The sequence below is a fragment of the Ambystoma mexicanum genome, chromosome 8 (assembly GCF_040938575.1).
Source record: "Ambystoma mexicanum isolate Mex_15411 chromosome 8, UKY_AmexF1_1, whole genome shotgun sequence".
Lineage (NCBI taxonomy): Eukaryota > Metazoa > Chordata > Amphibia > Caudata > Ambystomatidae > Ambystoma > Ambystoma mexicanum.
Window position 1 is genome coordinate 224,865,398 of NC_090929.1, and position 72,089 is coordinate 224,937,486.

Below are 72,089 nucleotides of genomic sequence, written 5' to 3' on the forward strand. Positions count from 1 at the left end.
TGCTTTTGCGCAGACCACCAGAAGGGTGCCCACAGACAGCAGAGAATTTGTCAATACATTTTTCCATGCCTTGCCCAAATATATAATGACCCAGCTCGTGAGAGATTTTTATGAGAAAAGATCTTTAGAATGGGTCATTAATCAAGCCACCCGCTTCTACGAGGTGCAGAAACCGGTGGAAAACAAAAGCCAGCCCAAAAACCCCAAAACTAACAGCACCCCTGCTGCTGCCAAGGTGGCAGAGGTAAAGGTTGCCCCCGTTTTGGATTTGGAGATGGGGGGGCCTAAAAACCTACCTGCACCTAATAATGCTAGGCCCAGAAGGTCCTCAGGCCAGTCACAGACAGGGGGCCAGGGAGGCAGCCCCATAAATGGGGTCCCTCGCTCTCCTGATTATGTAAGCCCCGGGTACAAGGGAAACAGACCCATCCTGGGTTATGTGTGGACTCCTCCAGCCCAAGGGGGGGGATCCAGCCAAGCACCTAACCCAGAGAACTTCCCTCCCAACTTCTCACAGGAGGGCAGAAACCCACGAAACCCTGAGCAGAACTTCTTCCCCAGGTATCCATCCAACTTCCAGCCCCAAAATCATCCATCCTTCTTTCCCCAATTCCCTGAGCCCAGACAACCGAATCCGGGAGAGGGGAGGCCAAGGGTGGAGGGGTATCCAAATCTTCCCAACATGGGGTACTACCAAAGAAGGGATAGCTACCCTTCCCGGCATCAGCCCAGGGGAGAAAACAGGGCCCCGTATCAGCCTGAGCGGGTTTCCCAGTTAGAGTGCCAGGTTCAAAACATGGCGCGGGATCTGGGTCACATACTGAGGGCTCAGCAGAACCCTCAGATCGGCATGCCGGCGCAGAACGCACCCAACTCTGGACCTGGTGCTCCAGAACAATGACAGGGGCAGCACCCCTATAACTCACCGGTTCCCAGGGAGGAGGCACAAGGGAAAGGGGGGTGTAAAGCCTTGGAGGAAGCTTCCTTCCTCACTTGTAAACAGCCCCTGGAAACCCAGGAACCGGAAACAAAATCTCTTGCCCCTGAAAGCCTGCCTCCTAAGGAGCAGAGGGGGGGTAGGAGAAACAAAAGACCCAAACAGACTCAGTTTGAGGAGGAGGTACAGATCTTCCAATTTGAGGGAGAGGGATCCTCAGAGGATCCTGGGAAAAGGATCTTCTCCTTCAGAGAGGGGGGAACTCCTCCCAAAGAAAAATGGGTCCCTAGGGATGCAAATCCAGACTGGGGAGATGTGGAGACTGAGCTACCGCCGCCCACCATCTCATCCCAGAACCAACAGCAAGAAAATCCCCTGGTTCAAACCTATCCTGGTGACTGCCTCCAAAAAGGGGGGGGCGGCCTGGAACCAGAGCCAGGGGAACCCACAATGGCTCTGATCTCCAGTTGCCAATTTTTTCTTTCAGATTCCCAAGGCTCTCCATAGAATTCTGCCCAAATCTCTTTGTTAGCAATGTCCAAAACCAGAAAGTTAGCCCACCAGTTGTCCAAAAATGTGCATTATCTGTGCCCCCTTGAGGAGAAGGAGGGAAGATACTATGCCCCGGTACAAGTACAGGGGCAGGGTACGATTTCAGCGCTGGTGGACACGGGATCTCAAGCTACCCTTCTGTCCAGAAGGGCCTTTGATGAACTGAATGCAGGAAGGGGAGAGAATTACCAAATTCCTCTCACCTCTCTTCCTGGACAACTGCAGAACTTTGACGGGAAGGAAATTCCCGTTGAGGGGACTGCAGACTTGGACATTAAGATCGGGCGACACAAGGTGAAACACCCGGTCATAGTAGTGACTCCAGAGGGCACCCCTTGTTTACTGGGGAATGACCTCCTGAGAAGGTTGTCACCCCTAATAGATTGTGTAAACAAGGTCCTCTGGACCCAGACTAGCCGACCAATAAAATTAAAACAGAGTGTCAACCATGTTAGTTTAAACGGCACCTGCCACATGGTTGAACAAAAATCTGACCAAGTAGAATTTCACTTCCAGAATAGCCAAATTCCAGACGTGACGGTAATAGCAGTAGGACAACAGACTGGTGATGGAGGGTCCTCTCTATTTCTGAAAATCAACCTTCCTTCCAATCTAAAGTGGTACTCCACGCTGGAAGGAAACACCCTGAAATTCTTTACTAATCTACAATCAGAAACTCCCACTCCTATAGTCCAGAAAGATGTGAAATCAGCTCAGAGCCTGGCTGATATTCAGCAAATTGGAGAGCAGTTGTTCATCCCTGTCCAATTAAATGATGGGAAGGACTCTGTTCTCGCTCGAGTGTGTGTGAACAACGGTAAGAGCTTCATCAGCGAAGCCATGTTCCGCCAACTCCCAAAAGATCCAGCCATTCCCACCTTCAAACTGATAGACAAATGGGAAATGGACCTGGAAGCGCCTAATTCCAAACATCTCCTGCCAAGCAGGTGTATGCTCAAAATCTCCATTGGCAACAAGAGCATAGTCCATAATTGTTGGGTCGGGCGAGACGTCACTGCCGCTTTTTACTTAGGCAGTGACATTCTCAATCGCTTTGCCATTAGTTTGAACCTAATAAACTTCACAGCTTGGTCCCGATTAGCGGATAATCCCATGGGCTTTGATGATCCAGAAAAAGCATTTAGGTCAGCTCAATTGCTACCTTATGCAGTTGAAATTCAGATCAAAGAGGAAGTCACCATCCCAGAAAGGACCCGACAATTCTCCCTGGAAGTGAAAGCTAAAAGAGGACAATATTTGCAAAACCCTGATGCTTACCTACATCTAAACGCTTCTCTCCAACAGCAAGGGTTAGGGGTAAACCCAACACCATTAGTCAACATAGAACATGACACCATTCCAATAGAGGTGGATAACAGCGACTTAAAGAGTATTACTCTAGCCGCAGGCACCATTATTGGAATGGCGGTGGATGACCAACATTTTTCCATAGATTTAGGTAATGAACTGTTAGGGCCAATCCCCAAGGACTGCTTTGACAGTGACAGTGATGACAATACAACACCAGACAGGATTTTTACCCGGCATGGGGGGAACTTCCTGGTGTACACTTCTTGCCCTTATGGTAAGGAAGATGTGACTTGTGACTTCAGGAGGGATGAGGTGATTTTCCAGGTCCATGAGGGCTGCCTTTCCCACGTGAAGCCTCCAGTCCAAATCAGCACTCTGACCAGGGACTTCTCCACCCAGCCGGAGGAGGCTGCTGAAATAGCCAAACCAGAAGTCTTTCCAGGCTTCAGGCAGATGGTGGAAGAGAGAGTCAACCTAGCTGATGCCTGTGTGACTCTGGAACAAAAGCAAAAGTTGAAACAAGTTTTCTTGGATTTCCAAGATCTCTTTGCGGTAGACTCATATGACTGTGGCCGCACTGACATCCACACAACAACAATCCCCACGGACCCTGGCATGACTCCAGTGTTTGTGAAGCAATATCGCTTGTCTCTCGCATCAATGGAGTCCCTTACTGAAATAATTAAGAACCTTGAGTCCCAGGGAATAATCCATCCAGTCCACAGCACCTTCAATAATCCGGTGCTGGGAATATTAAAGCCAAACGGCCAGTGGAGACTCTGCGCCGACCTCAGGGAGCTCAACAAACAGGTCCATACTTCCCGATGGCCTCTGCCCTACATTGACCAAGGGCTGGCCCAGATCCAGGGGTCACAGGTATTCACTGCAATAGACCTAACCAATGGATACTGGACTGTGCCTGTCAGTAGGGAGGACCAATACAAGCTGGCTTTTACCTTTGGGGGCCAGCAATACACATGGACCCAGACTCCCTTCGGATACCTCAACTCCGGCAATGAATTCAACATTTTCCTACATAAGGCCATGCCCGACCTGGGTGTGAGGGGTAACCTGGCTTATGTAGATGATGTCCTCATCAAAAGCTCAACTGTTGAGGAACACATTGCAGAGATCCGTTATGTTCTGACACAGTTGAGGGCCGCCGGAGCAAAACTTTCCTTTCAGAAAGCACAGTGGTGTAGAACCCGTGTTAATTTCTTGGGGCATGAGATTACTCCTCAGGGTCTCTGTCCCCAGGAAAAGAAAGTGGAAGCACTTCAGAAACTGAAAGACCCCACAACTCTGCGGGAACTAAGGAGCCTCCTTGGACTGACTAATTACAGCAGAAAGTTCATTGAGGGCTACGCAGAGATCACCAGACCCCTGATTCATCTCCTGAAGGGGGGGGGTCAAGTGGGAATGGGGTCCAGAACAAGCCGAGGCAGTAAAACAACTCAAAAGAAGCCTCTCACAAGCGCCTTGCCTAGCTTACCCTGTCAGAAACAAGGAGTTCTTCCTGGAGACGGGGTTCTCTAATACATGCTTGATGGCAGTATTATACCAAAAGCATGACAAGGTCAATAAAGTAATCTCCTATGCGAGCAAAACTTTATCCTCTGTGGAGGAAAAATTCAACGATTGTGAGAAGGCACTCCTGGCAACGGTGTGGGCATTGAAGAATTACCGCCCGTTTATCCAGGGGGAACACATCATAGTGGAGACTCCACACCAGCCTCTGCAATATCTCCAAAGTGACAGAATCCGAGCCGGGAATGTGAGTAATTCCCAAATTACTTCCTGGATTCTGTCAATGCAAGGCTTTCCTGTGGAGGTCAGATATGGCCAAAACAAGAAGAGTCCCCTCGCGCAAGGTCTGGCTGACTTGCATGATTGTGCCAGAGAAAACTGTCTCGAGGACGAAAGTCTAAAGATCAAGGACAACACGGAGGCATACCTTAATTCCCCACACAAAGTCTTTGAAGAAGACAAGTGTGAGGGAATGCCCATGGCTATGTGGATGGATGCTCTTACCAGGTTGACAACGACGGGGAGATAGAACTGGTGGCCGGCGTAGGGAATGCATGGGTGAATGAGTCCCCAGAACCCTCCGCTGGATACAAAATTGGTCCCCGAAGTAGTCAGGTGGCAGAATTGATGGCTGTGCATCAGGCCATCCTCACTGCTGTCCAGCATCAACTCCACGAACTGGTCATAATCACAGATTCGGATTATGTACGGAACGGGTTCGTGGAGCACCTGGTTAATTGGAAAACCAGAGGCATGTTATGTGCTAACAACAAACCCTTGAAACATGGGAAGTTGATCCAAAACATTGATGATCTGGTCACCACGAATGAGATGACCATCTATTGGAAAAAGATCAAGGGTCATTCCAAAGTAGAGGGACCAGACAAAACTGGAAATGACTTAGCTGATCAGCTGGCCAAAACCGGGGCCATCCAAGGGGATCTAATTGAGATTGAGTCCCTGTTGGGGGAAATCCAGGTCACTGCTATCACTAGGTCCCAGACAAATGCTCACAACGACCTTTCAATTGCACAATGGAGTAAGGAGACCCCTGATGCTGATTTGATTACCGCTCAGAAGGGGGATCCAATAATTGGTAAATTTTACCAGCACCTTGAGGACCCTGAGAACTTTCCCCTGACGGATACCGAATACACTGGGAAAGAGGACCTAAGAGTGTTGATGAAATGTCCAAAAATGTTCCGGATCCAAGACGGTTTGCTGGTAAGGAAATCCAAAGCTGGCCACGATCAGTGGGTGGTTCCTACCTCATTCCGAAGCCTGATGTTAAGTCACGCCCATGATGCGGCCACCGCCGGTCATAGGGGGTTTCACACAACATTGGAAATCTTAAGAGAAGTTGCATACTGGCCACACATGGGGCAGGACCTCGACCAATACTTGAAGGGGTGTCTTGTGTGTGCACAATTTCAGCCATCATCCCTCACGCACCGTGCGCCTCTCCAAAAGAGGGGGATGACACTGCCATGGTCAGATTTACAAATTGACTTTGTAGGCCCCGTGATTCGCTCTGCTAGGGGGAATAAGTACATGTTGACTGTGACATGCTTGTTTACCAAGTGGGTGGAATGTCTCCCAGCCCCAAATTGCAAGGCAGAAACTGCAGCTGCTCTGATGATTAACCACATCTTTTCCCGTTTCGGTCTACCTCAAAGGATTGAGTCAGACAGAGGTAGCCACTTCACCAGTGAAGTGATGACAACGATGTGGGAGATACTGGGGGTCAAAAGGAAGTTGCATATTGCTTACGGGCCAGCTTCTTCTGGGGCAGTAGAGAGATATAACCGAACCATTGTGAGCATATTAAAGAAGTTTGTGGCAGATTCTGGGCCAAGTTGGGATATGCGATTACCTCTGGTCCTAATGGCCATCAGATCTACCCCTTCATCTGCAACCAAAATGTCACCATTTGAGTTGATGACTGGGCGCAAGATGGTGCTTCCTCAGCATTTGCTCTACAGGACCCAAGAGCAGACACTGATAAATGCCTCCACAACTCATGAGTATGTGGAGAATTTAAGGAAACACCTTCAACATGCTTTTGCTTATGCTCAGCGGAATCTAGAAAGATCAGCTGATAGCATGAAGACCCACTATGACCTGAAGACTTCCAGGAAGGAATATCAGGTGGGGGACCGGGTCTATCTATACAATTTCCAAAGGAACCAGGCCAAACAGCGAAAATTTTTGCCTACATGGAAGGGACCCTTTGAGATTATAGACAAAATCTCCCCTGTGGCCTACAAGATCCGCATCCCCAAAGGCGGTTTGGCAGAGGGGGAAGACAAGTGGGTCCACATTAACCAGTTGAAGTGTTGCCATCCCAGGCACACTCTGCAACAACTGGAGGATTCCTCTGGAATCCTAGAGGGTACTGTCTCAGATTAATTCAGTTCTAACTTAAAAGATCCTACATATAGCCTATCAAATTCTGTGTTTCTCAAGTTTATGTGTTCCTGTCTCTTAATTTAAAAAAATGTGCATGTTCATATCTGCTGAGTTCTAAAATGTATATGCCACCCCACTATATCAATGGTGGGGGAAAAATGTCCATGAATAGGTATTGCCTTTGTCGTCCTAGGAGAAAGAAAACCTCGAGACTGGCCAAGGAGGACGATCCGGAGACCGGGAGCAGAGACGCAAGAGGGCCCAGGGTACCGCCCAATATTCCCATCAGGACCGGCGAGGAGAACCGATCGATCAGTACCGGATGGAGGAAAAGATCCTGAACTGTGCCATCTATTGGAAGAAGATGAGGAAACATCCCAGGTCTTGCGAGTCCCATCAGTGAAACAGAATGGCCATCGCAAGAGGGGGGCTTGTGGGATGTTTTTATCCATGCATCCAAGCCCTACCTCAAAACTGTGCAGTACTGACATGGAAAACATCATGATGGCCAGAGCTTCCCAGAAAATGCCCAGGGAAGTGCATGAAGAATAGGCTGCCACCCATTTTGCCGATGTTATGGGCACAGAAGGGCACTGCCTAAAACCACCATTGGACTACCCACACAGTAGTCTGAAACCATTGGGAATGGCAATGCTGATTGCCAAAAGCAACCTAGAATTGTGGGGAATTCATTTTCTTAAATCCCAAAAAGGGGTGCAGTACCAGTACTCACCACTATCAGAAAGCCGGCGTTTTAAAACCACCAGATTTTGTTTAAAACTGAATAAATGAACCCAAAGCATGCCAAAGAAAGATTTACTGAGAGGTGGATACAATCTAAAGTTATATTCTGAAGTGACTTGAATGTTCATAACAAGACTGGCTGAGCTCTGCAGGTCTGCAGCAGCCTAACTGAAACTGGATTTAAAACTACCAAAAATCTAAATGTTTAAAAGAAATGAGTGACCTACTTTTGAGTGTCACATAGGTTGCAATTGTTTAAATGTCATAGTTTTAAACTTAGAATCAGCATCCTAGCTGCATATGTAAACATTGTCTTGACTTAAACTGGGTAACAAAAAGTGACATTTTATCTGAAGCCTGGCTTAAGGAACTGAATTCTGCCCACCAGCTACCCCCGACAGGAGATGAGACTTGCACAACAGCTGTGTTCCCAGGCCTATCTGCCTTTTGCTGCTCCCACCAAAAGGGATATGACACTTCCCTGATTGAATTACCTGGGCTCTGCAGGAAATTGACAAAGCCCTGTCCTGACTCAGGCAAATGTTTTATTATGGGGGCCGTAAAAAGTGGCTTCCTCCTGGAAGTAAAGGGGAGGAGCACTGTCTGTGAGAGCAAGCTGGCTTGGCAGAACTGGAAAAACCAGAAATTCAACCTTGTGCTGGGGGGAAACCACACCCCTGTAGCCAGAATATGGTTTTAGAAAAAGATGAATAACTCATAGAGCGGACTTGTGAAAATTATTTAAATGATACCATCATTCTTGTGATTTTTCTGCCCACATTTTAAGAGGTTTTCAGAACCGGTGGCATGATCTGGGGGCAAGCTAGCAGTTAAGAGGGTATTACTTAAAATGTATGCATGTTAAAAATCTGACACTTCATCAATTAATGTCCATACTCCTTGCGCACATGTGTGTAAATTTGGGGTAATGTCCGATATTGCGAAACCAGTTAAAAAGTGCAAATGTCGCCATTTCTGAATGCAAGCTCCCAGGAAGAGCAGATTTGGACAGGGTATACCTCCTGTGATATGTGATGGGTGCATGTAATTTTAAACAAATGTGTACCTGTGCAAATATGTCTTTTGGGTCAAAATATAGATTGTGTGTAATTTGACAGGGGTGGGTTCTCTGTACCATAAACAGACCTCATCATGATGACACTTCATTTCATTCCCCCAATCAAGGGGAAGAGGATGAAGTGGCCAATGACAAGTGGAGAGGGGTAGAGCCTAGTGATGCTGCACACACACCCATTTTCAAAACACATAAAAGCAGACAGTCAGGACAGATAGGGACCTTCAAATCCATTTGCTGCGGGACGCTCTGCCGGGAAAATCCATACTTTACCTCCATCAATCTCTAGAGAAAGCTGTGCAGAAAGATCCAGACTTCAAATCTATCAATATCCAGAACCAGAGACCCAGACCAGACCACTGTTAGCAGAACCAGAGAGCTGACCCAGATCACTGTGAAGTGCAGAGACCAAACCAGAGTCCAGTCTAAAACCTGACCAGATCTGTGGCGAGGCCCATTTAATTCAAGAATATAGTGTGAGTACCTAGCAGAACTGTGCAGAACCAATCTCTTAGTTAAAATAATCTAATCCAAGCTATTTTAATCTAAGTAGAACTGCCTCCTAACTGTCACCTGTCATTTGTAAAGCTGTCACCTGTCATTTTCTAGTTGCAAGCTGCACTTGTCACTTTGAATTTTAACATTCCAAATCCGAAAAACTACCTTTATTTAATCGCTCATATCTCCGTAACCGTTTGTGCTAGGAACTTGCAATAACTCCTCTGAAAGCTTAGAATCGTAGCTTTCCTACGAACCTAGAACCGTATTCCTACCCCCGATACTTTTGCCGCAATCGCAAATTTCTCAACGTGTGAAAACAGCAGTTTTCTTGCTTTCAGTTGCCAAAAATTAGTTTAACCTGCTAGTTACTCCTAGATCCTTGCTAGAGTGAGCCTGGACTAATATTAACAAGATACCACTCACCCTGAACTTCTAGAGGGAATTAAAAGCATTCTAACATATTTTTCACTTCATTGCCAGCACATATAAAAGCATTTTGGGCCTGTGTTTCCAACTTCTGTAGTGTAAGCTTGCTGGGGTGAACTGAATTACAGTTGATTGCATTTCTGAGAACTGTGTGCTTTCCTTCCATTTCCTTGCATTGCATAAAGGGGGGAGGGGATTGCCAGAGAAAAGTGATTACATTGTTTTGTTGAACGCATATTGAGTATTTTCTGTACTGCATTTTCATTCCACCTTGCATCCATTTGAAACCATAAAGTATTGTTGCTATCTTATCCATCCTATAACCACTCATCATTGATTATAAAGAAGTTTGCTAGTGCCAGACTATCCATTATTGATTACTGATCAGATTAAGTGTGATATCCAATTATTAATTTATTATAAAGTGTGATATATATCTATATTGTTCAAATTATCAAATAAACCTTTAAACGTGCAAAACAGAACTACTTCTTGGCTCAGTGGGGTCAGGAGGATTCCAAGAGAGGGGTGTTATATAGGGGTAGTCATCCAGAACGCATGAACTGGACATAAAGATATATCAATAAGGGTTTCCATTCAGTATCCCAGACTAGGCATTGACTTAGCTGTAGTGTTGAATTGAATCCTCTTACAGCACCGCTAATTAATGAATAGGTATATCCAAATGAAAATAAGGTATGTGGTCCTGTAGCGGAAATAGCCCCCCCCCACCTGCACTATGGGGCTGGAAAACTCGGATTCATAACTGGCCCTGGGTTATACAACCAAGGAAATTGGAAGGACCTCTTGTGTCTGGAGAGCACAGTAATGTACCAAGGGTTTCTTACACTTTCTTGAGAAAAGTTCAGTTTTTAAGCAAGAAGAATAGCATTAAATCCAATAGGATGACGTCCAAACAAACAATGTATTTCAGAGACAGAGGCAAACATGTATTTATTTATTTAGTTGCTTATGTAGCGCCAAGCCCAAAGGCATCTGTGTGCTGTCTTACAGAGAAAAGTTAAACCTCGGAGTCTGAAGAATTTCCATCTGTAGACCCTCTTCAGGGACCAAAATCTAAGGAAAAAAGCAAATACTATGGGTAACTCTGTGTACCTCTAATAACCCCACCTACATATGTTAAGAAATGATAAGCAAAAATTAATGTATTCCTACCTGGCTGCCTTTCCCCAGATAACACAGCGTGTTCATATCTGTGAAATATACATCAATCATAGATAATCATTCTTGAAAACAAAATGTAAGCAAATCTCCTCTTAGAGAAATATTCTCTTCTCCAGATGATCTTCTGTCACTAAGCTTTGGGACTTGCTGGCCTAACAATTGTTCCTCTCTCTCTGTCTCCCGTACAGTCGCCAGTCATCTGCTCCCCTTGGATGACATATTCCTTCCAGAGGCCTAAGTGAAGGCTTACCCCTGAAGGTCTCTTCTGCAATTGGCTCTCCAAGAAAGGTGTCCTATGCTCTCCATAGTCACGTGCGAACGCATAGTGTGGGGTTCCTGCTCCGTCTGGCAGGCACAGGGTCCAGGCAACTCCTGAAAGCAGAAATTCCTACACCCAGTGGTTGTGCATGGTCCCTTACCTGGACAAACTAAGAAATGCAGAGGCATCTCCCTCCAACAGGAACTCTTTGTCCCTCGAAACTCGTAGCCCACCCTTTGCTCTCACATAAGTAATGGCCCTCATCAGCATGAGGCTCCCCAGGGTATACACTGCCAACATGCTAGCCGAAGGGGCCACCACTCTCTGCAGACTGATACCATTGGGATGATGTCATACCTCTTGCACAGGGCGGGAAACATAAGTGCCTGCAAGCAGTCTTGACCCTCCGATGCGAAACACACTCCCACATCAGAATACACTGAAACACACTCCCACATCAGAATACACTGAAACACACTCCCACATCAGAATACATCGACACACCCTCCCACATCAGAATGCATGCAGTAAACGTATGCATATCATGTTATGTTATTTGTTCTTGCACCACGCACTGCTGCTGCTTACAGGGTCTCTAGTCGCTCTGGCGGATCTGAAAAGGAAGGAGTCCTGGGTGAGATGGAGATAGTTAGTGGGACTGAGAGGGTAACGCGCAAGAGCTTTGCTGTGCTGTTGGTAGCTTCTGTTTGTAAAAAAAAAAACGGTCACTGTGTGCTGGTTTGTGTTGTTTGTTGGTTGTAATGTTGTGCTGGCAGTGGAGCTGGAACTAGGGGCTGCAGAGGGTGCTACAACACCCCCGGCTTTTATGGAGGTCAGAAGGTGAGCAGCCAAGAATGCTGCCTTTGAAGCCATTTCTTTCTTAGAACGTGTGTTTGTTCAAGGACAGTGAACAGCAAAGTGGTGCAAAGAAGATCTTCTAACAAATGAATGCTCATTCTTGGATCATTCAGATTGATGGTTGCAAAGAGGAGACTTTAACTTGATTCTATAGGCACTCTTGCTCTGCCTAGGGGAGTTGCAAGGAAGAGGCACACCATAGGCGTATATACGTACAAACAAAGACAGCTACGTGCTGTTGTATTGAAAAGCTTTCATGTTTTAAATATGAAATGTGTTGTGTCTATATTTTTAAAATATTGTATGTCTGAAAGGGTAAATACACGTGATCATATTCATAGCCGAGAGTCCGAGGATTCGCTCGCAAACAATCTGAAGTCTCACTTTTAATAGTTCAAACTGGTGGACCGTTTTAGAGACCACCGTCATTTCTTAGCTGGGTAATTATAAATGTTTTCGTGACAGTACCTGAAATTCATTAAATAGCCCCCCTAATTTTAGTGGCACAGTGTTCAGAATGTTTGCTATTCTTTCTAATAGGACTGAACAGACTCTTATCAGCAAGCAGATACTTTAAATAGGTCAACAATAACTGCGCTTTTCAGAAAAGTTGTGATTCTTTCAATAGCAGACATCAGCATTTCTCAGCTAGAATGCCATGCCCTTTAAAGGGGCCATGCAAGCACTTCTCAGAGGCCCAGTTATGGCAGAGTGCCAAGTCATCACAGTCTCAGCTGCGACCCCACGCAATGAATGGGCGTAGTGTCTTAACTCCCTTCGTACATCCCTAGTCAAGTATGATGCATATTGTGGAGAACGGCAATCTATCATTGCTATTGGAGGCTTCAGGTGATAGTGATGTCATCCAGGCACCTTCACTAACCTTGCCCACTCTCGTATACCTTACAAGCATCAAGCGCTGTTCCATCTTTATATGCTTTACTTTTGCGTTGACCCCTTTCTAAATAAAGCCTTTACTGGGGCCAGCGGAGCTCGTACCAATTCAGCCATAAGTCAAGTATGCAATACAAGCGTCTGGCACAGCCCAAAGCCTACACTTCTAGCTGTACAAGCATCTTAGGAAATGTAGCTCATTTGGTTAAGGCACATAATTCAGGCGTCTATATTTAACGTAGAGCAACTGGGTTTCAGCTTGGTGTAGTAATGGTCCTTCTGAAAATAGTATGGGATTTACTTGCAATTCAAAGATGAGATGCCCCACTCAGCTAGCAAAAATGTCCACTACTCAGCAGGATGGCAATACATTCGGTGGGGCAGCACCAGAATTTCTCAGCATGGCTACTTTAATTTGAAATGCAGGATTACCTAATATTTTTCCCAAATAGTGCTCAGTACCACCAGACAGTCGTTTCACATGGGCCTGCAGCCTTAGGCTCACTCAGTGTTTTGGACTACAAAATCAGGGCTGATGGGAATTGTAGTGCAATACATTTGGACAGCCAAAGGTTGCGGTGCCCTGCTTCATAGTATTGTAATGCATTTCTGAAAAGAGTAATTGATCACATTAGGCAAGCTCATCACAGCATGAAATGTCTAAAGGGGTCAAGCATCATTCAACTCACAGGACAAGCGCCTGTAAAACAAAGGAGGGAAACTATAAGAGAGTGAAAGTAGAAATACGAAATTAAGTTCTGAAAATGTGATTTGTGAAGCTTCTCCTAAAAAACAAATAGCTGCTATCAAGTCAACGGGCCAGTTTGTTCTATTATGTGAAGCTCTGTACCGATAGGAATGTTTATCATTCTTTGACAAAGGCTGAAATAGTACACATTCCTTAGGGTGTACAAGCCTCATGATGGCAGGATGGGCATTGGCCCACCCATTCTGGACGAGCTGCCAACACAGCCGAGTGAAAACACATAGCACTCCTGGACTGGCTTTCATTGTCAAAGGGGAACATGGTTTCTCTTTGGCAGTTTGTGTACCCCAGTGCACATGTCCAATGGGCCACGCAAAGCTAGGGGAGTGTTGCTTTCCCAGCCTTGCATGGCCCATAGGGGATGCAGGCTGGGCTACCACAGCTCTGAATATGCATAGGGTGCACTCCTCTGCCGCCCTGCACAGTCAGATTATCTAGGACATTGAGCAGGGCCCTCTCAGACTCCCCCGCCCATGTGCAGGCACCAGGAGCTCAACCTACTTCCTAGTTCCTGTTTGTGCTACATGAGAGCAAAAGAGCTGTTGTGTATGCCTGTCCGGAGGGGAAGCAGATTTGGGTTTGAAGGTAAGGAAAAAAAAGCTATATATGAGTGTGTGGATGTATGTGTATGAGAGAGTATGTGATGGGTGCGTGGGTGAAAGAGAGTGAATGTCTGGTGTACGGGTGCACACGTGAATGTGTTTGAATGCTGAATGAATGTGTCTGGTTGCTTGCGTGTGCCCTGGGGTTGGGCCTCTGATTTGGGGGGTGGGGGGGGGGGGTGAATTATGAATGTTTCAAATTTTAATTACATTTGTTTACAGGACATTAAATGTAAAGCAAATGTATCACATTACTAGACTGGCCTACATTGCAGCAGCTAGTCGAAGTAGTTTTACTATGACCTGTCAAAGGCATCATGAAAATGAGATGGAAAATGCTCATGTCCGCTGTGGGTGACTTACACCTATTGGATTTCTTTATGTGTTACTCCTCCAAAACAGAATGCAAACGTGTGACTTTGACCCAATATTTCACAGAAAGTGCTATTAAATTCATCATTTGAACCCATTACTTTTAAAATTTGTCTGGTTGGTGCCTCAGTGTTTCAACTGCAGATGGGTCTTTACAAAATCTACATTTGATAGAGAGTGCCAAGCCGCGTATCATCAGAATTTCATTTGAATAGAGCAAGTTGAGGTGAGCTCTTAGGAAGGTACTCCTCATCTTCCAGTTTGGGTATTTTTCGACACTCAGCGATCTTCTCAATCCTTTCACCTCCTAGGTTCCAAAAAAAGGTGTCACTTTTTTCTTTCCCCTTTCCAAAGAATAGGATTTTAGTTTTGGATTTATTGATTTGAAGGCAGTTTTCAGAGATATAGTTGACAAAGTTGTTAAGTTGGCGCTGTAGCTCTATAGCTGTTTGGACAACCAGGATTACATCGTCTGCATACAGGATTCTTGAAATCTTTGTATTTCCAAGGTGTGGTGGAAAAGCCCAGACCAAATGCTCTGTGTCCTTGTAATCAACTATGAAGCTCAAGAAGAGCGCCGTGGCCAGTGGGCACCCTTGCTTAACCCCACAGTTTGTCGTGATCCCTTCAGATAGCGTCCCTTGATGATCAAGCCTGACTTGTATACTAGTGGCTGTGTGGAGGTTGATGAGTGGATGTAATAAGGCTGCTGGGCAATTCCACTTTCTTAGCTTGTTCCAAAGCCTTGTTCTATCTATTTGGTCAAACGCTTGACTTAAGTGGATAAAGCCATGTATGTCTGGGCCCCATCGCGCAAGACTTGCTTTTTAGGACACTCAATGCTAAGATGTTGATGTTAGTCCCCACGTTTTTCTTTAAGCCAGATTGGAACGGGTCATTGCAAGGTGCCCCGCTTGCCCAGATTTGAAAGTGATGGAGGAGCAGTGATCAGTAGACTTTGCCAATCACATTTAGGAGAGCAATTGGACGAAAGTTCATCGGGTCGTCTCTCTTTCCTCTCTTGTAGATCGGCACTACTACCGCAGTGGTCCAAGATTTCGGTGGTACCTTCGCTGCTGTTGATCATCAGAAAACTTCACTAATAAACCCTGCCCATGGTTCAGGATGTTATTTTAGGTGCATGTTTGTCAGGCCATCCGGGCCCGGGGCCCTTGAGTTTTTCAGTTTTCTTAGGATATCCACAATGTGTTCCTGGTCATGAAGCTCCACCCAGGGCTGCATACTGTGGTTCTGTATGATGGTTGGTGGAGCAGTTGGATCGTAGAAAAGCTTTTTAAAATGAGTTGTCCAGGTGTCTTCTCTGATACTGTTGATTAGAGAATCTGTAGTGGTTCTTTCCGTTGAGTTAATCAGGGCCCAACATTTTCAGGAATTTTTATCACACACAAGCCTCAGCATTTACTCTGAGTCTCTTTGATACAAGGAGAGGCGGTGATCTTTTAACCATGACTTATATTTCGTCTTCTCCAGGATCAGGGCTTGTTTGTTGACCTCAGAGCTGTCCCTTGTAAAAGCTCTCTGGAGTTTCCTGAGTATGCGTCTTCTAGCAACCAGAACCAGATCATAATTGTGGACTGGTTTTTCGATAGGTGTTGCATAGTTGCGACTTTGTTTTTTAAAGATGTTAAGAAGGGCACCATAGTCAGGTAGATTGCAAGCGACTCCCTGAGTCCCTAACTGGGCATATTTGGTTGTTAGAGTGTTGATGTTTTTTAGACTCAGTGATAGGCGATTGCCTTTCAGATTTACTTCCACGTTCGGTTTGAACATTGCCTTTTCAAATGAGGTGACTGGCCAAGTTATGCACAATAGATTATGGTCACTTGCCCTAGTTTTGACGATTGTAAATGATGAGATGCTCGTCAGAAGGATCGTTGAAACAAAGATGTAATAAATTGTTGCCGATGAGGTATGTCCTTCCCAAGTTGGAATGCGGTTTGTGCGAGGGAAGATGGTATCAAGATTGGAAAGATCTTTCGAATTCATCAGCAGAGACCATTTTTTGCTGCGCAATTCTGCCTTGGTTTTAGACGGCTTGCTGGATTTCACAGCACAAACTGCATTTAGGTCACCACAAATGAACAAGCACATTTCAGAGTAGGCGATGTAAACTCTGTCGATTTCTTTCTCCAGCATATCCAAGAAGTCTTGATCTGAGATGGAATCCGGATTCCAGTAGACATTGATGATGATGGCTGAGGTTGTCACTGTTTTCTTCAAGATTTCGTTCCAGTGGTTCCATTTCAACTGGACTGTCAGCATAAAAAGAGATGTTGTCAGGATTTTCATCAGTTTAAGCCCCTTTCCAATTCGGATCGCTATTAGCAGGCCTGATGATGGTCTGCCTTTAGGGCCTTTTTTTGCTATGGCAAAAGCGATTTCATATCCATCCAGAATAGGCTTGGTAGTGAGCCAGGTCTCCTGGAGGCACAAGATGTCAAAATGAGCCAGGTTGACGTTGCTCGGTACGGTCAAGTGGGCGGACCCTCGTGTATTCCACGAGCCTAGCTTCACGATGGAGTTGTTTGAGGATCGTGTCAAGTCTTCGGTGCAGTGCTTGGATTGCTACTTTCTTTCTTATGTTTTTCATATGACTAGAACAACCCTATCTTTTCGGGTCTTCGCGAGGGCACTCTGCCATTTGAGAGGGCTCCTCAACATGCATGTCTCAGGAGGGTTATTTTGGAGGTGTGGATGTCCACGACCCACTACCCTCCTTCTCAGCAGGTCACCGGTTTGAATCCCAAATAAAATGACTTAGCCTTTCACCTCTCAGCCGAGCTTCTATTCTCAAAGTATAAGAGTACTGCCTCTCATCAGCCTGGCTGGTATATCATTTAATTGAACAGTACTCACTGTGTTCAGCAGGGCTGCTTTCTACTTCAGGTTATAGTTTCTATATCCCTCCAGTAGTGACAGACAGGCTGGGCAGAGTGCTGAAATGGCAATAATGTAATGGATCAACTCTTTCACTTCCCGGCAGGGCTGATTTACTTTTAATATGACAGCACATTCTCTTTGGCAAAACAACTGTACTTTTAATATGTAAAAATAGAACTTCACAGCAGGCCACAGTGAATTGTGATGGCACAGCATGTCTAACAATGATGCTAGACTGTCATGTGGATTATATGCCACTTGTCAGAGTCACTGCTGTACTCTCACAGAGAGAGTGCTTGCACTTTTCTCTGGGATTGCTATAGATTTAATAAGACAGTATTGCACTTTGTTTTAGCAAGGAATCTGTTTTAATAGGACATGGCTTTTCTTTCTAGGCAGGGTATCAGAACCTATGCTTTAAATGAAGTCGCACCACTTATGAGCAGCGTTGTTCTACTTATGATGGGCAGCACCAGCTCTACCAGCATGACAGCTATACTTTACATTTCAAAGTACCAGGAATGTTCAGTAAGGATGCATTACATTCAGTAGCATCACTGACTATTTTTATTCTGAGAAGGAAGACTAATAAATATTGAATGGATATGGAGTCTGCACTCCCTTCTGGAGAAGCTATTACGCACACTGATCAATTTACAAATGCCTCCTCCTCCATTGCCTGACATTTAACGGAAATGTCCAATTCTCACCATGCTTCCAAAAATATTCGGTATGTCACAGCACAAGGCAGTTGCTATTCTTTTGTTATTATGTATCTGCATACAAAAGGGGCGATATATGGATCATCCTCTATGCTGGATAAACATTCCTACCTGATATTCCACTTGGTATCATACATTGATTACTAAAATACAGCGAAAGGAGGGAGGATGCTTGGTCATTACTGCACGATTTGTGCTTCCAGAGACATTACATACTACCAATAACGGGAGAACACAACTTACACGCATTTGCCATTTTCAGCTAACACGATTGATGGTGCATGCTTCCTGTCAAACAAAAATGGGCTCTTGTCCATTTGCACCACAGCATGACCTCTTTCTCAGATGGACAAAGCAATCTTTGGAAGGACCTACAAATGATATGATCGTTCTTTAATTTTAAATAGCAGATCTGTAAGTGAGCTTGGGTATCATCAGGAGAAGAGCTTTGAATACACCTGCCTATTATCAAGAGTAGAGCAGATCACTGTGTGAGTATGGATGCAATTACAAACAGAGGTCTCAGTTAAGACATCCAGGAGCCATCGTGAGCAGAGCTCTGTGTGAATGTTCTGCTGTTCGTAGGTGCCACTCTTCAGGAGTCTGTGTAGTTCTCTAGATGATTTTGGGTAACAAGGATGTCTTTGTGGCAAGTTCTATGATAAAAGTGGCTTGATCTCAGCAGGTAAGTGTGATTATTGCTTTAATTACCAGCATTATATTCTGAAGTCCTATTCCATGGACAATATTCCGTGTGTATGGCATGGCCCAATCTTCAGAGCTACGTTGTTGCATGGCAAAATATTCTGAACAGCATTATTTTACAGTACACACTAGAGGCGTTGCTACGGGGGATGAGGGGGATATAGCCCTGGGTCTTTTGGTTGTAGCCCCGGATAGAAGCTCAGGGGCTACAACCAAAAGGCTATAGATAGCCCCGAGTCCCACTAGTCCCGACATTAGCTTAGCACCTGATCTTTTCCAGATCTAACAACACCGCTGGTTCACACTATATTTCTGATTGCAGTATTCCTCCTGGTACAATGTTCTTTGTGCTTTTTTGAAAATCAAAGAACAATGTTATAGTTGGAAATGATTTAATATATTGAGGAATAGGTATGACGGAAATTGCTTCTATGTTGCTCATCGTTTGTAGTCAACAGAAGTAAGGCAACTACACATGCATTCAGGATTCAAACTCGAAATTGGTTTCAGATGGGAATGTAAACATTTTTTAGGAATAAAGGACAACTAAAGAATCCAGAGCATGTGGAAACATGACAACGTGTTAGTGAGTTCACAAAGTCTCTATCAGATCTATCTAATCAAATATTTTGAGTTATTTAAAGTGATTGGAATATGATTTGTCAGCAGCCAAACTTTGAGTTGGTTGTCAATCTTTATTTCTTTTGATCGCTCTACGCCAAAAGGCAATTTCGTCCCTGAACGTGTTCTCTTAAAAGGATAATACCATATCACACTATATACAGATGTTTTGGAAAACTTAATTTACATGAACAACTAGATACCATGGTTCAGAAGCCTCTTAAATGAACGCATTTCCTCTTATGCTTCCACTCAGGGCGGTCCTTCATTTGATATCTTGCACGTTCAGTAGAACCAGTATTGTTCACCGGCCCTATGATTTTGTTAAATTGACACCAGCCATCACCCGCACTCTAAAAACTGTTCCAGCACCACTGTGTGCTTGGTGTGTGGATGTGTTCTGTTATGTTATGCTAACGGAACTTATATAGTGCACGCTCACCCTAAGGCATCATGGCGCTCACCAGCAGAAAGGAGAGAGAACAAGAGAGAGAATTTAGAACAACGTTTTTAAGGAGTGGCAAAACGGAAGATGCTCAGAAGTGGCACGCAAGGAACAGGGAAGGGAGTTCCAAGCCTTGGCTGTAGCAACTGAGAAGTCACGATCACCCATACGGGAGAGTCTGACCCGGGGAACCTGGATCAGGAGAGCAGATTGAGAGCAGAGTGGCCGCAGAGAAACATGGGAGAATTTGGTCTGGAAATAGTCTGCACCTTTCTTTATAAAAGGCTCGGTGTACAATGCAGAGCGACTTAAAGAGGACATGCTTCTCGATAGAGAGCCAATGAAGCTGATGAACAAGGGGGACATATGGACACCAAAGGGGGGCAAAGGACAGACCTCGCTGCAGCATTCTGAAGGAGCTGGAGACAATGCGTAAGATAGGCCAGCTGACCAAGATAGAGCACATTACAGTAATCAATGTTACTGAGAACAAGAGCAACCACAACAGGTGCCCGAAATTGTACTGGAATGAAAGGGAGGACTTTCCATAGGATTCCAAGCTTAAAGTCTCTGGATTTACAGACTGAGGCAACCTGATCACACTTAGACAAGGAGGAGAGGATGTTTATGGTCCCAGAGGTAGGCCAAAAGTCTGCCATCCAGAAAGCCAGAGGGCTTGAGGTGCCAACAACTTATCACTGTTTAATTTCAGCCAGTTCGCTGCAATCCAGGAAGCCCAGTCATAAGCCATGCAGCAGTATTCGAGTAAGATCGGGACGGACCATGATTTGCGTGTCTTCGGCATAGGAATAATACCAGAAGCCGTGGGACTGGATACGACAGAAAAGTGGCCTGATATAAATGTTGAATAGAGTAGGAGGAAGAGCAGAGCCCTGCAGGACTCCACAGGATAAAGGCACAGGGTTAGAACAGAAGGGAGACAGAAAAACAGACTGAGAGCGGTCCACCAAGAAGGCAGAGAACCAAGTCAGAACCTGGCCAACAGGCTTGCAGCTGCTAGCTGGGAGATCTGGGTGGGGTGGTCAACAGTATCGAAGGCAGCAGATAGGTCTAACAAAATCAGTGCCCCAACACCACCCTGATCAACCAGGCAAACAAGATCATCAATCACAGAAATGAGAAATGAATCAATACCTCTCCCATGGTGGAACCCAGACTGAAAAGAGTCAAAGATGTGTGAGCAGTTTATGTGGTTGTCTTAGTTTCTTCTTTGGTGTTGTGTGTAGTTCATTGTGGTTTGTGATGGCTTTATGTTTTGTTGTGGAATAGGTATTGTGAGTTTGCAATTTGTGGATTCAAACCCTATGCAGGGTAAAAATGTGCCTAGATTCAAAACATAACACTGTGTGGAAAAGCATCTAGATTCAAACATGAAGTGGTGTGAAGATGCGCCTAGATTCAAACACACACTCTGGGAGAACTACACCCCAGTTACTACCAACTACCCTGTCTCGTGGGTATGAAGGAAAGGGTAATATGGACTAGGAGTAAGGTAGTCACTACGGTGAGTAACTTTATTAATGTCCACCAAGATATAGCAGGAAGCACAATGCGCCATCACACAGTAACTACAACTAAACAGCCCAAGGAAGTCACCCCATGGAAACCAAAAAGAAAAGGGTTAAAGATAGTCACTGCAGGAGGAAACAAAGGACTGAATACACAGGCTGACCTAGACAGATACACTAGGATGCCCCATCAACAGCACTCTGACCCTGAACCATTCAAAGCCTCAAATGACCAGGGTCACATTAGACAGCAAGAGAATAGATACTACCAACCCAGTTCCACACCCGAGGAAAAGGTTCAGACACACCTATCGCTCCATGGTAGGAGACGTTAGGCATTCTATACAATACTCACTACGATAAAGCTGGATCAGTACAGCACCACCACAGCGAGACAGCCCATAAGGAACCAGCAACAACCCCACCCATAGGGATACAGCCAGAATGGAACCAGAAGTACCTGACAACAAACTTGGCACCAGGATACAGATCCCACTAACCCAACCCTCGACTTTCTGCATACTTAACCCACACAAAGTCACACAACCATTTCTATCCCAGCAATCTGCACACACTTTATCACACCACAGCAAAAACACATAAACAGCACCCACAGCACACAAGGTCTCGCCCAATCCGATACTTGCACTAAAGCCCAGCACACAGTGGATACCGAGCTGAAGCTGCCAACAGCACACCACCTCTCCCTCTCTCCTACTCCCCTCCTCCCGACTAACCTTACCCACCCTCCTCCTGTTTACAGATCCACCAGAGCGCCTGGGTACCAATTCCGTTGGTGATGGTGCGCTTTATAAATACCTTTAACATAACATAAGATAACGTTCAAAACATAACACTGTGTGTATACCCAATAGACTCATAATTGAGCACCTTTATCAGTCATTCAGGATGTCATCTTTCAAAATTCGGGCCTGTTTTCAGTCCAACGTGCTGACTGCTCCCATGTCCTTGCTGTGGTGATTTCCCTGTTCAGGATTAATGTTTCTTAAGCAGCCGACATACTGTGCTTCAAAATAGAATCTCAAATAGAGCCTAGTGATGCCCCACATGCATGACAGACAAGTGAAGCTTTGCAATCAAAGTAATTAGAAGTTATGGGGAAATCTGTGTGAAGTTTTGAGGACCAGTGCATAGCCTTCCTGGCCACACAGAAGCCCTTTTCTAGGAATCAAGCCTGACTGGGCTGACTGGGCAGTGCTGACATTGCTCTGCTCTCACTAAAAGCTGGATACTCCAAGCCTAGTCCAGTCATACAGCACTCACTGGGCACCGTGAATGGGCCTTGTCTGCTGAGATGTGGGCTTAACTTGGGCTATCACACGGGGAGCACAGCCACAGCCTCTGGCCTGTTTAGCAGCTCTGAAGTTGACTTGCAGTCGGCTGGCGAGAGGCCGAGGTAGCAGACAGGTGCTCTTAAGAGGGGCCTCTCCCAGTTAGAGTGGCCGTAGGGTGTTGGTGGAGGTACCCCTGGGCAGTCTTCTGAGGGGAGGACTGACTGGAGCTACGCACGGCAAGAGGGCCCAAGGATGGGTTGGGGTGCAGGTGGAGTTTGTCTGCGGCAGGCTGCACTAGTTCACCACGTTAAGCAGGAGGAAGAAGGGTATCACGAAGGAGGCCTATGAACTGTCCCACTAACATGGACTTAGGTTTGCTGCTTGTTGCCAGTGAAACTGGCCATGTGTTCACCTTCACCACCAGCAAGCTGCAGCCCGTGATCATTGTTACAGATCAATACGCTTGGTAATGCGCATGCGCGAGCCTCGTTATGGGCCACGCATGCACAGTGAATAAACGTGAGCCTGTCCGTGCCAGTTGCCACCGGGACCCCAGACCAGCAAGACGTGTCCGAGTATTCTTTTGTACAAGTCCGTGCTTGAGTGACTGGGGCGGCCTGGAGTTTCCACATATCACATTGGCGACGAGGAAGGCCCTGAGCATGGTGATGAAATATTGGAACTGCATTCCGGAGCACGAGATATTCCATTTACTACGCCCGCTAGGTGCCGGTCCCTACGCGGCACTCACGGCCACCATTTTCTTCAATATCACGATGGTTTCAGCCCTCACGGGTGCTCGTGTGGACAATTTTTGGACAACCTACAGCTGTCTAATCACAGATGGCTGTGGCAATATTTCATAAGGGTGCATTTGGATGGGCTCATTACCTTGACAACAAGCTTACCAGTGGCCTCGTGTGCTCCCACGTGCCATCCAACACCCCCAGACATCCTGAATCCGGCACCGGTGCACAGGACTTACCAAGGGGACGACAGACTTGCAGCCTCATACTTTCATTGAGGTGCTCATGAGGTCTGAGAACATGGGGGACCAGGAAGATGCTGTGGCCCCAGCGCAACCATCACGTAGACAGCAAGGAACATTGGCACCCATGCCTGAGTCCATCTATCAGGACCCCCATCCAGACTGGGTCCCAAATGGCTGTTATGGGTGAAGAAGCCTGAGATGTTCTTCAGAGCCACTGGAGAGACTGAGGATGATGCCAAGGTGGTAACCATGTTATATCCGGCAGGCTCTGAGGTGCATCGGATCTTTGAGTCGCTAAACTCTCAGGCAACAACGTATAATGAAGTCAAGAATGCCCTCAAAGAACATTTTCTACCCCTGGCGAACTAGGACTTCGACAGGTTTGTCATGTGTGCGGAGAGACAGTCCGGGGAAGAGATGTTAGATCAGTTCTGTGGAAGGTTGAGACAGCTGGCAAACATGTGCAGGTGGGAGAACGAAGAGGGCATGGTGTGGAACCAACTCCTCCAAGGGTGCAGCTCAGGAAAGTTGAGAAGGCAAGTGCTTCGGGAACCGGGCTTGACCCTGGCACAAATCTTAGACATGGGGAGAGCCTATGAGTTGGCAGAAAGTATAAGTGCCCGAATGGATGCAGCAGTTCGCCCTGGGAAGAACGAGGAAGCTTTTGCTGTGGGACGCTCAGCGATAAAAGCAGCTCAAAAGCCGCAATGGACTACTAGACAGCAGACGGTTTACAAAAACCAGAACAGGCACACCCCTGTCAGTATTGTGGATACAACCTGCCTCATGGTGGTGAGTGCCCTGCAAAGGCAAGAGTGTGTGGTCGCTGTGGGGTGTCAGGGCACTATGCAAGGGTTTGCAGGGCAGCTGTGCCAGTGGCCGCATCAAGAGGCCTGGTGAGAGTCAGCAGCAGCGGCCCAAGAAAGCTGAAGAGTGTTGCTACAATAGAGCAAAGTATGCAGGAACTTGATATCTCAGAAGAGGAGGAAAAGGAGGATGAAGTGTTCTTCATCTCCAACATTGCATCTGGGTCAAGAGAGACACATAAGCCCACATGTGTGGTCCATATTGGGGAAACTCTGACACCTGTCCTCATAGATACTGGAGCCTCTTTGTGTGTCCTGGCTGCAGGGCACTACGAAGCATGACCAGGTCCACCAACACTCGAAGGAACCAAAGCCAGAATCTATACGTTCGGGGTGACACACCTTTGCCGTTGAGATGGGCATTTGTAGCACCTGTCACTCATGGACAGCACTCCATAAAAGCAAGATCCTTGTGACAGAGGTGAGTCCGCACTCGCTGTTGAGCTATGCGGCATCGGAGGCCCTCAACATAGTACATTTTGCCATGTCTGTGTACCTGACAGACATACAGAACATCACAGAGCGGTAGGCAGACATATTCCAAGGGGTCGGGAAGCTGCAAGGGCGACCCAATACGCCTCCATATTGACAAGTCGGTGAGACATTGAAACATCGGAGGATTCCATTCCACCTGAGGGCACAGGTCAAGCAGGAGCTTCAAGCACTTATAGATCTGGATATAATCGAGAGGTTTGAGGGCCCCACTCCCTGGGTGTCCCCAATTGTTGTGGCAGCCAAGCCCAAACAACCAGGAGGCAGTGCGCATCTGCATAGACATGAGGCTGCCCAACATGGCGATCCATCGGGAGCGACACCTAACACTGACACTGGACGACATAGTGGGAGAGCTCCAGGGTGCCAGGGTTTTTTCTAAACTTCACCTCCAATCGGGTTACCACCAGCTGGAGCTGCATCCAGAGTCTCGTTACATCACAACATTCACAACGCATGAGGGCCTGTACCAATTCAAAAGACTCAGCTTTGGGATATCGTCGGCTGCTTAAGTTTTTCAGAATGTGATCCGAGGGGAACTTGCAGGGCTAAAAGGGGTGATAAACCGCAGCAATGACATTTTGGTGTTTGCCTCATCCGAAGCGGAACACATGAAGAGACTGGAAAAGACCCTGGACAGGATACAGAAGTTGGGCCTAACGCTACACAAAGGGAAATGTGAGTTTTCCAGGGACAGAATTGAGTTTTTTGGGTTTGTATTCCAGGCAGGAGGCATTTCCCCAGACCCTGAAAAGGTACATGACATCAGAGAAGCAACACCCCCGGAATCTCCTTCAGACGTTAGAAGCTTTTTGGGTATGGTGAACTATTGCGGTCGCTTCATCCGAGATCTAGCATCGTTCTCGGAGCCTTTAAGGACTCTCACCAGGAGTGATGCTGCGTGGGAATGGTCTGCCAGGGAACAGAATGTATTTGAGGCTGTCAAAGCAGCCTTAACGTGGGACGAAACTATGGCTTCTTTTGACCCCAAGCGGGAGTCGGCGTTAGTTGTGGATGCGAGTCTCATGACACTAGGGGCGGTGCTGTTACAGCCTGACGCACAAGGCCAGATGCATCCAATAGCATATGCCAGCAAGGCCTTAACTGATACTGAAAAATGATACTCTCAGATTAAGAGAGAGGCACTTGCAATCTTGTGGGGCTGCAAGCATTTGTGCTTATATATTTTGGACAAACCAGTGTCAGTAATTACAGACCACAAACCAATGATCCCCATCATGGCCAGCGGTTCAGCCAAACCTCTGCCTCGGATAGAGAAATGGATGCTCTCCCTGGTGGAGTATGGTGTGAAACTTCACTATAGACCGGGAACAAATAACCCAGCAGACTATTTATCCCGACACCCTGGATCTGGCAGTACTCAGGCAAGAACAGAAGAGGATGCCTGTGCAGAGGTTGTCTGTCATGTGGTGGAGGCAGCCATGCCCATGGCACTGACCATCCCGGAATTGGCAGATGCATCGCGAGCAGATGAGGTACTCCAACTTGTCAAGGAGGCCATGGACAGTGGAGAGTGAAAGGGGCTATTGGCGAACAACACACAGAGGGAGAGTGGAGCCCATCAGGACTTGCAGGCACTGTGGCAAGCCCAAAATGAACTGTCGATCTCAGAAGAAGGACTAATGTTGAGAGGGCGCCAAATTGTGGCACCACGAGCACTGGTGGGAAAGGTGCTAGATTTGGCTCACAAGGGCCACCAAGGCATGGCAATAACCAAGGACCGCCTATGAGCCTAGGTGTGTTTCACGGACATGGATCACCGGGTAGATGAATATATCCGTCTATGTATTTCGTGTCAAGCCGCCAGCCCAGCAGAAAAGGGACCACCCATCCAATCCATGGCAAGGAGTGAACAAGCTTGGGGCACAGTACACGCGGATTTTGGATCCACCGGGAGGGGCACGTATTTCCTGGCCATGATTGATCAGTGGTCCTGGTATCCTGAAATAGAACTTGTGGAGTCTACAGCCAGTGACCACACGATTCAGGCCCTGGAGATAATCTTTGCCACTCATGGATTCCCCGTCGAACTGTGCTCGGATAATTGACCCCCTTTTCAAGGACAGCAGTTCGCCAACTACATGAAGGAGTGTGGGATAAAGCATCGCAAAGTAACCCCCCTGTGGCCAAGGCAAACGGCGAGGCCAAAAGGTTTATGCAAACCTTGAATAAGGTGTTCAGGATATCGCTAAATGAAGGGGGAGAACTTTAAAGAAATCTGTTTCAGTTCCTCCAGGAGTACAGAGCAACCCCACATCAATCCACGGGAGTAGCACGGGCGGAAGCACTTTTCCAGCGATGCCCCAGAGGCCTCATCCCTGAAGTTGAAGAAAGAGAGCCGGGGTGTATAGACAATGAAAGAGTCCGAGAGGAAAGACAGATACATAATGAGCGGGAAAGTGCCCAGAGACATCTCAGACATCCTACTATCTCAGTGGGGGACACCGTGCTGGTGCGCAACCATCACTCAGAGGGAAAAGTGTTCCTCACATATGAACCGAAGCCCATGGGCGTGACCCACGTAAATGGGTCCATGGTGACTGCCGCGGATGAAAGGGGGCAGTGACACAGAACGTGTCTTACTTCAAGAAAATTGAGAACTGCGCGGATGCAGAGTATCCCATGAACAGAGGGTAGAGGAACTCAGAGGACAGTGCAGCCACCGGTGACAGCCAGCAGCGGGGACTTATGCACCATAGACATTCCATATTCAGCCCAGAGTGGCAGCCAGAGGTACCCAAGGGCGCAGGTGTCCGGCACGATTTCAAGACTTCATCATGGACACGAACCCCTGAACCTCAGGTGCCGTGGTAGCGACCCACGTTGGGTCTGTTGATTCGCAAGTGGGTATATGATCGCAATGTCAGCCCCTGTTGGGCCATGTGATAACCTGTTGTTTGTTAGTTTGTTAGGAATGTTACGAAGCAATACACTTGGTAATGCACATGCGCAAGCCTCGTTATGGGCCACGCATGAGCAGTGAATAAACGGGAGCCCGTCCATGCCAGTTGCTGCCAGGACCCCAGTCCAGCAAGATGTGTCCGAGTATTATTTTTTGCAGGTGCGTGATTGAGTGACTGGGGCGGCCCAGGGTTTCCACATATCACAAGTGAGGATGGGAAAGCACTGATCCAGACTTTTCTGATTTTTCTGGACTCTCCTCCTCATTCAGACCCAGAGACAGCAGCAGTGCCTCTATTACAGTGACATTACAAAAAGGAATATTGGCTCTAGGCATTCTGTTTCCCCCTCGTGACTTAGATCTACCCCATATCACTGCTTGTGTTACCTGTCGTCTTAGTCTTGTTAGTGCCTTGAGGCCCATGGGTGTTTGGCGTGATATAAGCTTATAATAGATAGATGGATAGATTGTGTTGTATACTTTTAAGACTTTGCATCCCTCCTTAGCTGCTAGTGAAGCTTGTGTGGAGTGATGGTTTGACTTTCATCCTACTTGTGTATAGTACTGCTGGATCTCAATGTTCTAATTTTACGGTTTCATCCTTTCCTGCTTTATGTTTTTTCTTTTCTTCTTTGTTCTGGATTTCTTGTCTTTTTCTTTTAATTCAAATCATTGTGATGAGTTGCCATCTGGCAAGGTTGTGAAAGCACTGCCCTTTTTGATTTTTATTAAATAATAAAATAACGCAGGTAATACCATCGCTGAAAGGGAAATCTGCTAATCAGATTCCCCTTTAATAAGCTTGATGACCAAAGCATAGTGTGTACTTGTCCCTTGCTGCATCAGTATTCTGATTCGCAGCACCCACTCTACCATTGGTACAGAGCAGGTTCAAAAGCCACAGGTGCCCTCTTGACAGCTGCAGTGACACCCAAGTACCTGCAGCGCAGGGGCTGCATTTAAAATATGCAACCCTCTTCCGAAAACTACATAACTGTGAAGCTGTTCTCCTGCTGACACATAAAACTGTAAATATAAGGATGTATACTAATTGACTTTTTCACAATTGACCTCAGGTGAATTGACCTCGGGAGAATTGACCTAATTTAAAAGGCAATTAAAACATATATGCGGGGGGAATCCCCCTGCAACCCTGCACCCAATCCAAAACCCTTCCCCACCCAATCCCCTTCTATTATTTATGATGCAAAACCAACCCAATACATATATAAAATAATTAAAATAATATAAAGGACAATTGTGCAGAAGGTCAATTAGGAACGCTATAATTAGGTCCATTAGGACAAAAGGTCAATTGTAAAATGTCAATTTGGGTAATACCAAATATAAGCCACACCCGAGTAAGGAATGATGGCCAGCTTTTCTCAGAATTATCCGAGCCACATTAAATTGGGCATGTGTCAGACCTATGTGCCCAGTTCAGCTGTGGAAGGGTTATGGTTATTCCCCCATACAGGCTGGCACCTTCCCACTAGTAGGAAGGAAGTCTGGTCAAGTGCCTCTCTGTGTTCCTTTGTAAGGGCAGGTAACACCCTTTTCCCTTGGACAGGCACTACACAGGACTTTGACATGGCAGCAGAAACCAAGATGCACACTCATTCACAGAGAGTTTGACGTCACACCAGGGTGATGCATTTGTAAAGGCCTTTGATCCTGTTGAGAAGGTAAGGGGTGGGGGCAGTAGCCAGAGAGAGAGAGGGCTGTACAGTTTTATTGAGGGTTCTGCCATCTTGATTCTCTCTCTGCCTCTTTTTCTCTTTCCTGTCCCCTCCACTTCCTTTGGCACAACACATTTTGGGTATGACAACAGAAGGGCAAAGCCCACACATTTCAGACCTTTAAATCAGGTGAGCTTCAGTCCAATCACGTGGGGACCTTTGCCTGTAAAAGAAGTGGTTTCCCGCCACTTCTTTAAATCATCTTGGGAATCATCTTGAAACATCTTTTGGATCATCACTTAAGAGGATTTCGCTGGATCCTGTTGAGAGAGTAGTCCTCTCTAAATTCCTACAGTTGTGAGGTGAAGTCAGGTGTTCCAAGGCAGAGACCATCTCTGTCCCCTAACCATCCCCAGGGAACATTTGGAGTGATCTGCAGCTGGAACAGGACCTGCCTCTCTGCCAGCCACAGCGATACCCAGGAACTCACTGTGTTGGAGCACCCTTGCAGTTGTATACCGGCATTCCCTGTTTTGGGAGTCTGAGAACACGGACCCCTCTTGTCCCTGAGTCCCTATGTCCCTGAGTCCCTGGAATAAGGCTCACAGCACCCTGAGGGCCAAGACAGCCAATGTTTCACCATTGAACTGCTTGGACAGTGTTTCAAGAACTGTTCAAACATTTTTAACCAGCAGGACCCTGCGTTGCTGTCTTTTGATCATTGCCGATTATCACACTGTGCCAAGAAGTCTGCTTCGGTGCTGCTCTACCACCAAGAATGGCAAAGAACGTACTATTGACTGCTTACTGCCCCCTTGGTCCATTTCTCGGCCTTAGAGACTGGTTAGGCCACTTTGGACCCTTTTTGCCCATAATTACATATCCTTTTTTAAGAAAATTGTTACTTCTGCTGGCCTATCACCCCTGATTCATTACCCAGAGTGCTGCATCTACTATCTTTGCTCATTTTGTCTTCGGTTCTCAGTTGTGGGTTTTGTGCAGTGTTTTTCTAGTTAGTTATTATTACACCTGGTGTGTTTAATTAAAGAGTATATATTATCCACTAAAATTTGAAGTCCTCAAACCAGCTATTTTAACACAAAGGTAAGACATACTCTTGTTAACCCTGACTATTTACTTTTCTTTTCTAAGTCAAATTGTTACTTAAAATATAAACAAAATTTGACATAGCCTCCTCTTTCTATCTAGAACCATAATTGAACAAGCAAAGAAAATGTATCCAAGCTATACTGACAACTCATTTTATGTTGAAGCCTCAACAAACTAATACTAAACAGGCAATAGGGCGAGTCATAAAAATCTTTATTACATTACATACAGACCTGACATCTAATATCCATTGTAATGTTTAAACTTCAACACATACCAATGCTACTGTAAACCTCTCTTTCTATTCTATCTTTCCTTTTTCCTGTAGAAACCATTTTCTCTCCTGGTGAACCATTGAATAATCAATGGGGAAACACGTGCCGAGAGCAATGTTTGTTTCAAGGATAATGAAATAATTTGAGAGCAATGTTTGTTTCAAGGATAATGCAATAATTTGAATTTGGAATATTGAGAGCAAAATTCCTTTCAAGAAATTATTGATACTTTGTAGCCTGAGAAAGTGTGAAATTTAACACTGGTATTCTGAAGTTAGAAAAAGTGTGAATAGTAACACTGAAAGTTGCATCAAGTTGTACAAAGGAAAATGCTACTATTGTTTGGTGTGACATCTAACACCAAGTCAAATGAAATATATTTTTCAACGTTCATTGGAATACATTTGTGTTATTATTTTTCTATTATAACAAGACAGTTTGAAAATAGCACATTTGACTCACCAACCAAGCCTTGTAATTTTTGAAGTTGGCGCATTAGAGTAACTTGCTTTCCCAATTCAAAATACATTTTCATATTGTGATATCTGTGTAGCAGTCACGTAGTGTTTTGGGACATACTCATGCAGACAACTAAGTCAGAATAAGGAACAGGTGCCAAGGGAAAGTTTTGCGGGCTGTAACAACTCTTTTTGAGTGTCCTAAGGACACTATACCTGTCTGTACTGTTTGCATGCAAGTTGAAACTGTTCTAAGAACACACACGGTGTCCGGGATGTCCGTAATTGGGCAAGCCGGGGTGTCCTAAGGACACTATTCCTGTCTGTACTGATTGCAGGCAAGTTGAAACTGTTCTAAGAACACACACGGTGTCCGGGATGTCCGTAATTGAGCAAGCGGGGGTGTCCTAAGGACACTATTTCTGTCCGTACTGTTCGCAGGCAAGTTGAAACTGTTCTAAGAACACACACAGTGTCCGGGATGTCCGTAATTAAATGAAATTGGAGGTGTCCTAAGGACACTATACCTGTCCGTACTGTTCGCAGGCAAGTTGAAACTGTTCTAAGAACACACACAGTGTCTGTGGACATAAAAATTGCCCATATGACATAGTTAAAATGTTTGATTCTATGGGTGTGATCTATGGGTGTGATATGCTGTGGTCGTTGTAGCCAGGGCCTAGAGTCTTGGGTGCATGTGGTGGTTGTGGTCAGGGCATAGAGTCTTGGGTGCATGGCCGAAGGTCATGGACCCAATACCAAAGTTCAAGACTAAAGTTATAAGTACCAAAGTTATAAACTAGCATGGGTGTGACATGTTGTGGTGGTTGTGGCCAGGGCCTACCCAAGACCAAAGTTATAAGTACCGAAGTTATAAGCTACCATGGGTGTGATATGCTGCGGTGGTTGTGGCTAGGTCCTAGAGTCTTGGGTGCATGCGCCATGCACCCAAGACCGAAGTTATATGCACTGTTTGCTTCAATGATTGTGTTATGGAGCAGTATTTATGAGTGTACTTATTGTAATATACGTACCGTTTGGTTTGATAACTGGAGTACATATATTCTTTGTCAATTTCTGTGATAAAAGAAAAGATCATGTTAGTATTGATAGTTTGTAAGGACTTATAGCATTGAATAATAGACATTGTTTATTCATTGTGACCCTCATATTTAGTAGATTACAAACCAGTGTTCAAATCATTGGGTCTGTGGGAAAAAAAATCCATGTCGGATTAAAAAAAACCTTTTTTTGTTATGCTACAGTATATTTGTTTGTTTGTTTTCAGAGTTAACTTGTTGTTTCTGGCTAATGTTCTATCTGTTGGCTTGTTGCATATTTTTGGAGCAGTTAGATACCTGTTGGCATATTCAAACTGTCTATTTTTTGTTATAATTTAGTGGTATTGATTTATCTGTTTGGTTGTTGCAAAATCTTGGGGCAGTTAGATAACTGTTGGCGTATTGAAACAGTTTATAGTTTTTTAATTGAAGTTTTGTTAATGTTTAAATAGAGATTAGTTATTAAAGTTTGGTTTCAAGAAGATTAAATAAGCGTTTGTAAGATTTGCTGGTAATCTCTGCTTTAGAGTAATGGTACTATCATTACATTTGAACCATCCACATTTCTTTTTAATATATTCAGTGTAATGACCTGCGTGGTAGAAAAAAAAAAAACTTTTTTGTTATGCTATAGTCTATTTGTTTGTTTGTTTTTAGTGTTCTCCTGTTGTTTTTGACTAATGTTCTATCTGTTGGCTTGTTGTACATTTTTGGAGCAGTTAGATACCTGTTGGCGTATTCTAACTATCTATTTTTTGTTATAATTTAGTGGTATTGATTTATCTGTTTGGTTGTTGCAAATTCTTGGGGCAGTTAGATACCTGTTGGCGTATTCTAACTGTATATTTCTTGTTATAATTTAGTGGTATTGATTTATCTGTTTGGTTGTTATAGAATTTTGGGGCAGTTAGATACCTGTTGGTGTATTCTAACAGTTTATAGTATTTTTATTGAAGTTTTGTTAATGTTTAAGTACAGATTAGTTATTAAATTTAGCTTTTAAGAAGATTAAATAAGCGTTTGTAAAATTTGCTGGTAATCTCTGCTTTAGAGTAATGGTACTATCATTACATTCAAACCATCCACAATTCTTTTTTATATATGCAGTGTAGTGACCTGAATTGATTCTGAGTTTTCTGGGGATATTTTTGTAAGCAGTATTTCTTGTTCCATTATGGTATTATTAAGTTTTTCATAACTTCGTCCACTGCTATGGATGGCAATTGAGTTTGTTTGATTTTGTTTGTATGCTTCTTAGTTGAAATATGGTTCTGTGCTTGTGGTGTGACTCCATTCACCCCCACAGATATTTAAGAAGTTATTTTTGTTGACATTCCGTTTACTGAGAAGCCTTTTTTGGAATCTAGTGCTTAGTTTTGTTAGTGGTTTCATTCTGTTTAACACCAAAATGAATAACTTTCTTTTGAGTAGGATTGCACTGTCTATCAAAGCTTCTAAGATTAATTTTCTACGGTACTTTTTAAGGGTTGTGCATGATTTGTCTCCTGTTTGTATAAGATTCTGAAGGACTCTGTGGTGTAACATTTGTGCTAATATACTTTTTTTGGTATGGTTACCTCCTACTATATCAAGATTTATAGGTGCAGTTTTAGCAGTAGTGGTAGCTGCATTTCTGTTAATCATTTTCTGTTTTCTTTTACATTTTGATAGAGGAGGCAAAGTTTCTGTACTGGAAGATTGTGTGTAATTTTATGATACACTACTAAGTGTTTTCCACAATTATATTGTTATTTCTTCCATCTTCTAATATTATAATTATTTTAGATAGGTGTGTGTGTAAAAAACAAATTAGATAGCAGACAGGTTTGGAAGTGATAGTTGATTTTAGCAGATATAAAAAATGGCAATACATTCATTTTACAGGCTATACAGGTTAAGTGGCAGTTAGTCTGTTTATATTCATTTATAAGAGTTGCACATGTACTGTGCAGAAAATATGCATACCTGTAGTTTGTATTCATGCATGTGGATATGCATGCAGCTGCAAGTAGAAATCTTGAAGACTTGTACAGTAGTTTTTGTAGTAGGTGCTTTCCAATGATACGAGACTTGTACTCAGAGCGATCTACAGTACATTTGAAGTGCTGAACTCTGATGATGGAGTTAGATATAGAGGTCTTGGATGTGATTGGTGGATGGTTGTGTGGCTGGTTAGCTGTATCCAATGAGGGAATGGCACTGAGAGTGAAGTGGAAATGGTAGAAGGGCTGTCCAAGTTACGACATGTCCGTGGACATGGCGGTAGTCCGCGGACATTGTGTATTACATACAGGGATTTTGGGGGGGAGAGGCACGTAAATGAGAATGAGCAGAGCAATTGATTGGTCAGTAAAGTGTAGTGGGTGTGTTGTGTAAAGTGAGAGTTTGTCAGAAAGTCTTTTTCCTAAGAGAAGAACAGTTAGCTATGGCTGTGTGTTTCAGAAAACAGATTGTCTGGATTTTGGGAGACTCATGGATACATTGGTTGGAGGTGCATGCACAACGCTGTGGAGTAGCTGCAGATCCTGGATTCCCTCATGTGGAAGTGCACTGGCATGGAGTGTGTGGAATGAACTTGCTGGACTTGGTACCTCTCTGTGCTAGTTTGGAGACATAGCTTCATCCAGACATAATTATAATTCATTGTGGAGGGAACAGTTTAGGACATGTGTCAGGAATTTCTTTGCAATTTGCGATGAAAGAAGGACTTGGGAAGGTCACGGACATGTTTCCAAATTCCCAAGTAATATTTTCTCGTATTGCGCAGAGACAAATGTGGCTGCGTTCTTCTTCATTTGGTCCACAAATGGAGAAAGCAAGGCGGAATGTTAATAAGGCTGGTTCTGCCTTTCTAGGAGATGTTGGCATGTCCTCTTTTCACAATGAAAATATTATGTTTCGTAACACATACATTTTTCGCAGAGATGGAGTTCATCTTACTCATGCTGGCAATCAGATTTTTCTGAGAAATGTACAAAATGTTTTGCGTCCTTTTGTGGAATTACAGCCATCCATTTTGCAGTAGGTGTTGACTATTTCAAGCTTTTCAAACACAAAAGAAACACCAAAAGGCTCTTTTCAGAGCCACCACTTCCTCCCAGAGAAAAGCGCAATGATTTTGATAGGGCAGCACCCCAAAACTTTTGATGTTCGCGAACTTTCGGCGGACGTCTAAAAAAAAATGCACAGGGCCCTGCTCCATTTACTTGTCACTTCTATTTTTAGACTGTGAAAGTCGGCTCTGAAAGGAGCCTTTTTTGGGGGGATTTTTGTTGTTTTATATTTATTTGGGTTTTTTACACACGACACACTAGGAGAGGAGGGGAAAGGAGGGTAAGGGGGGACACCAACCACGGGGATAAGAAAGGGTGGGCTGAGAAAGGAATATGTAGGGTGGCCTTACTTAGGTAGTGGGCAGGTCTTCTCGTGCTCCGAGACCGTAGTCTCGAAAGCACTTCGAAGTCTCTCCCCCCTGCAAAGTACTGTGTCGCAGTACATACACAAAACTTCGATCCTCCAAAGGTAGGGGTCATCAGCATTGTGAATGGCCTGTGAGGCAGCTGGAGGGATGCACTCTCCGACAGGAGTGTCTCTTGTGGTGAGAGGAGCAGAAACGGAGGATGAAGTAAAGGAACTCAACCTACTACACTCCTCACAAGGTACAACCTTACGAACGGCCCCACCGTGGAACGACCTTAGGTGTCGCTTTATAGTTGTCGTACCAAAGCTGTACGAACCAAGCCTCCCGGGACTCAGCACCATTTTGCACTGGTTGCAGGTGACTTTGTTCGCATGCGCCTTGGGTACGTTACCATGAATGGTAAATAACTGCCACACCCAAGGCTCACGGCGAGTGCTGGTAGTAGGGACTTCCACTACCTCATCCTCATCATCCTCTTCATCCTCCTCTACATCCTCACACCTGTTCCCCTCTTCAGGCCCTTGGGGAGGTGGTGGTGGTGGAGGGGATGGGGGTGCTACTGAGGCAGATGTAGCACCAGTTTGAAGGACAGCAGCCATGGATGCAATCTGGTTTCAAGATGCAACAGGAAAGGCAGCAAAAGCAGGTCAATATTCAATAGTAGAAAGACAGAGTGAAGATGAGCTATGGGGTGTGGCCTTTTATAGGGGTGCAGGTCCGCAGACACCCACGCTGTCCGCGGACAGATCGAACACCCCAAAAAGGCTCAAAAAGTTCCAAAAAGTATGTAGAAAGTCAGGGTCATTGTCTGGGACATGTGCTATGGTGGATTTTTACTATAAAATACTGTGGATTGCCTGAAAAGTGTTCGGGGACCCGGACAGTGTCCGCAATTCAGGACACATGCTCAGCGTGGGTGCGGTCACATGATGACGCTGCGAACATGTCTGTGAAGGGAACGGGTGTCCGCAGGACACCAAATGCACGGGAACAGTTGTACGCATGCGTGCAGGTGTTCTATGGACAGTGTTCGGGTCCTGAAACTAATTAAAAGTGCGACACAAGTGAGACGAACAGTTACAGACAAGCGTGATGTTCGGAGAACTTACGGTGTGGTGCGCATGTGCGCAGATGTTCTTCAGGCAGTACGGACAGGTATAGTGTCCTTAGAACACCTCCATTTTGCATATGCGGACATCCCGCATAGAACAGTTTCAACTTGCCTGCAAACAGTACGGACAGGTATCGTGTTCTTAGGACACCTCCATTTTCATTTAATTACTGACATCCCAGACATTGCGTGTGTTCTTAGAACATTTTCAACTTGCCTGCGAACAGTACGGACAGGAATAATGCCCTTAGGACACCCCCGCTTGCCCAATTACGGACATCCCGGACACCGCGTTTGTTCTTAGAACAGTTTCAACTTGCCTGCGAACAGTACGGACAGGAATAGGGCCCTTAGGACACCCCCGCTTGCCCAATTACGGACATCTCGGACACTGCGTGTGTTCTTAGAACAGTTTCAACTTGCTTGCGAATAGTACGGACAGGTATAGTGTCCTTAGGACACCTCCATTTTGGTTAATTTCGGACATCCCAGACACCGAGTATGTTCTAAGAACGGTTCCATTTTGTTTTACGAACAGTACGGACAGTTGTAGTGTCCTTAAGACACCTCCATTTTGGTTTATTACGGCAAACAGTACAGACAGGTATAGTGTCCTTAGGACACCTCCATTTTGGTTTATTATGGACATCCCGGACACCGAGTTTGTTCTTAGAACAGTTTCAACTTGCCTGCGAACAGTGCGGACAGGTATAGTGTCCTTCGGACACTTCCATTTTGGTTATTTGCGGACATCCCGGACACCGAGTGTGTTCTAAGAACGTTTACATTTTGCTTGCGGACAGTACGGACACGTATAGTGTCCTTAGGACACCCCCATTTTGGTTAATTACGGACATCCCGGACACCCGCGCTGTCCGCGGACACCTCAACTGCCTTTTTTTAAAAAAAACACAAAACAAAACTGAATTAAAACACATATAATATTTTTGTTTTATTATATATAGATGTACAATTTATTAAAGAGAAGGGGGAAGCAGAAACTGACACAAACACAGGGTAATTGGGGTTTCAAGAGGATGGATAGAAGAAGATGAAGGGATGGAGGTCTCATCAAAACGTTTTTCTTCGTGGAGAGGGTTTGGGGGTAATTGGCTGGGATATGGAGAGCGGGGACAAGTACATGTGGGAAAATGGTATTTAATTTTTTCTTTTATGTGGTCCTCCACTAAGTTTTTCAAATGGTTGAAATTTTCCATGAGCATGTCCATTTTTTCTTCCATGCGCTGGAGAGTCTATTCCAATGTATCTTTTGGTGTACTATTTTCAATGTTTGCATGGTCTGTTAAAAAAATATGTATATGTTAAGTGTACCTAAAGTAATGCTTATTAATTTGGTTATATAGAGAAGTGTCTACCATTAGTATCACTATCTTCAGACATTTCCTCACGTGGGAAATTCTCCTCAAGCCACTCCAAAGTACTGGACATTACTGTGAGAAAAAAAAATGTATATTACTTTTATTGTATCTCATACAGAAATTTTAGAAATATTTAAGAAAAATGCAGTACACTTACTAGCTTCTGGCAAGTTGTGTTCTTACTGGTCTGTAGATCAGCTGTTGCTCCTAGTTGTGCAATTTCTGTGAGGTAATTATGTTGGAAGCCTATCTTTCTTCTTTTGGTATATTCCATTTTAGTACATATGGTATTTAAATGGATGGTTGATGTGTTAGATATATAGGTTCCACTTCTTATTTATTACTACATATAATGTGTTTGTGTGCTGGTTTTTGAACTTGTGCACTGTTCATATGGCATGATATAACAATTTAAGATACCCCTTGAGTTTTTGGGTAGTGTTGCTGTAGTCCGCATCCGTCCACGGACATACTCACAGTCCGCAGACATCAAAAACACTAGCTGGGGGTTCAGTATGTTCTATTTTACATGTATATAAAGTCAGGGATATTATGGTTAAGTTGTGCTACTAAAACCTATGAAATTTAGTAAAAAAACTTTGTTAAAGGGACGTTATGGTTAAGTTGCGCCACCAAAAACCTATGAAATTCAGAAAAAAAACTTTGTGAAAGGGACATTATGGTTCCAAGTAAAACCGAAAAACCCCTGAAATTTGCTAGTTATGTTAAGCTAAGCAACCATAACCCGCACAACGACCATGCACTGCTAAGACTAACACCCAGGGTATCAAAGATGACATCACAAATGTCATTGATGACATCACTGATGACATTAAATGTCTGGCTGCCCCTTTTTTCCTTTTCTGACATATATAGGCCACATGGTTTTCTTCAGTAACAGTCAGGAACTAAACATTTAAAAGGTACTATATTTGTAGACTTATCCTTCAAGTATGTTCTTACAGTAATTCCCTTAGGGTCCAGTCACATCATATGAAACATATACATATGTAAAACATATATAAAACCTTGCTGGACATTCCATTATTTTGCACTGTTATACTTCGCTGTTTCAGTTGCTTCTGACCCACATTCACACCTCTCTTAAGAGCATAGCCTTTCCTCAGCTCATTCACACCTCTCTTAAGAGCATAGCCTTTCCTCAGCTCACATTATCACAAAAGGCAAAGGAGGACTATCTCTTAAGTGTGCCTGTTTTACCTTTATGATTGTGTTGGCTCTTGGTTTGTAGAAGCCTGAGGGCTGAGTGGGCGTTTAGCTGGCATTCTCCGCTCTGCTAATCTTTTCCTACTCTCTCCTCCTCCCCCACCCTGCGCCCCCTCCCACTTCCGGTCCTTCCAACTCCATGCTCCCTTCCACTGGATCCACCTCCCCCTTCACATCTGCTCTTCTCCCTCCTACCCTTCCTTTCGCTCTTCCCTAAAATCTTATCTCTTCCACTCTCTTCCCTAATACCCCACGTTCCTTTCCTCCTCCCTTCCCCTCTTACTACTGCTCTTCCTTACCCTTTCCATCTAAACTATCTCCTTCCTCCCTTCCCCCTGCTCGCATCTAGCCTCTCCTTTTCCTCTCTTCTTTCTTCACATTCCTGCATTCCCTCTTTCCCCTGTCCTTACCTCCTCTACATCTACCACTCCCTTGCACACCTCTCCCATCCCTTCACCCTCCTCACCCCCCAATTTTGTAAGTTGTTCTTTATACTGTTTTCAGGTTGTGGTTCAATTGTCATCTCATGCTTGCTGTATTGTTTACTTGTTCTCATGTAAAGCACTTTGGAGTAAAGGGCTATATAAATTCAATAAAATACAAATACAAATACTCTTCCTTATACTCCTGCAGGCCAGATGTCAATTTGTCACAGTTAGATATCATTTTTATGTACTATCTCATTAATGTTTGTAAAGCACTTCAGCGTGTTGCGCTACAGAAATAAGAAAACAAACAAATCATCCTATTTGGTGATTGTGTCCCCCTCGTCATGACATAGGCCTCTTAAGAGGACATCCTTATTCTACTATGATCTCTGCCTCAACATGCGCCAACTTTTTTTTAATTATAAGGTGGTATTCATGGATTATTTGTGCCGAAAAAAACGGGATTTGTGTGCCATTGTGCCTGCAAATCCCCATTTGTTAAACAGGGATTTGCGGGCAGAATAGCGCACAAATCCCACTTTTTTCGGCGCAAATAATCCATAAATTACCCCCTAGGTGTCTGGAAGTTATCGCAAGTGGGTGCTTCGACCATAGTCTGCTTGGCTTTATCCATTGCTGACATATCAAATGACACCGCGGATGCGAGATGCCAGTGGATTTAAAGCTTTGTTGGCCCCCATTTGAGCAGGGGCCCTTGCCTCCATCCTTACACTGTCATTTAGACTCTGTTCCTCAGTGACTACTGTCATGGCAAGATTCACGACCAGGTCATCTCCTCTTACCACACTAATGTGCATGCACTTCTGAGGCCTTTCGACAGTCTGTGCATTAAACACATCAGTGAAATGATGGCGTACCTTGAGCCGCCTTCCTGATTATCTGCTAGAATAAACCCACACAGCTCGGGCACAGCATCTGAATGAGGGCCTAGCACATTCCCGACGCTTCGTCTACTGACCCCCTCCCCTGCTTCCCCCTACACCCACCGGTTCTGCTAGTGAGCCACAGAGCTTGCCTGCATGCCCTCCTCTTTGATCAGTATATAGACCCACAGACCTTTAATCAATAAGCGTCAGCCCTGAACCTCATATGACGCCCCCCTCACTAATCTGACCGAATCACGTTATAGTCCCTCTTACACTTTGAAGCAGCTAGAAGCAAATGGCTCCTGAGCATGCGCTATACAATCCTCTCATGATCTTGTGGATGCAGTAAACATATTGTTACAGTAAACCAGTGTCCCTTTGCTTCATATGTGTTATTTTGTTTGGCTTTATGACAAACCTGCCTAGGACCATGTGTTTCTACTTTGCATTTGTGTTTAATAAAATGAATAGTCACATATCATAAGATTTGCAGGCATGGGTATTTTGATTTTCATTTTACTAGTAGAAAAGATTTGGTTTTGCAACGTGTTAAGAGCATAATAATGATCGTGTCTATAGCACAGAACACAGACTCAATTGCTTCTAGATGTGAACATGGCATATGGGTTAATGAACCCCCTTCAATAAATTATAAGGGCAAGGCAAGTCACCAAAGAGCCCAGCGCCAAGTCGAGGAAATAGGCCAAAGGTCACAGAGCTCTAATGCTACTTGTTAATGTTAATGTTAAAGGACATTTGTACCGCCCAATATCACCACCGGAGTGGTCCCCTGGCGCTCTTGTAGTATTCTTACTATATAAGAGATGTGAGCATTGTGTTCCTTTTATACATATTTGTTTACTTCTTGTAATAGCCTCATCACGAGTCCCGCAGTGTTCTGAAATAGGGTGCAAAAGTAGAGGGAATGGATTTACTGCCACATTAACGCACTGTTGGGTTTTGAGTTTGAAGGTAAAGGGGAGGAAAATCCTCTAGCAGTGGCCTGGAGATTTCTCCACAAATTCATCTCTAAAGAATGCATGATTTATCACTGGTGGAATTACTATGTGTGGTAAATTCACCAAATGCCCTTTCGACCCTCCTGGACTCCATGAACGGGGATTAACACTGGCAATCTGCCACTCCTAATCTGTCAGATTTACCACCAGACTGGGTAGGGGAAAGGTAACAGAGTATGACAGTATTATTTCAGGTAACACCTCCAAATTCGTTGGGCCCCATTACGGGTTTGGTGGTAATTTGGCATTCAATCTGTCTAATTTCTCCCAGACTCCTTTACGATTACGCCACTTGGTCCCTTACATTTACAAATTGTGGTAGGGGAGAGTTAATCCCCACTTTTGGAGTCCATAGAACATCTGAAAAGGTCGCCATGTCTTCCTTTATATATTTTAGGGAGGGAGGATAGCTCAGGGGCAATGCTCTCACCTTGGAAGCAAGACGACATGGAGCAACGCAAGTTCGATCCCCAGGTCTTGCTTAGAAACCTCTGGGTATTAAGCATGTTATAAATAACCTATCATTTCATATCATCACAGGGGCAGCTGTACATCAACTAAAGAAACTGACTTTCACACTACACTGGCAGCATGCCCCCTCAGCTCACCCCTTTAGCTCGTGTATTATTTTCTTATTGCAGTTGAGTAGTGATCTCACATCTAGACTGTAATTGACACATTTATGAACAGGTTTTTACATAGATATTGCAAGTTTCCATGTAGTGTTCAGTTTCTCAACTTTGGAAAAATATAACGCTGAAACGGTACTGTGAGGCTACACACCTGGCTGCAACTTTAGGTCTCTGAGCAGAGCTGATCCCATGGAGCTGTCGTGCTGCATCTACAGACATTTTACAACAGTCCAGAGCGCTTCCATTCCGGCCCCAGGTGGCCCTGTTTGGAATGATGGTCTTTAAGTAAGCCATTCACATTTACAAATTGCGGTCTACTCTACGAGACCTGCGCTTACGGTGCGCTGCCGTGGTGGTAAAATCTGCAAACCCATGGCTTTCAAAGTGCCAATCACTAGCTAGGTGGAACGCTTGAGTGAAGGCTTTTTCCTTTAATGGTGACGTTTGCTGAGATAACGGTTCCCGGTCACATTGATCTCCACTTCTCAAGCGGGCGGCGCGTCCCCATCTTCTCCGCTTCGAGCATTATTTCTCTCAGTGAAATGTTTCAGAGAGAAGCAACTTGCTGCATGGATAAGGAAGTCCACCCTGTCTTAATGTCAGAATACTCTGTAAACAAAGCAGTGCACACCCAATTTGCATATGGAAATTTACCAAGAAGTCGCTCCATAAATCAAGGGGAAAAGAAGACGTCCATCATCAATTATTGACAAACGGCTGTTTTGTGTCTTGAAGCATGTCTATTGGTTTCCAAGAAAAGCTCTTGCATTCGGTACTGACTGGGTATGATTTCACAGGATCCAGTATAAATAGGCCTGATGACTTACAAGGCTCTGCCTGATCTTGCACCACCAAATTCCAAGACTGGTTTATGAATCCAAACAAATAATCATCAACCCTTCGGTTATTTCACAGGCACTGCTCAGGATTACCACAGCACTTCGGAGAAGGATTCTACAACAGAGCTTGGGATGTTGAGCTTATTCAAATGACGCTTGCTGGATGTTTATTTAAAGTCTGCCCGCTCCCCCCCACCAGTGATCTCTGCCATACACCACCTGAAAATGTTCTGCATCCTGTTGCCGACCAACTTCTTGCGACTTGCCTTCCTCCTAATTGTCATTGCTGGGCATAGTTTGATTTAGAGGATACATTTTTGCACCTGCTTGATAACCTCTCTTATCTGTCAGGCTGGCTACAGGAATTTTCATCTGGGTGGGCCAGATTTGTAGGCACAATTTCCATTGGTTGTGAGTGTAGGAGTACCCTAAACACATTGAGACACATTTCCCATATCTGTGATGTCTTCCCAGATCCGGACAAATCCATTTGCACCTTTCTATTGCTGGTATATTTCTTTACCTCGTGTTTGCTATATCGTTCTTCTTACCACAGACACAGGGAATGTCTGTGTTATTAGATATATTTATTACATTTGCTGTTGTGGTTCACAACGCCATTCTACATACTGCAGAGTACACACTAATGCCTAAATCATCGTCACAGCCATACTATGCTTCTACTAATTCCAGAAAGATGGACTGTACAACATCATGCTCAGGCCTGTCTCCTATGACTCGTATCTTAACTTTGTGAGGTGGCTCAGGTATTTCCCAACTCACTTCCTAGACTTTGCGTCCCTGATTTCACGATAGGGTATGATAAAAGGGGCAAGCCTTGTGCACCAGTCATACCTGAATAAAACCCAGCTATAATTCATGGTGGGATGGTTATGAAAATACCCAAGCGAACATGTTGATGGATTGCGTAAAGCAAACATATTCTTGACTGCATAAGAGATGCCTCTAAGAAGGAGGTTGTTCTGGATTCATCTGCCCATTAAAGATCTTTGACAATGTAGCACTGGTTGGCCACCCTGGCTCGGGGAAAACACTGTAGAAAAAGAAGAGCTACAAAGCTTTGGATTTAGGACCATTCGAGAACCCTCTCTTGAATGACAAGTGAGGACTGTGGTGTTAATTGTTTATCAAACACATACTTCTTTATTGCATGTTTTAATATAGTGCCACCATGTTTCCTCACAGCCACTTTAGGACACATTTTCCCTAAGTGTATTAAGCAAGTTATGGTTCTTTGTCTCACGGGGTTATAAATGCTCCTGAAAATACAAAGGAGAAGAAGAAGAAAAGAAGAAGAAGAAGAAAAGAAGAAGAAGAGGGAGAAGAAGAAGAAGAAGAAGAAGAAGAAGAAGAAGAAGAAGAAGAAGAAGAAGAAGAAGAAGAAGAAGAAGGAGAAGAAGGAGAAGAAGGAGAAGAAGGAGAAGAAGAGGAAGGAGAAGGAGAAGGAGAAGGAGAAGGAGAAGAAGAAGAAGAAGAAGAAGAAGAAGAAGAAGAAGAAGAAGAAGAAGAAGAAGAAGAAGAAGAAGAAGAAGAAGAAGACCTGGGGTCCTGTGCAGGCGGGAGGAACCTGGTAGCTGTTTATAGCAGTGGATCACTTGTTGACCTGATGTTATGTTCCAAACTTTAATATTGCACCAAATCACCACAGTGGTGGCCTCAAACGAAATAGGAAGGGCACTAATAAATAAGCAGGGATTCAAGCAGAGGCAAGACACCTTAAAGGGGGAGCAGTAGTGGTTGTGATACTTTGTGTGCATGTTGATGATGAAAGACAATTGATTATAGTGCCTGGAGTCAATTCCTAATGTAGAGTGGGTGGTGACTTTGAGTTTTTATAGTCAAATTATTTCACCCACCTGATAGTTTCCAGCACATCCCTTCAGAGAAACGAGTTGCAAATATGCATGTTGGGTCCATCAGTATAGTCTCAGGCGGTCTTGTTTGCATCAGTATGCATATTGTAAGTGCATTGCTCTGTGGTTTCTAATTAATCACTCTCTCGCTCAGCATATAAACAGTTCAGTCAGTGATTGAATCAATCTAAGTTTGCAAATAAATCACCTAAAAGAATGGGGAGGGGACAAATATCTGCAATGTGGGTTGATGTCTCATTTGAATAAATTCATAGAGAAATTCGGGAACATGAGAAAGACCACAGATTTTTATATTTGACAAATATGTCTGTGATAGTGATTCATGTACCCTTCAGAGCATGTAATGCACACTGGGCAGGGCCGAGTCTAGGAGTTACAAGGTACTTTTAAGTAAAAGACTGGCAAGGCCTCCTAATTTGAATGGGCATAGACATTGCCAGAAGAGAAAATAAAGAAATTTACATCACAAGGAGTGACATCAAACTTTTATACTCTAGTACATCACAGGGAGTTACAGAACAAGAAGTTAATAACAAGAGATGATTCACTTTGTGGTGTGAATATGAATGGTCAGTAATATTAGTATAAGTGGAGCAAAATGAACATCTTTTAAGCTGTGGTTGAGGCTTTTATGAAAAGTGTATACTATAAACTGAAAGAATTCAATGGACTAGCAATTTTGCAGATAGGATACAGTAAGAGAAAATGAGTTGCCCAAGATGACATACTTTCATAGATTTCAAGTTTCCCATGACTTAGAAGGCCATCCAGTCCTGTTTTCCTTTCTATTCTGAGAATTGTAGTTTATCTTAATTTCAGATGGGAAATAAAACAAGTCACAGAATTCAAAGGGAAAAAACGGGACAGGGTGACCTTCTCACGCATGGTCATAGGAAACTTGAGAGCTCTGTAGTTAAGTGCAGAAACTGGGATTTGAGCCCACCTACACTATAGGCTTATGACTGACCAAATATCCTCTCAGCCCAGGCTGGTTTAATATATAATACATCTATATACATCTTTGTAAAAATACATTAAGCAAAAGGGGTATACTTGTAGCTTTAAAGTCACCATCCTGAATGGAAGTTTTCAAGTAATAGAATGCTAAATAATGTAAGAATATTAATTCTCCTCTTGGTCTGAAATTTAATGTGTTGCCTGAAAGGAACATACATTGTAGCTTGTAATTATGCAAAATGTAAAGAAAATGTGAAGTTCCCCCCAAAAAGGCAAAGAAAACCGTTTTTGGTCCCTGTTAAATTATGCAGTTGAAAAAGAGGGGTTCACTTTGTGATGCCATCTATGTGCCCTGAGAGAAGATGCATATTTCGAAGTAACTGTTGGAACTGTTTGAGGACTGTCATATGCAAAAGTCGCCCATCAGATCTTATGACCCAAAGGTTAATGCTAAATTAGAGGGCATGCTGCATTCACATTGAGAAGGAGCTGCCCTTAAACAACGTTAACAACTTCTAAAGACAGGTGGTTGGATTTTAATAGGACTCGTTTCACTGTAGAAAGGATAACAGATTATGGACTTAATCTTTTTACAAGCCTCCAGCTTCATTACTGAGCATCATGCACACCTTCTTAGTTCCAGTAGCTACCCCAGAGCTGTGTTGCCACTCTTTCAGCTTTGAGTAACCTTGTCACCCTTGTCTCAGAGGGCACTGGACCTATAACAACTTTAACAACTTCAAAATATAGGTGGTTAGATGTTAATAGAGCTGGTTTCACTATGCAAAGGATTTGTCTACTGCAATAGGTAATGCTTGCTCTCCTTTTTACTTCAGCAGCTTCTACAATTATAGAATAATTGTTCTCAGAGTTACAAGACTCAAGCTTCACAAGAAAATCAGATTTAGCTATACACGACCACTCTTTGATACAGATTTTAATCTTCAAAGAACTGTAGAACTGTAAGGACGTGCATCATAATTGTCCATACACAACATTTCTTTGATGTGATAATACTTGCAAAAATTCAGAAAAAAGTCAGATTTCAAATAGCGCTCTCCCTCTCAATTGGAGACAAGCAACTACTATCGTAAAATTATTGAGTCAACAATGGGAAAAGTTTTCGTTTTTTGTTTTCGCAAGCACTCTAATAGGTGTTAAATGTGTGTGTGTTGCATTTCCTTTCTTATATCAACACACCACTTTTACTAGCTTCCACCTCTATGCAAGTTGTAATTGAGCTGGTTACAGGTCCCTGCAAGGGGTTTTCAGTGCATCAGAGTACGTAGGTTCACTCACCGGCTCCAGAAACACAGCTGTTGCGGGCAGGTTCCTCTACCTGACTTTTCCTCCTGCTACTACTACTTCTGGCACTCTTGGGGCCCACACTCTTCTGCAGCATGGGTGTCTCCCATCCAGCCTCAACCACGGCGAGTCTCCTTCACTCCACTGTCCCATGGCTTGCTTCTGCACACGGCCCTGGGGTTGCAGAATGACCTCAGCTCTGTGGTCACAGCTACTAGGCACACCTGGGAAGACTTTCAACTTAAGCACTTCTCTCTCAGTGCAGCCACAGCCAGACATGGTTTGTGAACACAGGACCAACTCAGAACCTGCAGGTGAAATATGTTCCTCTCTCGTTCCAGCATCCCTTAAGTGATCACACTTCCTTGCGAACTACCAGCCTTGTGGTCTTCTCCTTCTGCTACTACTGCCAGCCTTCCAGCTCCTTCTCTCTGCTCTTTCCTGCCGCAGCCTTTTTTGCTTCTAAGGTGGGGCAATTGACTTCAAGTGCAGGAACTTAATGGTAATTGCCTGACTGGGCCAAAGTCTGATAGGCGTACTTGGCTGGCCTCTACTTCTGCATGCCTCCTCAGCCCTTGTCTTTGCCACAGTCCCTGTGGTATTCTAGGAAACGTAGTTCATTTTAAGGAAATTAGGCGTTTCCACTCCTTTTACATTGTTAAAGGTAGTTTTAATTCCCTTCATATTTTTAGAAGAGGGATTCTGGTGTTTTGTCTTATTAGAGACAGATGTTAAAGAAACTACCCCCCTTCCTTGATTCATTTTGGTATACCCTTGGCATTGAGGACAGTGTTTACTTTTAGGGATACAAAAGACCTGTTCTTTTGATATAATAGGTTGAGGGGTTACAACCTTAGAGCTTACCATTTCAGTCTTACTAGGAGGTTGGGATATAATAAAGTGACAATAAGCCAGAACCTCCTCTGACCTAGTAGCAAGAGTATCCCTCTCAGGGAAGAAATACTGTGTCTGATCCCACGGAATCTCCTCACTACATTGGACCTTGTCTCCACCCAGGTGATCATCCCGCAGTACAACACCCCCAGGACTGGGATCCGGAAGTATCTGCCCTCTCCTGGCCACCTGTGAGGAGACTTTAGGTGGGGCTTTGGAGAGGGATCCACAGGATTCCCCACAGAGGGATGATGGAAAGAGGACCTCATTGAGTGCCTGAGAGGACTGAGAAGAGTTTTTGATTTTCAAAGGTTTTTGGATTAGCGGGGGAATACCGGGGGGATACGGCAAGCATGGGTAGTTAATATTTGCTGTATGTGTGGTTATTTGCTAGTATCAGGGCAATAATGGGAATCCGGCGGCAATTGTGAGAGAGTGAAAAATAGGAAATTGTACATCTAGAGAGATCCCATCTATTAAGCATGGGGTAATGGGTCTTTGTGCCACTGGCTAGGGTCACAGGCCATAGATAGTGGGCCCCAAAGAAACATATTGGTGCAACACATACAGTGGCCATGGCTGAAGGACAGGGCTAGTGGGATCCAAAGAAACCTACTGATGCAAAATGTACAGTGGCCATGGCCGTAGGTCATGGCTGGTGGACCCCAAAGTAACCTATTGGTGCAACTTGTACAGTGGGCACGGCCATGGTCAAAATCCATGGCTAGTGGGCCCCAAAGAAACAAATTGGTGCAACATGCACACTGGCCACGACCGAAGGCCATGGTAGTGGGCACCAAAGAAATGTATTGGTGCAACATGTGCAGTGGCCACAGATGAAGGCTATGGCTAGTGGGCCATAAAGAAACATATTAGTGCAACATGTACAGTGGCCAAGGCCGAAGGCCATGGCTAGTGGGCTCCAAATAATCTATTGTATAACAAAACCCTTGGAATTCTGTGATGGCATCATTGTGGTCATATGCTGCGCAAAAGGGGGTGCAAAATTAAGGTGGACCTCCTTCAAATGTGAGTGCTGAATTTCAAGGGTTTTGTTGCACTAAATCTGATCACTTTAGCTCTCTCTTAACAAAGGTTTTTTTCCCTGAATATATATGATATGATGTAAGTCATTTATAACACGCTTGTACACCAGTGTTTCTAGGCGCAGCAAGACAAGGAAGAGAGGACAGCGGGAGGACAAGACAAGCGATCTTACTAGACCTTGTGTCATTCAGATTGTGTAAGTGCAAAATTCAAAAGGCAGAGGGAGCGAGAGGGGGTGGGGAGTGCCAGGGAGGGGGAATGCAGTCAGGGCAATTGCTCTGAGTATGTGCAGCCAGGGCAGTGCAGCTCTGGGTAGGTGAAAGGAGGCGGGGGCTGGAGGGGTTACAGTTACAGCCCTTAAGTGCGTGGTAGGCCCGGAGGCAGTGCAGGGGAGGCTCTGGGGGTACCAAGCAACCTGTTGGTGCAGCAGAAAAGTAGGTCAGCAGGGAGGGAGAGAGAGAAAGTAGAGGAGAAAAGGAAGGTCTTGAGCTGCTTCCGGAACTTCAGGTGGTCTGGTTCAAGTTTGAGAGAGGCAGGGAGGCCATTCCAGAGGGAGACACCTGCAGAGGAGATAGATCTACCCCCACTCCCTGCCTTGTTGGGTGTCCTGACCCACGTTTGAGCTATCATGCTGCAACATTTGGTGCTGTGGGCTTAGAAAATCCAAGATGGCCAAAAAGCCCACATGTGCACCAGAATCCAGGAGAACCACGCAGTTTGTGCGCACACCAAAATGGTTACCTAACTTGCCACCCACCAGTGTAAAGAAAGATCTTTGTTAACAAAATCCACTGTTACTGATGTCAAAAAGTTTCTGAAATCGTGGCTCATCGGACCACTTTAAAGATTCAACCCTTTTTGCGGGGTTCCACATAACCATTTTACTGTAAGGAGCCCCATCAAAACAATGTTAAGCAAGGATTATTTACTACCATGTAAGAACCATTCCTGTTTGGAATGCATTAATCCAAGAAAGATCCAAAAAAAATGCATGCAGTACCCACTTTTGACTGAGGGTGGCGCTAGCGGTCTAACCTCTGACAGGGAAACTGCATGTCAGGAGTTGCAGGAGAGGCCTTTACATCAAAGGCTGGGGGTTAATTAAAATCTTAACCACATGCTGTTCCCAGAAGACAATCTGATTTAATTAACAGGCCAAAAGGCTGGGAAACCTCTTACCTCCAGAGATTCACACCAGGAGTTAGAATCTCACATGACCTCTTGATTGATAGAAGGCAGACTGGCTGGGAGCCTCCCAGAAACCACACAATAGGCTCTTGCACTTGAATAGAATATGTTGATTTTGACTGTTTCCTGTCAACAAAGGCCTGCCTGCCAGCAGAGGCATGGTCACTGACCCACCCAAGACTTGGAGGCGGACTCCAACACTCTGAGAACTGAATTGAAAGCAAAATATATATTTTACAGAAACACTGATAACTCTTTGTAATCAAATGACAGGAATGTATAACTTTGAGAGCCTTAATTTAAAAAATGTACCTTCGATTCAAGCCCAAACTCCAATTTGTGTGATGTTCTGGGGCAAAACCCTGCTATTTATTGACACCACATACTCTGTGTTTAAGCTAGAGATATGGGAATTTACTGGAGTAGGTATGGACAGCCTGTGTATATGTGTGTAAATTTGGGTTAATGTCCGATATTGCAAAACCAGTTAAAAAGTGAAAAATGTTGCCATTTCTGAATGCAAGCCCCCAGGAAGAGCAGAGTTTGAACAGAGTATACCTCATGTGATATGTGATGGGTGCATGTAATTTTAAACAAATGTGTACCTGTGCAAATATGTATTTGGGTCAAATATGGATTTATGTGCAATTTGACAGGGGAGTATCCTTTCTGCAGACCATAAAACAGCATCACCATGACACACATTTCCTTCCCCCAATCAAAGCAGTGCGGAAAGCTTGACCAATGGGCGGTTGAGAGAGGGGCTGGCTAGTGATGCTGCACACACACCCACTTTCAAAAGACATAAAAAGAGCCACTGGAAGCTAGAGAGGACATTCAATTCCATTTGCTGCGGAGCATGCTGACCGACGACTTCACATCCAGAGATCCAGACTTCAAATACATCAATCTCCAGAACCTGTAGCAGTACCCAGAAAGCAGAGCAGTATCCAGAATGCAGAGAGGCTAGACCAGCAGAGCAGAGCTGACCCAGATCCCTGTGAAGTGCCGAGACCAGAACCGGAGTCCAGTCCAAAACCTGACCAGATCCGTGGTGAGGCCTATTTCAAAAATATATTGTGAGTACCTAGCAGAACTGTGCAGAACCAATCTCTTAGTTAAAATCTATTAGTTAAAATAATCTAATCCAAACTATTTTAATCTAACCAGAACTGCCTCCTAGAAGTTGTCACTTGTTATTTTGTAAAGCTGCACCACTGTAATTTGTCAATTCTGCAGCTGCAAAGTTGTCACCTGTCATTTTCTAGCTGCAAGCTGTAACCTGTCGGCTAGGAACTTGGTTTAACTTCCCCCTGAAAACTTAGAATCTTAGCTTTTCACCGAACCTAGAACCGACTTCCTACTCCTTATACTTTCTCCGCAATCACGATTCACGCATTCGCAAATTTTGCCGCGATTTGCGATTTGGCCCGATTTCTTTACTTGTAAAAAGATAGCTGCTTTTGCCAGAACTGCTAAATTTCGTTTGCCTCTTAAGAACCATCCCTGAATCATTGCTGGAGTGAGCCTGAACTAATATTAACTAGATACCACTCACCCTGAACCTCCTGAAGGGAATTAAAAGCATTTTCAGCATATTTCTCACTGCATTGTCACCATATTCAAAGCATTTTGTCTGTGTTTCAACTTCTATCCGTAGTCTAAGCTTGCTGGGGTGAACTGAATTACATTTGATTGCATGTCTGAGAACTGTGTGCTACTCTTCATTTCCTTACATTACATAAGGGGGGGAGTGGATTGCCAGAGAAAAGTGATTACATTGTTTTGTTGAAATCATATCAAGTTATTTCTGTACTGCATTTTCATTCAACATTGCATCCATTTGAAACCATAAAAGTATTGTTGCTATTTTATCCATCCTATACCCACTCATCATTGATTATAAAGAAGTGTGCTAGTGCCAGACTATCCATTATTGATTACTGCTCAGATTAAGTGTACTATCAGATATTAATTTATTATAAGTGTGATATATATATTGTTTAAATTCTCAAATAAACCTTTTAAACTTGCAAAACAGAACTACTTCTTGGCTCAGTGGGGTCAGGGGGATTCCAAGAGAGGGGTGTTATATAGGGGTAGTCATCCAGAACTCATGAACTGGACATAAAGATATATCAATAAGGGTTTCCATTCAGTATCCCAGACTAGGCATTGACTTAGCTGTAGTGTTGAATTGAATCCTCTTACAGCCTGGAGAAGCAACTGACCCTCAGAGAGTTGGAGGTAGCTGAGCGAAGGGCTCAAAAAGGAAGGTATTTTGGAAGAGAGAGCCTTGTGAAAGATGGAGAGGGTCTTGAGCTTGGTCCTTGCAGCCACCGGGAGCCAGTGGAGATGTTTCAGGGCTGGAAAGATAGGGTCCCTGGGCTTGAGGCCAAGGATATGTCTTGCAGTCCTGTTCTGGATTAGTTGCAGAGGAAGGAGGAAGGTAGATGGAGGAAGCGGCTGTTGCAGTAGTCCAGCCTAGTGATTGCTTCACCCCCTAACCCTCTGCACTTACTTTAGCAGTCGCAGCAGGTTGACAGCTGCAGGCTTCTTGCTTCTCTGGCTGACATCGGCAGACACCACCTGGAGCTGCTTCTATGGGAGCTATCCTTTTCCTTAGGGTCCTTAGCAGCAGGAGCTTCCAGACAGGTGCACAAGGCATAAAAGCCACACAAAACACTTACCAGGGGCAGATGGCTGCTCAAGGTGGCTGCAGGTGAAAATGCATGCTGGACCTTGGCCCTATAGCGAAACCAAACACAGTTGGGCCAATCAGAGGGTGGGGGTGGGCCGGGAGCCGGAAGGACAGGAAGGGAGACCAGGAAACGGCTCGCTGGGACGCAAGGACACTTTGTGCACACAATGTGAAACAGATGTACAAGCCAAAAAAGCCACACAAAACACTTACTAGGGGCCGATGGCTACTTGAGGTGGTTGCTTGTGGAAATGAGGGCTGGACCTCGGCCCTGGAAGCCCTATTGCGGAACCAAACACAGTTTGGCCAATCATAGGATGGGGTGGACTTGGAGGCAGGAGGATGGGAAGGGAGACCAGGAAACCGCTCACTGGGCGAGACAAGGAGGCTATGTGCACACAATGTGAAAGAGATGTGCAAGCCAAACAGCAACACAAAACACTTAACAGGGGCAGATGGCTTCTCAAGGCAGCCACAGGTGGAAATACCAGCCGGCCCTCGGCCCTGGAAACCCTGTTGCGAAACCATATATGTATGTGTGTGTGTGGTGTGTGTGTGTATATAGATTATATATATATATATATATGTATATATATATATATATATATATATATATATATATATATATATATATATGTATATATGTATATATATATATATATATATATATATATATATATATGGTGTGTTTAAAAAGGCTTGAAAAAAACGTTCACCTGTAATGTGAAAGTAGAAAAGTTAATTTGAAGTCTAACATTCTACTGCGCCACTTAGTAGCCATTAGCAAGTTCACCTTACAGTTTTGAGCTACATCAGCAAGGCATTGTGGGTATCCAAATTAGCCCAAACGCAAACCTTTGTCTCCAGGAAATTATCCTTGTCTTAGAGGACAGTGCTACTTTATACATAGCTTAATCAACCTAAGACAGACATTTTCCAAGGCTGTCAGGACAACTACATACCTCAGTTGATCAGTCACACACAAGGTTCGGCCCATGGCGCACATCTATCACAGGTACACTATGTAGGAGCTCAACCCCACAGCCTACAGCATACTGTGAATTTTGACCAGGGTCAGTGCATGAAGTTGCAGCTTCCTTTGACACAATTGAATGACAAGAAGCCAACTAGTGATTAAAGGATGAGCAGCGTCTCGGAAGGGTGTGTCAGGCATGTATCAGAGATCAATTAGGCCCAAAAAAGTGGAAGGAAAAAAACATTTTTACAAATGTTACTCTCAAGTACAGGACATAGTAAAGTTGTAAAGATGAAAGAAGTTAGAAAGATTAGTTTACCGAGCTATGTATTTTGACTGATTGCTTTTCTGACTTTCCCACCTCCCGAGGTCTTCTTGATGTTACCTGCTAAACAGACAGCTCATTTTTCACAATGTGCATGCAAAGTTCGAATGTCACTGCTCAATCACTTTGTTTGCCAGTTGTTCGGAAATGGAGTTACTTAGTTTATGCAGCACACACTCTGCCCTTCTCTGCCCATCTTCGACCTGTTGATCTCTTTCGTTAATTTAACATAATTATTTTGGCTATCGAGGGGGACATCTCGATGCACCCTGTTTTCCTGCCGTTGTTCTGCTGACCTGCACCCCCTTACTTTCTCCCTTCTTTGACCCTTCTAACTGTACCCCGCAATCATTTATTTTTCTTATCCTCTTTCTTTATGCATTAGCAGCTGCTCCATCCCGCTTCGTCGTTCCATGGGTTCTTTTTCTGTCAAACTTTATTGATTTGAATTGCCGGTGGGTATATTTTGGTGGGTAGGGTTTCGGCTGCAGGGGTTTTATTTTACATCAATAAATCATGAATTACTACTTGTATGTAGCACTTGATCATATTGTAAGGCACATTCCAAATGGTCACATTCATCCACAGAGGGAATGAGGGATCACATGGTTTGCTCCAGATCACAGTGTTGCAAGCAGTCGTGCCACTACTTGAAATTCAGGGCCTTTAATACTCGGCTACGTCTTGCAGAAAATCAGTGAGTCACAGTGAGGGGATAATGTTGCAATCTCTGCACGCTGACAGAGGATCTGAAGCTTGAAATGAAGTGTATTTTATTTATTTGTGTTATAGTTACTTTTGGTATGGTCTTCTGGACGATGTGCTTAAACAATGACATCCTTGATAACAACCAGCTAACAGGGAAAGCTGGAGCCAGTGGGTGTTGATGAGTGACCTTCAGCTCAAGCACGTCAAGCAACATTGTTATGAGTGGGAAGGATGTTTGCGCCTCTTGTTGCTTTGATTTGGAGCCATCACTGTGGTTCTGTTTTTTGTATTTATTCACCCGAATGTGAACTTTCCAAGTGTAAGCAACGTTTGAACACTGATGAAAGTTTCAATCTGTAGCTCAGATCCCTCCTCCGGGCGCACTCTCCATCTCGTGCACCAGGAGGCTCCACAGAAATGGAACAATGGTTTGCAGTTCAGGGATGTGAAGCACTCCCCCGTCCCTCTATGGCCAGAAGACAGAAAATAGCCACTTGGCCATCAGAAAATAGCCCGGAAGCGACCAGTTCACATCTCTCTGACAGGCTGGCCCTTCAAGCCACAAAGAACAGTACCTGTTAACAATGATGATCTGTACAAATGCTCCCCCAGACCACTAGCCAACTAGATTTTCCGTATCTTTATTCAAACCATGCATGCAGTATGAGACATGGTTAGTGCAAATTCTGAAATGTATTCATAAACTAGCTGTACAAGTGTATCGTATGACAGAGCGCTCCCCTTCACTTTGTCTTTCTCTGTCTCTTTTTCTTGCTTTCCCTTTCCTGTCTCTCTTTCTCTGTCTACTCCCACCTCTCTCTCTCTCTCTCTCTTTATTACACGTCTACTGGTGACCTGCCAGTGCTACCAGCGGGTTACCGGCAAGGACGTCATTTCACCAGAATGACAGGGGTAGCGGAAGTGACATCACCCAACCCTTGACCTCTGATGGCATCACAGGAAGAGATGCCATTTGATCCCACCCCGAAGTGACATCACAGGAAGTGATGGAACACGACCTTTCACCCCATGACAAAACAGGAAGTGGCATCACATAGCATTGTTTCTGAGTACACTACGAAAAATATGGTTAGGATATCACTAAAGAGATATACATTTCATACAAGAATGGATCACCATATGTTTCGTTAATATCGGTGCGTATAGGCCCATATGACCGAATCACTGTGAATGCAAGCTGACGTCCAAGGCCAAACGATAATGATGTGTTATTATATAGCACTTACAATTAAGTGCTTCATATAGAACAAATATGCATACAATATCACCCAACCTGTGTTGGTACTCATTTATCAACCTCAGCAGGATGAAAGGCTGAACTGACCTTGCTGCGAGTCGAACCTGCAATCACACACACATCACAGCAACCACCGCTCAACCCACTGAGCTATCTTACCAGCTATAGGCATCAGAAAACCAGCCACTCCAGAAACAAAGAGCCACATGCTGCTGGTCCCAGCCCATGAGCCTTAATGTAAAATTGATTTTTAGCATTTTTTTAGGGGTAAGCAGGGAGACCACAGGGGTGGCAAGGGAGACCTCAGGGGTCGCAATTGCAACCCCTGGCGACCCCTAAATGATGTCCATGGTTACCGGCAGACTCGCCTTACTATTACCGGCACCCAATATCTCTGTGCTACCGGGATATTACGAGTACCAGCAACTGCGTGCAGTAAGTTCACATTCCATGGAATCCCAAAGGACTCCATGGAATGGGCTTGCCCCTATCACCGGCACCGGTAGAAGCGGTGCTGGTGATAGGGGCAATTCTCTGCTGGCAGGGGCCTGAGCTCCCAGCAGGTCAGGTCTGCTGGTAGTTCACTGCCCCTACCGGCAGACTCGGAGTGAGCCGGTCCAGTAAAAATGTTTGATCCGGTAGTACTGACATTATTCCCTGCATTCTTTCTGGACCGGCTCACTCCTAAAGAGGGCCCTTGTCTCTGTCTTTCTCTGTCTCCCTCTCTGCAGGCAACGGTTGCATTGTCAGGTGTGCACTGTATGCTCTTTCTCTCTCTCTGTCTAAATGGTCTGTTAGGCTCTCAATGTCTTTCTGAGGCAATGCAGTCTGTTTCTGACCTTCTATTTATCAATGCACTCTGGCATTCACACTCTATCCCTCTCTTTCTCTCTACCTCTCTCCCTTTCACCCCCTCTTTCTCCCTCTCCCTCTGTTAGTATGATCCTGCTCTATCTCTGTCAATACAATCCGATACACATACACTGTCTATGGTTTTCTCTCTCCTCACACCCCTTTCTCGATATCTCATTCTCTCTAACTCTCTTTCTGTCTCTCTCTCTCTCTCTCTCTCTCTCTCTCTCTCTCTCTCTCTCTATCTCCCGCTCCCTCTCTCTCCCTCTCTCTCTCTCTCTCTATATATATATATATATTTTACAGTGCCTGAGGTTAAGTTGCTCAACTCGTAGAAAGAGCACCTTTTGGGTGGCTTATAATTTTGCCCCCCTAGACGAATCCTCACCAAACTTTGCAAATAAAATATATGGCCCCCTCAGAATGAAAGTTTGGTGCGGTTTCGTCGAGGAGGGGCAAAGTTATAGGGGGGATGCAAAGGAAATGAAATGTGCGGGCATCTGCAGCCCAAACCGCTCGATGGATTTTTACCAAATTTGCACCATGAGCGGCGACTTAGTCCCAAAAGCGTGCTTTTATAAATTTGGTGTAAATCCATCCAGTCGTTTTTATTAAAATGACCAAAAAGTAGGGAAAAGAATGGTGATATCTGGGTCCGGTCCGTGGGCTCATTTCCTGATTCAGAGTCCGCGGACACCTCTGGACCAATCCGAGAGCAGCGCGATGTATGCAGACATCAAACATGCTCGCAGATTGGTTAATTAGAAATGTGAGGTGCATCAAAAATGTTCAAATGAACACCATGTTGGATTGGTGAACAACGCCCATAGTCCCCGGACATCGCAGTAAAGACCTGTTAAAAACAACATTGCAATAGTCAAACTAATTAAACTATCTCTGGGGAGGTGAGGTGTGATGAGAATGGGATGTGATATGGCCATAAAAAGCCAAAAATTATGTGATTTTTCTTCTATGAAGCCTGCAAACATCTCAGGTGTTCGGGGGCATTGCTGGGATATTCGCTAACATCTCAAATGTTCAGGGACATCCATGGATATTTCTGCATTACAGGTTCAGTGAAATGCAGTTTTTGGATGGTTTATAACTTTGATGCCACACATTGATACTGCGTCAAATGTTGCAATATGATTGAAGACCTGCCTGTGAATGATTGTGCAAAGTTGGTTGCTGTTTTGCCAAGAGGGGGCAAAATTAGAGGGTGTCCCCAAAATATTTGAAAGGCTTATAAATTTGGTGCCGTTTGACGAATCTGCACAAAAGGTTGCAAAATGATTTTAGGCCCAGATTTGAATGTTTTTGCAAAGTTTGGTGGGATTTTGTAAAGAGGGGCAAAATTAGAGGGTGGTCTCAACATTTTAGATGGCTTATAACTCTGTTGCTGTTTGATGAATCTGCACAAACATTTTCAGAAAGATTATAGACCCAACCTTGAATGTTTGTGCAAAGTCTGAATAGATTTTTTCAAGTTGGGGCAAAATTATATGAATATTTATTATATGTACATTTTGACACTTTTCACAAAATAAAACATGGACAGATTTGTAGCAAACTCGTGGAAAGAGCATTGGCAAGGACCCGAAAGCATGGTTTTGCAAATGTGTCTGTGTTTTATTTTTTGAAAAGTGTCGTAATGTAGATACAAAAAATAGTGATATGCCTTTGGTGACTGGGGTATTGCATGTGGCCGTGGCCAGGTTATCAATGACATTAGTGATGTCATCTTTGATGTCCTGGTTGTTAGTCTTAGCAGTGCACAGTGGTGGCACGAGTTATGGTTGCTTAGCTTACCATAACTGGTGAATTTGTGGGGTTTACGGGTTTACTTGTAATCATAAGATCACTTTAAAAAAGTTTGTTCACTGAATATATATATATATATATATATATATATATATATATATATATGCCTCTATGTGATTTCCTTCTCTCTCTCTATCGTCTTATCTGTTCCTCTCCCTCTGTCTATGAGACAGTGTGAGTCACTTACCAAGCCCATTTTCATCTATTTATGTACTCTTTTTATAGAAAGTTCTGTGACAACAAAAACAAACTTTGTCTGGTATTTCATTAGATGTGTTTTGAAACTTAGCTATTTCTATTTTGTATGTGTTTGTTAGGTGGTTGGTGTTTGTGAGGTTTTGTTATTGTTTTCTAAACTGACTGAATTTTCTAAGTCAATGTCAGTTGCAAAATATTTACTTTGGATGTGCTCTATTTCCTGAAGGAGCTGTTTGGCTGTTCCATGTAGGAGAATGTTATTTACATTTTGTATATCTAGTGTAGGGTTTTTTTTTTGCATCGTAGAGTCTATGCACATGATTTCCTATAGTGGAATGGTGTGTTGCTAACATTCTGATGTGGTGGAAGGTGCTTTTGCAAGCAGTTCCTGAAATGCAGGCTATTTAATATCCTTGTAGTCCAGTGTGGACGCGTACTGGGCAGGAGTCCATGGTTTGTAAATTTGTTATTCTACTTTTGTCTCTTAGTTTCACATAGTGATTGAGAAATTGTCGTAAAGATGTGAAGGATTGTTGGTGTATGTTACATATTGAGCAGCACAGCCATTTGTACACTGGATGTTTGTTTAGGCAAAAGTAACATTTGGTTGAAAGTTTGTGGGGACGTTTTTTCTAGAAGTATTTCTTTTGCAATAATGGTGTCTCATCATTCTCTATGGTGGAATTTCTTTTGTAAAATAGTTTTTTTGGAATGCTTTACTGTGGCTACGTTAACGTTGGTAGATATAGGGCCTCATTACACGGAAGGCGGTAAGGGTTAACGGTCACCGGTAATGGTACCGGTGACCGCTAACCCTTACCGCCTTACCACGAGGTCCCTTTGCAGGTAGGTACTTTAACGCCTGCTGTTTAGCAGGCGTTAAAAACCAACCCGCAAAGGGACCAGGGTGCTAATTACGGTACCGCAATTTGCGGCACCGTAATTAGCGCCTTCCCCATTCCCATAGAGCCCTATGGGGCAAAAATGGGAATGAGGAAGGGCAATGGGGGAAGGGGGAATTACCGCCCCACCAACCTTGGAATAGGGCAGTAATTCCCCTTTCCACCAAGGCGGTGCCGGTATTTTACCGGCATGGACCAAGGTGCTAATAGCACCTTGGTCCTCCGCCTACCGTGTAATGAGGCCCATAGTGTTGGTGTCATTAGTAGGTCTACTTTTGTATGTACACTTTTTTTTACTTTTAGTTTTTTCAAGAGGAACCATACATTTTTAGTGGTGGATGGTTTTGTTTTGTTGAGTGGTGTTACTATCTGTTCTGTTGTCATGTTTTCTATAAATTGTTTTAGAGGTGGATGACTATATGGCTTGTTTTTTATTTTATCTGCTCTATGTTTTCTTTCTTTTCTATGGAGTTGTTTTTTAGTAGGTATTATGTTCTTTCTGTTGGGGAAAAATAAAGTTTGGGTTTGAAGGTTGTGGAATGTATATGCATGTATTATGCATTGTTGGGTGGGTGTGATTGTAGAGATGAATAGAGTGATGTGTGATTGTTTAGTGGAATGGTTGGTGTGATTGGGAAGGTTATAAGAGTAAAAGGCTGTGCAGGTGTTATAGGCTTGGGCCAGTGAGTAAGGGAGTGTTGATGTGATTGAATAAGTAGGGACATTATGATGTTTTGAGGAAAACAGTGGTTGTTATAATGGTGTGATTTAGTGCATAGGTATGAGGGTTGTGTGTAAATGAAAAGGGGTGAGGATGTGTGTGTATGTGTGCTAATGTGTGTTAGTAATTTTGAATGCAATGAGTTTGAAAGTTCTTAGGTTGGAATTAGGACCTCATGTGGATAAGGGTATGAAATAGTAAGGAAGTAGAATTGTTGTATAGAAGTTAGTGAGGGATGGATGTGTTGTTAGGCAGTAAGAAATGGGTGGTCTATTGAATAAAGAGCAATGTTTAGATGGGAATAGAAAGAGTGTGAATGTTGAAATATAATGAGTAATAGTGAAATACAATATTGTTGAGTAAGCAAGAATACTCTAGGCTAATATATGGTGAGAGTACATTGACACAATTAGAGAGGCATACATGCTATATTGATGGACTTACTTTGTAGGATGTGAAGAGTGTTTTTTCTTTGGTAGCTGTCTTTGTCAATCTTCTTTTTCCTGTATCTGTAAAAGAAAGTTAGTGGGTATATTTGGTAATGGTGAAGTACATTTAGTAAGATAGGTTGTTATTTATTAAGGTAGGAGGAGTTGGTGAGAAAAGAGTTAATACATTTGTGCTTTGGGTGGTGTAGTAAAGTATGTTAACTATGTCGTTAGAACAATTAGACTATGGGCCTCATTAGGACCCAGGCGGAGTGGGTTTCCGCCAGCGCTAATCGCGGCGGACCCGTCCGCCGTACTACGAGTTCCCTTAGCGCCATGGAGGTTTTCTCCGCCTGGTTTTACCAGGCGGAGAAAACCATGGCGCTACGGGACCTCGTTGTTAATTACGCCACCGTATTTTACGGTGGCGTAATTAACTCCTTCCCCACTCCCATTATACCCTATGGGGCAAGAATGGGAATGGGGAAGGGCAGAATGGGGATTGGGGATTTACCGCTCCGCCGAGGTCGGAATGGGGCGGTAAATCCGCCAACCCCCATGGCGCTATCGACGGCTTTCCGCCGTGCTTCGCGGTGCATTTAGCACCGCGAAATCCGCCTGGGTCCTAATGAGGCCCTATGACTAGTGCTGTTTGGTACATGATAAGGAACAGGGCAAAAATGGGGGTTGTGAGAAACCTGAAGGTGCCTCACATACTAGTCCCCGGGGATCTGTCATCCAGGTGGCCAGAACACAGCCATCGCTATTGGATCCAGTTCCTGAGGGTGGACCAGTGAAGGAGGATCACCTGGGTGGGGGATCCTCGGGAAGTGGAAGTGGGACATCAATGGGTGAGATGTGGTATCCCCCTTCTTCTAATTCCTTTTCCACGTTCTGCTATATAGGAAGCTCAGAAACCTTACCGCACTCCTTTTCCAGCACAAACCTTTTCATACACCACAAAAGACGACAAACAAAAACCACAGCCGTCTACCTGACATGTCCCAACACAAGGGTCAGGCAAAGTCAGGGAATTGACCCGAATCACACCCACCTGACAGCCCTTTTCCATCCCCACAGGGATAAAAGGTGGAGCACAAGAGAACAATACGAGCAAGGCAGACCGCAAAATGACTCAGCTATCCAAGTACGGCAGCTCAAGAGGAGAAGAAAGACGACGAGAACCGAAAGGGTGACAAGGAGAGAAGCGGCCTTGCCCTTTCTGACCCATGCCTGTGAAACCTCCAGAGAAGGAATCGTAAAACCATGAACAATAGCAAGCATGTGTTTCAGCAAATGTCAACGGTATAAAGGGCCCTCCTTCACTGATAACCAAGCCAGGGAGAGACGCTTGCCGCCATGGCACCAGCCTTGCCTCCAGAGACAAGAGAAGCCAAACGGTTCATCACAGCTGGTGAATCGAGGGGAGAACCGCTGGGAAACCTCACTGTGTTGAATGAAAGTAGCAACCAGCTAATTGAAGAAAGTACAAAGTTAATAAGAAAGGGGAAAGCCACCTCTAGAGGAGTCTGGCACCATGTGGGTGCTCACTCTACACTCTAGAAACGTAGGGCGATTACCCGATTGTTGAAACTACTGTTAACAGAAGGCCTTGGAAGAGGCACGAGAAAGGGGTGAAAGTGGTCATACAGAGGTCTAGCAAAATCCTCTGCACAGTCGAAAGTTTTTGACCGGCAGATAACTGTTAAGCTAAGGGGAGTGGCTCCCATGGAACCTTCGACATCACAACCTGAAATCTGGCCGACAGGCCTCTTCCATAACCTAGCGACACCACTTCCAGTTATGGATCCCCATGGCAACGTGTATGCTGGGTTTCACTTGCAGCAACCGCGTCTGCATTCTCCAGCGGCCAGCCTCTTTAACAGCACCACATGTGTGGCTGCAGGGATGCCTTTACTGTTCTGGGACTGATGACCGGATCGTGTTTCCTCTGCTGCTCCATACACAACTATTGAAATTTCAATGAATCATAAACAAATATCATCACTGCTCACCTACCTAACGATCAAGCTTGTTTATGCTTCAGTGACTCAGGGTATACGGTCCCCATTTGTGACGCCATGTCCGTTTCTTCTCCTTCCTTTTTCTTCCTTTCCATATGCCGCAACTAGTCAAGAAACTGAACCAGCCTCTAAGGTAAGCTTGGGCGATCCAGCAGAGTGGACATAAGGATCCCAACAAAGAGGGTGGCCAGGGACGTCATTTCACCAAATTGCCAGCGATAGCGTAAGTGACATCACACGACCCTTGACCCCCTGATGACATCACAGGAAGTGATGTCATGTGACCCCTGAAGTGATATAGCGGGAAGCTATGGAACATGACCTTTCATCAGTTGCCAAAACAGCAAGTGGCATCACATAGCATTGTACACTACGAAAATGTGATGTACATTTCATACAAGAATGGATCGCCATATATTTTTTTAAAATCAGTGTGTATAGGCCCATATTACCAAATAACTGTGAATGCAAGCAGACGTCTATGACCAAATGATAATGATGTGTTATTATATAGCACTTACGCTTAAGCGCTTTATATAGAAAAAATATACACCCAATATCACCCAACCTGTGCTGGGACTCATTTATCGACCTCAGAAGGATGGAAGGCTGAGTTGAGGTGTTTAAGAACAGACTAAATCAGTGACTCACCCCCTGAAGTGTGCCTGAAATAAACCTTTAATGAGTCTAGCAATTATTGTATAGAATTCCAGAAAGACACATTATTTGGTATTCCTATTCCTCCTTATTTAGGGTCAGTGCTGAAAGTGTTAGACTTGTGGCACTCCTGTTCTTATTTTTCTTATTTTTTTAAGGGGCCTGAACAAGAAAGCCAGCCACTCCTTTTTTTGTTGTTTTTTTTTTTAGAGGTCGCAAGGGAGACCACAAAGGTCACAAGAAGGGAGACTACAGAGGTCGCGACCCCTGGTGACCCCTAAATGACATCCCTGAGGGTGGCTACCTCCCACCCCTACGCTCGGTGGAGCTAGATACTGGGTAAGAGGCACGTGTCTATTTTGAGACCCGGCTTGGTTCGCTCTTTCTCTCTTTCTTGCTTTTTTTATCCTTGGCAGGCCACATTAGATCCATTTCTGACACCTTGCATTTGTATCTTGGCTTTCTTTTTTGTTCCCCCAATCCCCCCAACCCCCCTTTTTTCATTTTCCAGAAGGACGGGTCTCTATGACAGCCATTCAGTAACACACCAGCCCTGATTGAGAATCGGGTCCTTTCGTTGGATACTCATCTGAGTTCGCCAGGCCTAGCCACTGTAGTGGGGCCAGAATTGAAGAAAGGGATTCCATAACCCTCAAGGTAAGAGATCTTTGCTGTGAGTGGGTTTGATGATTGCCAGTTAAATTATTCTCCAAGTAGTTTTTCTCATGATTCATGATCACAGTTGCCTTCACAAACACACAGCACACTAATTGTTTTCATTTTTACACGTATACCTAAGAGGGTCTTTGAACCACGCCCCAAAGAAGGCAGACCCTTTTGGGGTACACTTCCTAGAACCGATGAATTGACACTGGAACACAACATAATAGGAAGTATACTGGTTTCTAGTTGATAAAAAGACTAATATAACAATGGTTTTGATGATTGTTTGTGTAAAGTCACTATAAATCAGTGTGGTTTTCTCTGTCCCACATCAGATAACAGTCAGCCATTCATCACTTTCTGAGTTTTGATGTAACCAGAATAACACGTATACTACCCTTCCAATTTATGATACTGTCGGAGGATGACAGTATGAAACTACAAGTGTTCATTGTGTAATTAAGCCTAAAAGTTGCAGGATTCATTTCACTTATTTGTAAACAGGTGTTTCTTCTTTTTCTTTCCCTACTTCTTCACTCATTACATTCTTCATGACAAGCTTTTGGCCATCCACAACCTCTCAACACTGGGTCTTGCTCATCCACTAATATGCACTGCTACTCCTCTTTGCTCTCTTGATGATTTCAGTGTGGTCTTTCCACACTCTAGACATATACCTACTTTATAAGGTATGCAAATTGTATTAGAGCTGTTAATTCCTATGGTATACATATAAATATGTGATGAAATATTTGTCACTGTGTGTTGCATTATCAGAAAAATAATAATTTATGTTTTTTTACGAATTCACTTATGCAGTCTCTGTATATGTGTCTTTGGCATATAACTACTTCACTTTGATGTATTCATTATCTAAACTATTGTTTGATACTACAAGGCCTAAAATATTAATCACCCTGGTATCAACTTGTGGCAGCAGTTCCTTCTCTTTCAATGTAAGTACCACTAGTGCCCACGCTGCTGCCTGTCCATTAGGGCACCCCAACTTCCTTTCTTTGTTTGTGTGACAAGAATTAACCTGGCAGAAGGATGTCCACAGTGAACTGTTTTGCTTATTAAAATATTAAGACTTGTGAATGCAGAGAAAAGCAATAGTGAACCCGATGGAGGGAGGCTGAAGTGCAAGAAGAATCTGAGCCTGGAGGAGGGTGATCCAGGGGTGAAAAATCATCACCCACCTGCCTATGAAAGCAAAAGAAAACGTACATTCAGAGAACAACTTTTTAACTTTTGTTGAACTTTGCTTATTGTGTTGAGTCTGTCAGACCCTCAGAGGCAAGAAACCTAACTACTGAAGGTCCTGATATCACTAAGAACTGTTTAAAAATCTGAACCCGGAAGAGGAGGATCCAAGAGTGAAAAACCATCACCCAACGTACATATCAAAAGGAACTTTTGCTTGTTATCTTGAATATATCAGGACCTTGAAGGCAGGATACTTTTTGCAGAGAAAGAGACTTGGCCATCAATGGTCCTGATAGCTGAGAACGGAACTGTTGTCTCGTGCTGGGAAAGCTCTAGCATGTTCTCCAGAGTCCCGCCTTGTCCCATGCTCAAAACGTGGGGAAGAGAGACGACGGCTACTATATCCTGACTTCATTTGTGAACACTTCTTTCTTTTCTTGTGAACATTATCCCACACTCTTTTGTATACAGCCTAAGGACTGGCAATAGGTTTTCTTTAGAATAGGCCCTTTTGTTTGACAAGACGCTACCAGGACTTCCTTATTATTATTTGATGGTTGTAGCTTTCTCCCATCTTAGATTTAGGTTTAGATTAGGCATTTATTCCAACCCAATACATTTAAATAAACACCCTTGAACGGAGATCACTAGTGTCTGTCTATTCTTGATACCATGTCTTGCGCACAGTATTTTGTAAAGATGCATATCTAGGTTCTTTGTGCAGCAAATGAAATTTTCTTGTAGGGCTAATATGTTATGGTCTAATTGTGAAGCACATTTTGGCTTAATTTTTCTTGTTATCTTCTTTTTTCATTGAATGATTTAGTTTCTTACAAACTTTTCCACGCATTTTATTAACACACAAAAAAAATATTTTCTTCATTTAAGTTATTAACTAACTCTATATCCATGGATTGGACATTTATTTAAGAAAGTATAGTCGAGCTCCCTTTTTGTGTTGTGTCCATTATTGAGTTCCAAAATTGAATGACTCTGAATATCAGTAATCTATCATTTCCACTTAGAATTTGGTCCCAGCAATCTATTTCTTCAAGTTGGTCTATTGATTTGGGTAGCATCTCACCGAACAAAGATCTTTTATCGTCAAGTGATGTGCACTGCATAATAATGAGGTGCAGGGACTCCACCTGATTTTTTTGTTGCCAGAATCTGCAGAAGGTGAGTAACTCTGCCAGTTCTTTAGTTTTTGTCAGGATTTCTCTAGTCAACAGCAGATTGAGCCTCAATCTCATGTAGGTGTCTCTAATGGCACGTCCCGGAAATCTTTGTGACAGTTGATTTGGTGCTCGTACATCACTTACGGCTGTGAGTGAAAGGTTGTATTAAGATTTATGATGGTTTGTACGTATTCAATAATTTCTTAATAATTTTATTTTTGCTTTCTGCGGTCGATTTACCAACATGTCTGCAGATATTTCTTCATAATCCAATATTTCCACACAAGCTTTTTTCCACAGGTTTAACACTGTTGCTTTTACCGCAGATTTTTTTTGGCATAAGATATCAATTGCAGGGATGTGATCTTTTGGTAATGTCTTCCTATACAAGGCTAAAGATTTCCAGTTCTTTTCTGATTCGAATGACTGGAGTGTCAGTTCATATCTATACGTGGGTTGGATATGTTGCAGGAAGAGACAGGATTTTTCACCAAACTAAGCACTCTAAGTATGGCCACATATCTCGAGGGGCGTTAAGCATTGTTTCTGAGCCATATGTCAAGATGGCCATTATTATATGGCTGAAAAAGGCAATCAATGGCTTCAGTGAGAAAGCTCCATATTTGTAGTCCAGGATTCTACCTTGCCGAGCTAGAGATCGTGCCTTTTCTTTTACTTTCTCTACCCATTCTTTTTCGATTTCTGATTGGCTTAACATGAGACCTAGATATTCAGTTGTGGTCACTGTTTCTATTTTTTTTCCTTCCAAGAAAATTGTTAAGGGTTTTCTTTTCGTATTTGAATATGGTGATAGGGTCACCACTTTTGGTTTTTTTACATTTATCTTTAGCTCGTTTGTTATTACACAGGCAGATAGCCCATCCACTCTTTTCTGGAGTCCCACTTGTGTTTGGTCAAGGATTGCCAAATCATTAGCATATATTATATATGCTATTTGTATATTATTCAGTTTTGGTGGGTTTGCATTTATACTCCTTTGATTATTCACAAAGTCTGATATGAAGAGGTTGAAAAGGGTCGCCGCTAATGGGAAACCCTGTTTCAGTCCATTCCAAGTTTAAATTTAGGAGGAACTGTGGCATCTTTGAGATAATCTGATTTTGATTGGCGTGTTAGTGTAGAGGGATTTTATTGGTTCTAAAATTGCCTTTGGGCATATCAATTTTTCAAGTTTTTCCCTTATGCCGATTGGAGATCCTTTGGCTTGTCTCATTTGGTACATTTCCAATGCATCATCTATGGTGTCTTTAGAGTGTAATGGGTGAATAGTATAATGGTCTAAAATATTGGATTCAGTAGCAGGATCTAGAAGTTGAAAGTGACCAGTTTCTGATGAGTCTTGAATTATTACAGTGGTTTCCCTCAGGTTTTCTTCAATATGTATTTCTTTGTAGTATTCATTGTTGTCTTTTAGATATTGCAGGGTTTGTCTAACTTTATGTAAGTCCACGAGTGGTTGCCACATTCTTTTGTCTTTTGTAGGTATGCCATTTACTAAGATAATTAAAGATTGATCTATTGGATGTTGCACTCCCAGAGTGTGTACATTTACTTTGAGATCTAATGGCAAATAAACTACTTTGCCACACACGCCTTTCAGTAATTCATAGGGAGGTAGTTTTGCTGTTTTTGGTTGAAGGCATATTATTGCTTGAAATGGGTGCACTGTTTGAATTATGATGCTCTCATACAAGTTAAGTTGTTGCAGTGGTTTTGGTAGTAGGAATAATTCCAAGTTATTTGTGATAGCATGTGAAGGTGTTTGGTTGTTGTCAAGTTTTGCAGTGCAGTAACTGCAAAGTATTAAGGGGTCAGTAGTTTCTTATCTGTTTTCTGCTATAAGAAAGAGAGCTAATTTGAACCACTTGGAATCTTCATTGTCTTCTATTTTTTACATTATGTCTACAGTTTTTGTGCTATTCTTATAAAAAATCCTGTGGCAACCCACACATACATGGTTTGGTACTTCAGCAGATGTACTTTTAAACGTTAGTATTTATTTTTTGTATTTGTGTAGTAGAAGGTTGCCATCTGTAAAGTTGTTGTAAAGCAATTGCATTTTGTAAGTGGCTTTCACTTCCAAAATATTTTCTCTGGATATGCTCTATTTCTTTGAGTAGTTCTTTGGCTGTACCATGTAGAAGATTGTCATTTAAATTGGCTAGTGCTAAAGCAGGCCTTTTGGCATAGTACAGTTTATAAACCAGATTTCTTATAGTTGAATGGTGTGTTATCATTTTGATATGGTGGAAGGTGCTTTTGCAAATAGGTCCAGAAATGCAGGCAAATGAATGTCCTTGTAGTCCTGTGTATTTGCTCACTGGACAGGAGTCCATACGTTGTAATAGATTTTTTTTTCAATTTGTCTTTGCCTTTCACATACTGATTGAGGAACTGGCATAAAGATCTGAAAGATGTTGTGGCTATGTTACACATTGATGTGCACAGCGATTTCTAGACTGGACGCATTGGTTCTGTGGAATGGAGAGTTGATACTAAGTTTTCTGGGAATATTTTTGTTAGCATCGTTTCTTGTTCCATAATGGCATGCTTAGGTTTTTCATACCCTCGTCCACAGCTATGTATGGCAATTGGGTTTGTTTGCTTTTGTTTGTATGCTTCTTCATTGAAATATGGTTCTGTGCTGGTGGTGTGAGTCCATTCACCTCCACATATGTTTGTGAACTTATCTTTGTTGATATTCCATTTATTGAGAAGTCTTTTTTGTAGTTTAGTACTTAGTTTTGTTAGTGGTTTCATTCTGTTTAAAACTAAAATACATAGGATTGCACTGTCTATGAGAGCTTCTAGGATTAATTTTCTACGGTAGGTTTTAAGGGTGTGAAGTGATTTTTCTCCTGTTTTTATAAGGTTCTGAAGGACTCTGTGGCAGAACATTTTTTGTAAAATAATATTTTTGGTATGCTTACTTGTGGCTACATTGAGATTTATAGCTGCAGTCTTGTTAATCACTTTCTGTTTCGTTTTACATTTTGAAAGAGGAGGCAAAGTTTCTTTACTGGAAGCTGGTTTTGTTTCGCTTAGTGACTGTATTAGCTGTTTTATTTGAACCTTTTGTACAAATTCTGCTAGAAGTGGATGCTTATTTTGGACACTTTTATTTTGATTTTGTCTACTTCTGTGCTGCTTTCTACCGAGTTGCTTTTTGGTAGGCATTCTTTGGGGTCTGTTGGAGAAAAAAAGAAAGTGTGGGTTGGGACGTTGTGCAGTGTATGTGTGCTTTGTGCATGAGTGTCTGAGTATGATGGTAATCATGTATGTAGAGGTGTGTGATTGTACAATGGGCTGTTACTTCAGGTTGGGAAGGCTATTCTCGTATTTGTTTGTTACTATACTGGTGTTCAGAAGACAGAAATTCTTATCCTCGGATTAAAAGCCACCTTAGCCAAACTTGACATCCAATACTCCAACTTCAACATTGACAATTCCATCATCCCAGTCTCGTCATCTGTCAAGACGCTAGGCATTCACATTGATGCTACTTTATCAATGAACAAACAAGTCAGTGCCATCGCCTCAGCCTCAGCATACAGCACCAAACTCATAAATGCCATAGAACCTTACCTCTCTAAACCAAACTGCCTCGCAATAGCTAGAACAACAATAGGTTCAAAACTAGACTATTGTAATGCTCTCCTAGAAGGCACATCCACAAAAAACCTAAACAGACTCCAAACTACACAAAACAATGCCCTTAGAGCAGCACTAAGCATCCCTAGACGGGACCACATCTACCAACCAGACAGGCAGCACATTGGCTTCCTATTAAAGGCTGCATCACACTCAGAATCCTCACTATCACGCACAAATGCATCAACCACACAGCACCGTCATACCTAACAGAATCAATATCCAGAACATCCTCCACACATCCCACAAGAACGCAGTACACCAATCAACTCCATATCCCTCACATCTGCAGTGCCAAAGCAGGAGGGATTAGCTTCTCCTACATAGCCCCGAAACTATGGAACTCACTACCTACCACCCTCAGATCTGAAACCTCCCTCCCTGCTTTCCGCAAGAGCCTCAAAAGTTCCTTTGCCCACTAACTCTTCCTCTCCTTCCTTACACTTCTTTCTCCTCCTAATTTCCTTCAACTGTAATTGTATATACTTTGTATGTAATACCACACTATTTGTAAAGTATAAATCTATAACGCTGTAACAAAGATTGCCACTCTCCGTAACAAGCGCCACGATGCCTTAGGGCTGCTGTGCGCTTTACAAATTCGAATAAAATAAAATAAATACAAAGTATGCAGCTGCTCAGGGGCAAGCAGTATTACTGAATCTAATGTTGCAGGGTTATTACAATTGTTTGTTCTACAATACTAGAATTCTACAGTGTTTGAGTAACAGTTAGAACATTATGGCAGTATTGCACTTACTTTTTTGGATGGAAAGATTAGGTTTCTTCTGAGTTCTGGTTCGTACTTCAGACGCTGCTGGTTTTCAGGAGATTGGTCTTCACTGCAATTGTGAAAGAACAAAGTTAGTAAAAATGTGTGTTACTAGCACTGTTGTTAATGTAGACATGAATTTCTTGTTTTTGCAGTAGAAGTACTTTCTGATAACTGTGCATAGCATGTAGATGCACTTTCCTTTGTCTATGTGCATTTTGTATATTTTACTTAGAATCTGTCAGTTGAACGTGCCTTAGAAATGATTACAATAGTAAGCACACAGAGCACACTTGGCTTTTTAAGA